General features: G+C 39.8%; 5 protein-coding genes and 2 long non-coding RNA genes across 8 annotated transcripts; 2 read left to right on the forward strand and 5 right to left on the reverse strand.

Moving 5' to 3' along the window:
- Positions 1-553: 553 nt before the first annotated feature.
- LOC308406712 (kelch-like protein 10) lies at positions 554-4,692 on the reverse strand (the record flags this gene model as incomplete). Its single annotated transcript, XM_080897894.1, has 4 exons — positions 4,203-4,692; positions 3,176-3,790; positions 2,307-2,456; positions 554-916 (listed from the first exon to the last, which is right to left on the reverse strand). Exons 1-4 carry the CDS (start codon positions 4,617-4,619, stop codon positions 554-556), a joined length of 1,545 nt encoding a protein of 514 aa, XP_080754020.1. The 5' UTR covers positions 4,620-4,692.
- A 5,699-nt stretch (positions 4,693-10,391) lies between these two features.
- On the reverse strand, positions 10,392-12,947 carry LOC308406713 (rab3 GTPase-activating protein catalytic subunit-like; the record flags this gene model as incomplete). The annotated part of the gene is made up of 4 exons (XM_080897895.1): positions 10,392-10,418; positions 11,759-11,855; positions 12,601-12,828; positions 12,936-12,947. The coding sequence occupies 4 exons, from the start codon at positions 12,945-12,947 to the stop codon at positions 10,411-10,413; spliced, it is 345 nt and encodes a 114-aa protein (XP_080754021.1). The 3' UTR covers positions 10,392-10,410.
- Positions 12,948-22,599: 9,652 nt separating this feature from the next.
- Positions 22,600-23,266, reverse strand: LOC308407080. The gene is made up of 3 exons (XR_013973626.1): positions 23,153-23,266; positions 22,902-23,021; positions 22,600-22,808 (listed from the first exon to the last, which is right to left on the reverse strand). It is a non-coding gene; the product is annotated as an uncharacterized lncRNA (long non-coding RNA).
- A 4,125-nt stretch (positions 23,267-27,391) lies between these two features.
- Positions 27,392-33,357, forward strand: LOC308406714 (PAN2-PAN3 deadenylation complex catalytic subunit PAN2-like). Its single transcript, XM_080897896.1, has 21 exons — positions 27,392-27,648; positions 27,737-27,854; positions 27,976-28,053; positions 28,131-28,386; positions 28,528-28,816; positions 28,994-29,090; positions 29,221-29,331; positions 29,463-29,582; positions 29,676-29,804; positions 29,918-30,117; positions 30,243-30,385; positions 30,564-30,670; positions 30,767-30,865; positions 30,963-31,091; positions 31,339-31,476; positions 31,565-31,624; positions 31,715-31,963; positions 32,108-32,251; positions 32,350-32,529; positions 32,642-32,735; positions 33,067-33,357. Exons 1-21 carry the CDS (start codon positions 27,509-27,511, stop codon positions 33,249-33,251), a joined length of 3,066 nt encoding a protein of 1,021 aa, XP_080754022.1. The 5' UTR covers positions 27,392-27,508; the 3' UTR covers positions 33,252-33,357.
- A 4,698-nt stretch (positions 33,358-38,055) lies between these two features.
- LOC308406715 (uncharacterized protein) lies at positions 38,056-50,442 on the reverse strand (the record flags this gene model as incomplete). The annotated part of the gene is made up of 5 exons (XM_080897897.1): positions 50,328-50,442; positions 47,504-47,941; positions 43,116-43,379; positions 41,243-42,070; positions 38,056-38,177 (listed from the first exon to the last, which is right to left on the reverse strand). Exons 2-5 carry the CDS (start codon positions 47,709-47,711, stop codon positions 38,056-38,058), a joined length of 1,422 nt encoding a protein of 473 aa, XP_080754023.1. The 5' UTR covers positions 47,712-47,941; positions 50,328-50,442.
- On the reverse strand, positions 44,415-46,421 carry LOC308407612. Its single transcript, XR_013973698.1, has 3 exons — positions 46,396-46,421; positions 44,941-45,034; positions 44,415-44,555 (listed from the first exon to the last, which is right to left on the reverse strand). It is a non-coding gene; the product is annotated as an uncharacterized lncRNA (long non-coding RNA).
- Positions 50,443-54,400: 3,958 nt separating the features above from the next.
- LOC308407074 (PAN2-PAN3 deadenylation complex catalytic subunit PAN2-like) lies at positions 54,401-59,443 on the forward strand. 2 transcript variants are annotated; one of them, XM_080898493.1, is made up of 13 exons: positions 54,401-54,476; positions 54,886-55,445; positions 55,571-55,713; positions 55,892-55,998; positions 56,095-56,193; positions 56,296-56,424; positions 56,681-56,818; positions 56,906-56,965; positions 57,056-57,304; positions 57,449-57,592; positions 57,691-57,870; positions 57,978-58,029; positions 58,381-59,443. In XM_080898493.1, exons 3-13 carry the CDS (start codon positions 55,692-55,694, stop codon positions 58,563-58,565), a joined length of 1,365 nt encoding a protein of 454 aa, XP_080754619.1. In that variant the 5' UTR covers positions 54,401-54,476; positions 54,886-55,445; positions 55,571-55,691; the 3' UTR covers positions 58,566-59,443. The 2 variants fall into 2 exon arrangements, with proteins under 2 accessions (XP_080754619.1, XP_080754618.1); XM_080898492.1 differs by having other exon boundaries at positions 54,886-55,441.
- The last annotated feature ends 10,403 nt before the right edge of the window (positions 59,444-69,846 follow it).

Below are 69,846 nucleotides of genomic sequence, written 5' to 3' on the forward strand. Positions count from 1 at the left end.
TTTTTAATCTTGAGTTTAGACAGAAGACTATTCAGAAAATAGGCTCTACTGTGAAAGAGTAAATTGACTAAGCTGAGACTGACTAGTTTGGTATAAAAGTAAGAATTGCTTTATTGGGTATTGGCTAGTACAACTGTAAAATATTGGATACATCCTTACTCAAACCTATAGACTGTTACCAGACAGAACCGCAGCTGAAATAACAAGGGAGAGTGAAAACTTCCCTTTATTCTTATGGTGTTTACCTAGCAAGAGTTGAAAAGTCCGACATGCGGCTTATTGTGATCTGGTCACCCTGTGTGCATGTCTGGTATGGCTGCTCAGCAGCCATACATTACAGGGAATGAAAAAATCTTTTCAATTTGTTATTGTTGCAATTGCATTCTCTTAATAAAACCCAGTATCTACAGTGCAGGCTCTCCTACTGAAAGTTTTTGAGATACATACATAAAATGTCCAGTTCACCAGCAGTTTAATGCTCTAAAGATTTATTTCAGTCCTTCATGTTGGAGACTCAGATGTTGACACATGGCAGTACTGCACTTTAAAGATTTTACGTGGACTCTGCTGACTCCATTGCTAATTTCAGAACATTTTCAAGTGGCAGGAAGTCACGAGGAAAGGTGTACTCAGTCAGGTTGGAAAGTCCGGACATCACACAGCAGCTCAAGTCTGTGCGGAAAATATCCATGTCGCACGCCTCATACCACTCATTGGTTAAAGCGGTGTAGTACTCGACGTCCGAAGTGGTGGTGAAGCCGTTGAAACCCCCGACGACAAAGAGGCGATCATCAATTACCTCAATGCCAAAGTTGCTGCGGGGGGTCAGCATAGAGAACACGAGGTTCCACGTGTTGGTATGCGGGTTGTAAGCCTCAGCGGTGCGCAGATAGTTGTTTCCATCGAAGCCACCAACCTAAAAGTAAATACGTGGCTCAAATGATTGAATGTAAGTGTAACCAGCTTCACCGTACCCCTGTAAGAAAATGCACCTGCTATATGTCTTTAGCTGCTTTTGCACAGATACTCCAGAAAGTGACGGAAGAATTAAGTTGCAATATTGTCCAAAGTTGCCCTTAATAGGTAGCAGATGCAAGGAAATTGTTTACCTTAGGTGTGATCTGACTACTGGAAATACTCTGATTGGTTTAGGGTTTTACCTGGATAAAGCGAACAGCTACCTGACATATTCTCATGCTGTTATATGGAGTTTACACATAAAAGTTGTTTAAAAAAGGCCCATTAACGTCCCAGTATTTGCATTTTCACAGGCCCGCATTTGTTGGGAATGTCTAGAAAAGATCAGGGTGCAGTGGTGTGTGAAAATGACTTCTGAATTAAAAGGAGAAAGTAAAATAAAGTAGAAGCCAGCTGTTGTGGAAGTCTGTATGAGACCTTTTTTCACTCAAGCCTCAACTACAGCTATTAAAGTGCTGTTGTCTATTACACCACGCTATTATCAACAAAGATGAATAGCCCTCAACAAAAAGTATTTGTGTTTTCAGTATAAATGTCTTCACAGCTCTTTTGCCTTTAGTCCAAAAAGGAACATTGAGTTCCAGTCCTTTCTTCCTATAACAGATTAAAGTAGCCCTGACAGGCCTTGGTGCCTATAAGCCTGATCAAAGACCCTGAGGTCAGCACCAGGGTAAGGTCACTGCATTCTGCTGATGATAACTTTTCCTTTTTTTGAATAGGGACTTAGTCTGAATAGAAAATAAATACTAAACGGTAGCTAGCTAAATAAAGAAGTGTGTCTCAGAAGGTGAGACTAAAATCTTTGCTTTTTACCAAAGGGTGCAGCTGCAAAACAACTAAATAAGTGGTTTTAAGGCAAATAGCAAGATAAATTTACAGCTAAAAGGCCTACCGTCCCCAGAGGATGAGTTCTAATCACTTGGCTTATTCCCTCATTTTTCTAAAGGTATTGCAGGATAAGTTTGAAATTGTCTCTAACATATGTCCTCTATGGAACGATGAGGATGACAATGTTGGTTTTGAATAAGTATTTCTGTTGTACTGAGTGAAATGTGAAATCATCAAAGACACAACATTTTGGGAATGAGGCACATGAAAAAAAAAAAGAGAGGCAGAAACATCACTAATCAGTTAAATTAATACATAGAATGAGTAAGAATGCCTTCTCTGAACCTGTGGTCAGGATAGGAATCTGATCATTGATAAATACAAAACAAAGTTAGCCAAATTCTGTGTCAGCCAAATCTGTGTTAAGCCTTGCTGATCAAAGCACATTACAGATTTGATTTGTATGTTACGTGAGTGTCAGCACTACTTTGTGGTCTTACTGCAAAGACATGATCCGCATATGCAATGACACCTATCCCGCTGCGGCGGCTGTTCATGGGACTGATCATCGTCCACTGGTTGCTCTCTGGGTTGTAATATTCAGCTGTCTGCAGACACTCGTTGCCATTGAGTCCACCACAAATGTAAATCTGAAAACAAAAAAGGGACATTAAAAATTTTTACATTTCTTAGATTTCAGTTGGAAACAATGTTACCTGTAAGTGAAATGTTTCCACATCATTTGTGAAGTAAGACCGATACTCAGTACCCAAGTGTCCAACTGAAAAATATGACAATTAACAAATGTGTGTGTTTTACAATTTTTTTAATATCTGTTATATTTTAGTTGACAAGTCAACTCAAATAAAGTACTGTACATAAATGCAAAGATGCACTTGTGATCAGTTAGAAACAAAATAGATATATATTAGTATATTTTTCAACTTTTTAAACTATACTTTTAAATTTGAAAACATGAACATAGAAACCAGTTTGTGACCTATCTTGCACCTCGCTTCACTGTAAAAATGTGTATTCCCTGACTGGTTGGCAAGTGGTTGCTGGAGGTTGATGGCTGTCACTACTGTGAAATTGTAACCAGGAAGGTTTTGCACCACAAGCCTCCTTGTGTTTCCTTTGGTCGTAAGCAGACTGTTGAGGTTTGCATGGAGTACTCTGACTTACTGCAAATACTCAAACTATTTGCTGTAGAAATCTGTAGAGTCTTTCATACAACCACTGCCTAACCAGCTGAGGAGTACACATTTTCCCCTAGCAACTGGTTGTTACCAAAGGTTGCTGACAGGTCTCTAGGCCTGTGTGCCTTAGACCCTACTCTATTTCTCTGCTACTGTTTTACTTCACCCACCCGGTTGTTAAGTGTTGTGCAGCTGGCGTGGCTCCTCTGTTCGTGCATCGGTGCAATAAGACTCCACTGGTTGATTTCAGGTTGATAGCGCTCTGCACTGCTGAGTCGTACATGCCCGTCGTGGCCTCCCAGGGCATAGATGAACCCGTTCAACACAGTCACGCTCACATAGCAGCGGCGGGAGTGCATGGGCGCCACCTCATTCCAGGCGTGAGTGGTCAGGTCAAACCTACGGACGCTGTTGAAATGCTCCACCCCGTCGAAGCCACCAACGGAGTAGACGTACCCGTTGAGGAAGGCGGCTCCATGATAAGCACGAGGACACTCGAGGTTGTTCGTTACGTTGACCCAGCGGTTAGCCCGGCAATCGTAGGCCTCGATGCCGTTAGTTGGCTCACCACCACTCCACCCCCCAATGGCCAGCAGGATGGAATGAGGCAGGCGGGGACGAGCAAGAGGGTGATACAAGGCAGACATGAAGGGTCTGCTTCCTAGATCATGTATGTCTAAGATGGCATTACTTATCATGGACAGGCACTCAGAATTGGCCTCCACCAGCTCACTAGACAGCACATTGTCCTTTAGGTAGTCTGACGTCATCAATCCCAGTCGGACCTATAGAGAGATGACTGAAGAGAATGTGACTATGAATTTCAACTACATCAGTTTTAGTAAACTCAAGCTTCTTTAGGATAATGCTCCTAATGTTGTTTAATTTTCTTATTGCTAGCAAGAGAGCGACCAAAGTCAGACACCATTAGCCTTTTCGTCAACAGGGACAGTTTTTAGTCATAGCCCTAGCAACTATACTTAATAAATATAATTTATTCTATAGTATGTGTGTAGAGATCTGATACGGTTTTAATGCTCTTGAAGAGAATTTCTTAAATGTGGTTTGGCTACACCTGAAAAGAGCAACATCTCAAGATATTAAAGCATCCTTATACCCAGATGGATCGACTCAATCTATGACTTAAATGCTGAAGATTTAAGTCCAAACTAAATGTAGTAATGAAAGTTTATAGACCTTGGACAACAGAGCGGTGAGGTGTTGTTTCCGTTGTACAGGTACATGGCTAATCCACTTTGTAAGCGCTTCATACACAGTGGTCTCCAACTGCACATTGAGGTCCTCTCTATCAAGGATGTCAGCAAGTTCCTCCACAGTTAGCTGCAGGAACTCCTCCTCAAGAACAACCTGCTCAAAGTTACTGATGATGTAGTGGTAGGCCTTGGTGCGTAGTTCGGGTGATAAGCATACTTTTGTGAACTGCCAAATGCCAACGCAGTTCTCTGGGCACAGTTGCTCCCCGAGGAAGTCAGAGCAGAGTTTCACAATGTCCATTGCATTGAATTGATCAGCTGCCATGAGAAGTTCCACTACATTTTCCCCCGTTATGGAAACTGAGCCGGTGTATGCAAAGTTAATGATGAGTGCCATCATCTCAGAAGACAAGCCAGGTATGTTGAAGACCTGTTTGTCTGGGTCGCTGCAGTGGGTGAAAAGAGCCCTGAGGGTAGAGATGGAGACAGAGTAGAGAATATTAAAAGGTGTGGAGGCAACAAGATAATAAACTATGTCATGCACAAGTACTCCAAATAACTCCAAAACAGAGTTTGTACATGTTTAGTGCACTTGATTGTTGGGTTTTCAATGTCTTTATTACATTGGCAGCATGTTTATGAAGCTATTGCCAAACACAATGCAGTCCCACACCATGACAGAGCCTCCACCGTGCTTTAAAGTTAACTCTAAACACTCACTGTTGTACCTCTATGACAAATATTGAAATCAACTCCATAGGGCCAGTTTACCCTGATATTTAGTCTAGTTATTGCGTAATTTGGCATACCTCAGTCTGTTTCCTTTCCTTATGGAAGTTCCAGTGCATGTTGCTTAATTACAGTCTCTGTTTCCCTTCCACAACCATTTCTTTTCTTTTTTTTTCTTAACATTTATTTATTGGTTTTAACAGGTTTTACATGAACCATGAAACCATTTCTGATGAGGATGAGGAAACCATTCCTCTGAAAATGATCGGGTACAAGCACTGGACTAAAAAGGGTGAAAAATGTCCAAACGAAACCTTTATAAGTCTTCAAAAAAACACAGAACTATTGCTCAAGTGGACTTTTAAAAAATCATCTGTTTCAAAGCAAAATATAAAAAAATGAGAGGCAACTCAAAACTTTTGCTCAGCGTATAACTGTATAACACAGTTCAACCTTTTTAGTATCAGGAAGTCTGGTGTGTCTTACTGTCTCAATAACAGTGGGGAAGATATTAATGTAACTTAATAAAACACTTCAATTAGACTTCACACAATCACCAAGTGATTCACAGTGCTTTTTAAATGGCACATTTACTGAAGTGGAATCTGGAGCTCTGTGAAGGTAATGATGAAATCTGCAAATGTTTGCATTATGTTTTGGGCAGTGTTGCCACAGTTACTTTGAAAAAGTAATATATTACGGACTACTGATTACTCCTTCCAAAAGTAACTTAGTTACTTTACTGATTACTGTATTTTTAAAGTAACTAAGTTAGATTACTAGTTACTTTATTAGTTACTTTCAGAAGCTGCCAATAACACTCCCCACTGCCTCAACATAAAAACATCAACCGATTTTGCCAATACTCACTTTATTGGAAGTGTATTTTAACAGTAATGTCAACAATATATCTCCTGACATTTGAAGTTGAACTTAAAACTTTTTTCCTGACAGAAATACTTGTTTGTATGAAAATAAAGACAGTCTTGTTACTTCACTTAACATAAATACTTTTTATAAAAAAACAAACAAACAAACAAACAAAGAGTCTTTCTTGACTTCCCTTAAGATACTTTTTATACCATCCACATGTAAGCACTATTGTCCGCTTTTGTAACTTTGGACTAATCTTATGAAAAAAAAAAAAAAAAGAGACTGCAGGTCCAACTTAAATTGCCTTACTTCCTTGCAGGTAATTGTTTTAAGTTAATCAACTTGAAAACTTTAATAAGTTTATTAAGTGACTTTGATAAACTTAATTCAATTACTTGTAAATAGTTATTTAAATTGGATTCCCCATTGTCTGTTTTTTCAGTATATGTTGTCATCGCATGTTATGGGGGAAACAGTAGAGTGGAGCGAGTAAACCAGTGGTTGTACCTCATTAACAGAAGCTTCTCAAACCTTTTGTCAGAAAGTCGATTTCTTTTAGGCGTGAGCACCAAACCTCCCAGACTAAAAAGTCGCTCCACAGGAGCACTTGATGGGGTTGGAGTGTTATACTTTAAAAAAAATTGTCTTTATGCTTGAAAATTTATGCAGAATCTGAAGGTCGTAGCCTGACATCAGGTAGTCCATGACTTCTTTTTCTGCAGAATAGGTCTCCTCCTCTGGCTCTGCCTCAAAAGTGAAAAAGTCCATCTCACCTTGGCTGCTAGATGTAGTAGCACTGGGCACACTGGCAGGGTTTTTTGCCAGAGGAGCAGTGGTGCAACACTCTGCTGTCAGAAGCTGTTTTACTCGCTCCCTCCTTCCTGCATCTCTCAGCCATCGGAGTTTGAATTTTGGACAACTGGCAGCTGCAAGAAGGGCATCTTTGTCATCCAGCACACCGGCGAAACGAGTCTGAATAGCCTAAAAAACATAATTGATATTTTTATGCCTACAATTTATTATGTTATTGAATTATTTGCAAACCATGCCTAATATGAGATCAGTATTATGGATTAATTTTGTTTTAGGTTACTTGTAAACATTTTAATTGTTTTAATCTTATTTTTCAATGATAATTAATATTCTGTTCCATGTTTGTGAATTGTATGAAGCAAAAAATCTGACTAATTTCAAGATAGAGCGTACCTGTACAATGGCATCTGGAAGGCCTGCAGTCATCCTGGAGAGGTCATCTTTCACAGCCTGGGTCTTCTGCATCAGAACTTCAAGTGTTGGTAGTAAAGTTCCATATGGACAGTCGCCTTGTAAAATGTCCAGTGCTGCAGTCAGAGGTTTCATGGCCATGCAGTACTCATGCAGGAACTGGTATTCTTGATCTTTGAAGCACTTCAGTCCTAGCTTTGTGCACAGAGTATTCAGCTCACCCATGGGGATTTCTGCAATTCTCTTTACAGCATCAAAAAAGGAATTCCACCTTGTGGATGTTGGTATTAGGAGCTTTCTTTTGCTGATTTCTTCCACTGTTTCTGATGCAAGTGTAGATCTACTCGATTTGGTCCAAAGAGCTGTGCATTTTGCTGTGCTGCTCCTATACACAGCCCTGCTCTCTGCATTGGTTGTTAAATGTTTCTCCACATCACGTGTGCAAATTATGTTGATGGTGTGCGAAGCACACCTGTGGTGCGGGGGAAGAGACAGCTGACCATCACTTTCATTCTCAGCCGAGAGGATTTCTGACAGATCAGAAAAAGTGACATCATCGTCTTTGGGGCTGGACTCTTCCTCCTCCGTCTCATCATCGGACTCCGTGACAGGATGATAAACTTGAAACGCCTTAACAAAGTTGGATCCATTATCAGTAACTGTTGCAACTACTTTGTTGAGTAATCCATAAGAGGAGTGAATGTTTTCGATTTCTGTACCAATGACATCATACGTGTGTCTACCACGAATTCGCCTACATGCTAATGCAACCTTGTGACGCTCTAATGTGGTTCTACTGATCCAGTGGAGCGTTACTCCCATATAGCTTCTGTTGTTAGCAGTCCAAATATCCGCGGTAGTTGAAACAAAGTCAATCTCATTCAGTGTGGCCTTCAAATTTCTCTCCATTTCTGTAAACTCCTTCTCCAAGTAAGAAGTAAAAGTCGTTCGGTGAGGCAGCTCGGCATTAACAGAAGTAGGGATCTTTTTTATTATGGCACGAAACGAGGGCGAGTCAACAGTGTTTATAGGTAGCATTTCTTCTACAATATACTGCGCGACCAACTTCTTCAATTCTTCATCACTTACTGGTTTTGCACCAAAGTCCAACTTTTGTTGTTTGGGGGGTGTAGGACCTTCTGCGGAAGTCACGGCTCTCTGCTTCGGACCACTTGGTGGGACTCTCTCTGTGAGTTTGACTGTGCTGTGCTGCGACTCCAAATGTTTCTTTAAGTTTGACGTAGTGTTTTTGAAGGTAGATAACACTTTTTCGCCAACACAGAGTGTACAACGAACCTTAATATTTAAATCTTTAGTTGACAGAAACTCAAAATAGTGACCATATTTCCAGCTAAAGAACGAACATCTCTCTCCCTCCATTGTTGTTTACACTTTTTTACGTCGCTGGCTGCTTGTGAGCGGGAAACGTGACCTGTCGCTTATGTGACGTTTCACGACACGTATGCGTTTGTCATCCGCTGAGACGAAAAGAAAAAACCAAATCTTTTTGCTTAAAAAAATAGTAACGCACAGTGGTTTGGACAAGTAACTTTAATCTGACTACTGTTATGGAAATAGTAACGCGTTAGATTAGTCGTTACTGAAAAAGGGGTCATATTCGGAGTAACGCGTTACTAAGCAACGCGTTACCGGCATCACTGGTTTTGGGTGTATCTGTCAGTTGACCGTGACAAAGTCTTTCTATCAGAAAAGTTTTATGATTCAACCTGTTCCTTTTGGTTGGCACTGTTTCACCAACTAAGACCATGAATTACATTTTTCACAGGTATAAATCAGTCAACTGTCCTTCACATTATCAGGTAAGCAACTCACCTGAAGTACGGCGTACAGTTACATAGGATGATCCTGTGGACCGGAAATTCAACATCCTCCACTTTGATGATTGCATCACAAAATTGTCCCTCCAAACAGAGTTCATTATTTACTGAGCTCGACTTGTATGGCAGCTGGCCTTCTTCACTCATCTTGAGTTTTGTGACTGCTTTTCTTAGTTTTTTTTGTCTGCAGTTTGTCTTGAAGTGTTCAAAATCAAACCTAACTGTGGAATTTGGGGAATGGAGCCCATGACATCATCATGACTTGGCAACTGTTGCCATGAATTGTTTTGAAATGTATATTTACATTGTTTTAATGAACCTTTCATTGCATAAAAAAAAAGCTTTGTTTTGATTTGATTTGGATTTAAGAAATTGCATATGAGCCTCACAGATAGCATACAGCATTTTGTATGTTTGCCTCACAGAGGTCACCTAGTAAAATAAGCACTTCAAAACACTCTTACGAATGGACTACAATATCATATTTAGCTCATATTTAACCTTAATAGGCCATTTTGTTTAATAAAATCACTTTGTAATATCCAAACACAGATATTACAAAGTGTGATTCATGGCTAAGCTGTTTTCTTGGGTTGTATTAGACTTTTATCTAGTTGGAAAAATGGGCTCCTGCACTTTACTGATGTACAATAGTAGTAAGAAAGAAAGAAACAAAACACATATATACACTGTATGTATAGTACAAGACTGTTATAATGACGGTGCTTGACAGTATTACCTCAGACAGGTGCAAGCAGTCACCTGTCTGAGCACAGACTGCAGATCTGTTGTTGAGCAATTTCTTTCCATTCATAGATAAATGCAGCATCCAGCTGCAATGGGTTCTGGTTGCCTCTAATGAACATGCCAGCCCAAAATTACCCAGGCATATTCAGTGGGAGAGACATCAACACTAAATGCTGGCCAAGGAAGTGTCTGGATATGCTAGTGATCTCTGGCAATGTGGAGGCGACACGCAAACTGCCACAGGCCAGGTTGTTGTACAGGTTAGAGAACTTCATCTCGATAGCTCTGTCAAGTCACTTCCACCAAGAACAGTCAGATGGTCATGCAAGGGATCACGCGGGATCATGCGTCATGCATGCTCAGCCTGGCATCAGGATGCTTCAGTCAGTTGCAGCAGGGTGGCAGTGATGACAGTATAAGGCATAGGTGTCAAACTCTGGCCCGCGGGCCAAATTTGGCCCGCAGCCTAATTACATTTGGCCCGCGAAGCCATACCAAATTATTATTAGAGCTGGCCTACTGGTATTATACAACTAATATACATATTGTTTAGTATTAAACTTTGCTTGTTCCATATTCAGTTTTTCAGCAAAACTTGTTTGAGTCCATAAGAAGAGATTCATTCTTAAATCTGGAGGAAGATTTTTTTTTCAATAAATATTAATGTTAGCCCGCGACCTTGTTCCAGTTTTGAATTTTGGCCCACTGTGTATTTGAGTTTGACACCCCTGGTATAAGGCATACACCAGAGAAGTCATTCCTTTGTCACTATCAGTGGCTTCATCCACCTGCAGAGGAAAGCAGCTACCATGCACCTTATCATTAAGCACTCGATAGGCAACTTTACAGGGGTAGAGCACAGACGCAGTTTTAGCAGAGACACTGTTGAGCACGACGGTTTAGAAGTGTGTGTCTGAAAAAGCCCTCTGACTTGTCTTTGTGCTCTGGATGTTTGGCGTCTTAGCTTGTTAAGCTTTAAACTGTCACAAACTTGCACTTTAAGACAGACACGCTGTGGCCTCTCCTCATCACCCACCGCTGCGCAGGTATGCTTCATCTTATCTTCTTTGGTTTGGAAACTGTAAGAAACTCCATTCCGGGTTTCTCTGAGGCGTGGGCTTTCATCATCAGAGTTCATCCTCCTATAACAATTAAAATATTCTCAAGCATGATCAACGGTTAATTACGGCACCGGCCGGAGTACCGGGAGCAGTTTGGAAGAACAAAAAGACGCGGAGACTGTTCTAAATTGTCATCCCAAACTAACTCAAAGTTTATTCTTTGTGCAGCAGTTTTTATAGGCAGAAGGGTTTGTGTGTCAACAAGTTTCAAGTTACAACCATATAAGGAAGTTCCCCCTAGCTCTGAAAGGGGCCTTCTATAATCTCAACATACCTTTGAAAGGTCCGTTAAACACTAGACAGTTAGAATCCTTTAGTGATATAAGTTTGCACATGGTAGAATACTGCATGTAGTTATTTGCATTAGGAAATGTTTAACCATGTATACCCAGAGGCACATAATCAATTGTGTGTGATCCTTAGCAGGCTGCAAGCCTGGTGTGCACTCCAGGAATGCACCCCCACGTCCTGGGAGCATGAGAGCTTGCACCCCGTCCTATTGTTCCACGGCAGGATCAAGCAGCTATGCCTGTTCCAGTTTAAGTGCCTTCTTTACATATAGATGAACTGTTGGATTTTCCAGACCAGCAGGCCAAGGGAAGTCGCCCATGGGGTCACAGCAAGAGGAGATGAGGTTCAAACAAAGGGCATTGCAGAAACAGGGTCCTTTGTATAACATCATCAAAAACAATATCCTGTAAATGCTACCATGGTATCAAAATATCACAACAGAAACATATTTGGTGATGCTTCATCATCTGCTTTGTGTTTGTGTGCGAGCCCCGTCAAAAGCCTGTGCATTATGCTGGCAGCGTCCAAGATGAAGCTTCTGGTTTTTTTTCTGCATTAACATCTCGGGTTGCATTTCATTTTCTTAGTACTTATTTTAATATCTTTAGTTTTTTGTATTTCGGTCTTACTATAATTTACCTGCTGTGGGCTCAGAGTTATTTTCCCTGATTTTATTTCATATAAACGTGTTTTTCAACCAAACGGTGAGGACTTACCTTCTTCCTTCAACTTCAGAATAGTTGCATGAAGTATACAGGGCAGGAGGTGACGGGCCAGGTCTGCAGGTTTCTGCATCGCCATGTAGTGCAGAACCTAAAGACAAACCCCCAAAAAGTTTAGTCTTCCTGGCTTCTGTTTTCTTTTTGCTCTTTCAGATCAACAGAATATTTTTGCACAGCCAACAGGCTGCCTCTGAAGAAGACTCCAGATAAACGGTGACCTTTCTCTATGATGGTTATTCACAGAGGGACCGGTCATACCCAGATCTTTAAATCTGTCATAAGACTATCAGTGAGCATTATTTTTAACTTTCTCTTTTTGGATAAACAATGTCTTTAAAAGACAGGCAACATTTTCAGTGATGGTGCAAACTGGAGCTCCGAGCTCTGCTTTCATATGTGCAGGAAGAACATGCAAACGCTTGGCAGGGACCTGCCCGGGTCCAAATCCAGGACCCTCTTTGGGTGAGGAAACAACTAACCCCAGTTACTGTTTGTCCCTTTCCCATAAAGCCGACCGGATCATTAATAGAAGCTGGTTTAAAGTTGTTCTTCATTTAACACCATCACACCACAGAGAGCTGCTGTGTGTCAGTTAAACATCGTGTGTGACAGCATCAGATCCTTTTTCATCAACATGTGAAAATGCTTCAACATGTCTGTGAGCACAGATCTGTGTTAAACTGACTTCTCCAACATACATGAGCCAAAACGGTCCCATGGCAGAAGCTGATCCTGAAAATCAGCAGAAACATTCATGAAAACACTTTGTGATCCACTTAGTAAACACGTTTGGCTTAAAAACACGCATGCGGCAAAACGAACGACCTGCTTCAGACCTTCTCGGCCTCCTTGGTGTCATCAAAAAGTATTTTTTTGCGTCGTGCAGGTGTGACCCTGGCAGTCTCCCAAGCCTCCACCCACATGTTGCCTGGGATCTTCATCCTGGGACTGAGTGTCCCCGTCACCATCGTGTTGCCCTTCTCATCGACCACTTCCTCTTCTACGTAATCCCGAGGTGAATACCAGCGCACAAAATCCTCCAGGACACAGCCGGGGTTGACTGCCTGTGGACAGAGACACAAACTCGTACTTTAAATGAAGTAATGTGTAAATATATTCACTGACACCTCATGCTGGCACTGACGACTGTAACAGGGCCCACTCACGACACCACTGCATTCATGGACCCAAGCACACCAGGTTGTCACTGAACATAAAATGTCATTTAGGCATCAAAACGATTTCCTTCTGTTCAGGACTGGAAGTAAATACGTGTGATCTGGCAACAAAAATGTTTTACTTTTTTGTGTAAGAGTAAATCTGAAAATCTATGAATAACAAATCAATTGTATTTTAGTTTTAAAACCAGTTCAGACTGAATAAAGAGCTCGTCCACACTGGATCAGAAACATAGAGACATGGTGGGAATAACCAACACTGTAGATTCAGGGCAGCTGCAGCATGACTTACACTGTGTGCTGGTCATTATCACTGCATTACTGCCTCAGGTCTGCAGGTCTCTGCAAAGACAAGGTTCAAATAACCTCTGAAGATGATTTATAAAACTGCAATGAGCTGTTTGAAAACTGATGACCACGTGATCGTCTGGTGATCAGAGGTTTCTGCACTCACGTAGCTTCTCCCAGCATGACTGCATCCATCATGCCACACGTGTCAGTGACAGAGTCACAGCTTTCCACAGCGTAGGCTGATCAACAGTCCTCTTATTTCACACTAGTTTACTTGTAATAGCCTACATGACATTTTTTATTAATTCATTAATATCCCATTCATTAACTGCACAGAGAAGACGTCGTTTTCTTTAAGCTAACAGTATTATTAAAGTTCTTCATGACTGGGCCCTGTTACGAGTTCAAAATTGGGGATGGAGACAAGAGAAAAAACCACAATAACAACACTGGTCCGGCCGAGTTAAGTCAAACGATGATTTTAATAGTCACACGCGTGGGAGATGGACACTGTATGCAGACAGCCTCAGATCTCAAAATGGTGGAGCATTGATCAAACTCTTATAGCCTCTGGTGCCCCCACCTTATCATAAAAGCCTAAACATTCACATGCTTTTCTCTCACATGGCGCCTAAGCTACGACCTTGGCTCCCCGTTTATCTGCTCCTGCTGAGATGGGGCAGAAAACTCCAGCATGTTCCGTTCTCTTCTAATCAGACAAATAAGGCGATGACTTTCTGCAAACAGTATTTCTTATAACATCATAAAACAATATCATTCATCCAGAATAAATCAGCAGTCTAATGTAATACAAATCAGTTTAACTAATGCAATAGTTATCAGCTTCTTCTAATTCAGGAGAATAATGCCAACTAAGACTACATAATAATTCACAATCTTTAATTAGGGGTATAACATGGCATAAAATAATATTATAATCTAACACTCCCCCTGATGAGCTCGTTAGAATAATGAGCTCACCAACACCCTGTAATCCAGTGTGTCCGGGTTCATCTCTTCTCACTCCCGAGGTCCTTTGTCCCCCTGATGGGCGAACCATATGTTAGAGGACCTCTGTGTTTGCGCAGTTCAGATGTAAGAAAAACTATTATTCCAACAGTAGCAGGTACAGATGACACTCCCCAGTCCTCCCACAGCTTTATTTGGTGCTACCTTATACCCTTCAGACGTATTCAGACTAGAACCTCTGTCCAAGGAGCTTTTAGCCTTTATTTTATTGCTGCAGCTACCAGTGTCTTCCAGTTGGGTGATCCTCTGCTCTTCTTTCTTCAACCTCAGGGGTTAGACAACCCTTCAGTCGTGGCACAGATCAGGGGATTATTCTGCCCCGATTTCAAACAACGATCTGTGTATCCTCGGGTCCTGTGTCTCCTGTATATCCTCCAGAAAAAGGAACAGGAACGCGTCCCCCTTTTTCCCCAAGAGCCTCTCGAACCTCGTTGGTCTGGTGTTCCTGGATTTCCGCCAACCCCTTCATGGTTATTGCTGTGTTTATGGGATCCATCCTTTTGAGGTGACTAGCTGGAGCCCAAACGCCATGACACTTGGACCCAGTTGGTGTCTCGGCAGTCACTGTGTCTGTCTCTGCTGCGAAGGATCCTCGCATCTCTGTGACCTCGTCTGGTGTCTGTTCCTTTCTCTGTAAGAGACAGAAAACCAAAACACCTCTCTTCCTAACCCTAATAATCTAATGTTGTTATCTACTGACCTTCTAGTGATTCAGATTTGGTTTAGAATATTCAGAATGTCCCAGGGACTTATTCTAATCATATCCTATGTGTGTGTAAGCGTGTTTGCATTTAGCCCTCTGCACTCAAGGCATTTCCTACACTTTATCAGTCCGGACCATCACGCCGAACGAAGCTTATGACCTTCAAAAGGCCGAGTGCCAACTCATTATAAGCACATTTGCAAGGTGTGTCTGAAAATTATTAAAACCACTCATATTGAGAAAAGACATCAAAAAAGAAATTAGCCATTTTTAACTCTCACATTTGCCCCCCAAAAATCATGTGTTTGCTTCCACCTACTGTCCCTTATGGAGACACAATATTGCAGCTACAAGGTCTCCCAGGTTGTTAAGTTGATCTGCGTGTAACGCTCTGACTCAAGTATATAATCTTAAAAGAATGTCGTTTAATTAACTACCACTACTTAAAACTTAACTTAAAGATATAATTGAATAAAAGATCACAAAGAATAACATGATATCAGTGTTATGTAAGCGCGTGCGGCCTTCTATGCTCGAAGTCACTCCACGCCATAGATCAGCCAAACATCGCGTTGACTGTAGCTTTTAACCCTTATTAACTTGAGCACAACTCTATAATGAGCAACAAACTGCAATATGTCTGAAAATGATCATGGTTACACCTGCAATAGAAGATCATATGATTATCCTGACACCTGTGAATATACGATTAAGAATAGAAGATTAACCTGCGGTTATAACAATCACTGGAACACAAATGTTAGTACAATGTCAAAAGCTTCAATAAATGTTTAATGCAATGCTTGTTATATGATTCTGATGCAATAATAATGCTGATGCTAAAATAACAGTAGAACACCCCCTTTATCCCGTTTAACTTGACACATAAACGTTTATAAATGCCTCTTTTAAATTTTATTTCCCCTGTTTTCCCCTCACTGACCACAGCAGGGGAAACTTAGTTTTGAATCAACCATGAATCCAGCTCACCGGATTCATCCCTGAGCCCCACCGTCACTGGGGTCTGACAGGGTGGCGCTGCATACTCTTCCTTTAATGTCACTATTTTCAACCTGTTAATTAGAGTGCTTAACCATGAAGTAAACTACGTCCACAACAAGTCAATACAGCTGTAAAGGTGGCCAATTATCAATCTATTACCAATCAATAACAACAGATAGCTTATGTTTTATGCATGCTTTCAGTCAACCACTCACCCAGAGGATCTCCAATCCCAGAAAATTCCTTCTCCTCATTTAATGAGTCTGTCCTCCTTCCATGCCCTGGTAACTGGTCCACCCAGAGCCATATGATCTCGAAATATACGTACAACAAGCCAAACCACACCTTGGTCACACCAACCCTTTTCCGCCCTGAAGATGTTCAACGCCATCTTAGTCTGGACTGTCAAAGGTAACTTTAACGCTGACTGTTCCGACAATCCATTTTATAACGTTTCCTGGTCAGATTTGCCAATCTCTGCACCAGGGTTTTAATTGTTTTGCAATGTTCATTAGTTTTTATTTTTATTTAGTTTCGACTCCAGATTTTCAATTTTATACCAGTTGTAATTAGTTTTTACCAATTCTTTGCTAGTTTAGTCTAGTTTTTTTTTTCTGAAAATCGTTAGTTTTCAGCTTAGTTCTGATTAGCGCCAGTTATAGTTTTAGTAGTGTCTTGCAAAAATTAAGTGTAACCAAATCCCAGTTCCATCATATCAGTCATGCTCTTCTGCTTATCCTTGGGTATTGAGACTATTAACTCTTGCAGCACCGGGTGCGCCTAATTTTGGTTCAAGTGAATTGATAAACTTTTTGAAGGCGATTGACTCACACAGTTATTTAGATGTCCCAGTCCTGTTGTCTTGGGATGCATCACGCTGCCTTACCTGGTGTTAGCTGTTTTCTGGGGATGCGGGTTGAGTGGGGGAGCTCTTCAAGGAGGGGGAGTGTGCTCCCCCTGATGAGCTCTTCAAGATAAGCTAAGTTAACCTTCTTGTGTGAGCTTTTCAAGTGCACTTCAAGGTGCACTTCAACCCCCTGATGACCCAGTACTTCATTTTTGCGCACTGTAGTACACATTTAGTTTTTGCTTGTAGCTCTCATACTCTACTTGCCACTCATCTAAGTCCTGATGTTTCTTAAACAGGACAACAGTACCTTTAAAATTATATCACATGTGTGGGGGTGTGGCCTTGCCAATTGTTTTTCAAAATGGCTGGCATGCCCACAAGCACATTTTCTGGAAGAAAGAAAGGTAAGCTTGATATTTACATTTAAAATGTTTTGTTAAACTCAGATTTTTATTAATTTTCAAAAATAAACATCTAGTAAATAATTTGAGGGGTCTTTAAGAATTAAGCTTATTTAGTTTCACAGAGGAAATGACTAATTTATTACTGTGTACTCTAGTGCACGTCAGGACTTTGTACTTATATTTATTTCACTTTTTCCTAGTAAACAACTCTTTAACAAAGGCGGAGAGAATTCTTAACAGAATAATTGAGCGAGATTCAGACATAGATTCTTCAGAAGATGAGAGTCATGTGAGCCAGATAGGAGAGGGTGAGAACCCAGGAGGAGCCACACAAAGATTATCGAGATGCAGTGGCAGATGTAATAGAGAAAAACACAGGGCCACCTGAAATCTGTCGTCCTATCTGGTCCAAAACCAACATGTAGGAGAATCTGGAATTTTTGATTTTGAGTTAAAAATAAAATATGGGTAAAATGCAGAAATGTTTTCCAGTAAAGTAAAAAATAAGAGTTGCATTTATAGCTGAATCCATGACACCTAATTGTTTCTACAAGATCACGTCGTTGCTAAAAGTTATCAGTGATCTCAATGTGCGAAAATAACTCACAGTATCTGGAGTTCAAGCTCCTCTTGGCTGAGAAACCTGGGACAAACATGTGAACAAGACCTGAATAATACCAGTAATGAAGAGTTCTCTCCAAAAATCAAGAAAAGGAAGCCCCAATCAGATGAGAGTGTAGCAAAATATGGTTCACTCCACTTGCCTGAAATGGTTAACAGTCCAAGGCATTTCAGTTGTAGAATGGTTGGGTGCAACAGTAAAACATATGTGAGATGTGGGAAGTGCCAAATGTTCCTTTGTGTCTCCAAATAAAAAATCACAGTACTTCCTCAGATATCATAAATGAATTGACTTTTGTGAAATAGAAAGCCCAGTGCAATAACTTGTTCCTGAACCAATGGCTTACAGCTAGTGAAGTGTCAGTGACTACTAAGTTGATCCCTGATCTACATTTTTATGATATTGTTATATAAATACGTTTTAATATCCTGCTTACAAAAATTTCAGTGGAGCTTTTAATTTTCTTAAATAGCTCTTGAATGTTATTAGTTTCACATTCATGATCAATGAACTCCCCTTGTGCACTGTAGTGCACATGTTGTAAAATTTAAATAAAATTAGTTAAAAACAATTTTGTTTTTGTAATGTGTTTTTTTTACCGTCCCAACACTTGATTTATCTTAAAGAAAAAAGAAAAAGAAAAAATGAAAATACTTTTCCTTTTTTTTTTTCTTCTTTCCCTGGGCCTCAGGAGGACATTGTGTCTCTTTCCACTACAAGCCACTTGCTATATCTAAAAAACAGTCATATTCAAAGTAATCCCAAATTGGACTCTGGAGCTTTCTCCTGACTTTTCCTGACATGATTCTGCGCGTGGACGGAGCAGCAACACAGACGACTCGACTAACGTACTGCCTTGACTTCTATTGCAGGGCACGCGCACATCAATGAAACTAAACACATTTTGCTATAAATCCAGTCAATTTTAGTTAGTTTTGTGAACATTCATTACAGTTTTAGTTAGTTTTCCTTTTTTGTTTTGATTTTATTTCCGTTAACGCAAATGTTTTTTCACTTGTAGTTTTCGTTATTTCATTTTTTTTCTTTAATAATAATAACCTTGCTCTGCACACTGGAATAAACATAATCAACATGATCCACATTTTACTGCGTGTCAATGCACCATCTTATCGATTCAAGTGCTCCATCCTTATGTGGTGTGTGACATTATGTTTATCTAAACCTCCACTCTGTCTCTAAATGTTTGAAGAATTTTTCAAGTTCGGGGACACATTTTAAGAATTTGACCATAAGTGAAAGTTATGGCGTTATCACCCCCTTTGGGGCTTACCTTTCCCAGTTTTGATGATATTCCTCCCCATTCTCTATTCTTTGCAAGTACTCCTTTTAGGTGGTGAGAAACTGTTGGTGTGGTCAAGTGGGTGCTGTAAAAACAAAAGCTCAGGACAGAACAGTCACCAGTCATGTACTTCATACGAAATTAGCATATATCGAACTTTATATTGATCCCCTGAGTGTAATGGTACATTTGAATTTGAATTTCTCAAAGTTAAACAGAATATTTTTCTTTATCTTGCTCTTGTTCTTGTGCAGCACCACCCCTCAGCACATGCCCCTGTCGGTTCTATCTTACTTTTAAATTGCTGACTATTTCAAGAAAGCACCCAAAAGGCGGGGACCAGTGTTTATCATTACATATCTCCATTTTGAGTGTGGCAAGTCTATCATTCCCCTGTTATTCATAGACCTCAATGGAGGTTTTTTTTTTTGTTTTTTTTTACCTCTATAAAAGTTGATTGACTCTTTACAGTGGCCCGCCATGGTTAATAATAACATGCTCAGTCATGAGTGGAATCAAACCTTTTCTTCACTTTAGCAACCAAAGGGTTAAGTCTGCAGTTCACACTCCTGTGAAGCTACAGCATTAGCCCCCTTAGTCTCTGTCAACCCTCTGTCCTTGCAAAAACAAAACAAAGCAAGAAAAAACATCCACCCTTCTTTTACAGGCTGGGTGAATTGTCTGTGGACATCTACTAATCCTAAAGTCAGTACCGTTTTTGTCTCAGTACCAAGTCAGTTAAAACTTTTAGTCGTCAGTCCGTCACAGTCCAGTCACATGCATACATCCACACACATTCATACCAGATATTGCTGATAATGGAGTCTCACGCGCAACCTATTCGAGGCTCCATCACCAGCAAGATGACGTCATCATTTTAAAGGAAACAGTTCCTTGTTTGTTTTTTCCTTCTTTGGACTGGATTGACTCGCTGCAATCCTTTTAAGCTCAGGACTTCTCATTCGATCAGTGTCCCATATAAGTGAATTTCTCCCAAGCCCATTATAATCATGGAGAAAAATACTTTGCGACTGTTTTCAGTAAGAATATTTTATAGCGCTTTAAAGTTCAATCTCTCAGGCTTGGATTAAAGAGCTGATTTGTTAAATCAGGAACTCACAAAATACCAAAATATCACCACCGGTGGATCACACCTCTCTGATGTTCTTATCTCAGTGCACTGTAACAAAAGCAAAAACAAACGTAAACAATAAAATACTCATATAGTAACAAATACTGGGGCCCATTGCAAACATGTCCAAGCATAAAACCATCCTTCTCTCTCTTAGAGAAAGAGAACAATCCAAACCTCACTGATAGAATCAACCTAGTGTCAAACAAAACCCAAAGATCAACCAAAACTTCACCAGAAAGTTTTTCTCCCTCCCGGGACAATATTGTGTAAGCATACAGGTACCGTAACTCCTTTTTGCACTGACAAAAACATGTTGGATTGACTTAATTCAATAGTGGACACTGGTTGCACACAAATGCTTTGCTTTGGCAGAAACGTAAACAACTGAGTCAAATCAACACAACCTTTTCATATTCTCTCCAAAATAAAACTCACCCCGTTAATTCATCATTTTCACTCTGTACCACTGCTCCTTATCAGGCTGTGTGAAGCACAGTAAACAATTCAGTGGAGGCCTTAAGCCATAAACAGACATCACGCACAGACATTGTTTTCACAACCCAACCTTGTCCCCTAAATCTACACAAATGCCCTCTGGGTGGCATGAAATGCATTTAACCAATAAACAATCAATGGGTTCTTGTTGTTGTAACCGACTCCGTATTTGGATGTTTGTGTGCAGCTTTTGTTAGGAAAGCATTCTTCAAATTCAAATTCAAATTCAAATTCAAATTTTATTTGTCACGTACACAGTCATACACAGTACGATATGTAGTGAAATGCTTGGACAACTGCTCGTGACCTAAAGAGAACAAAAAAGGAAAAGGCTATGAATAAGATAGGAAATAAATATGAAAAATTAAAAAGGGTAAATTTAACTAGGAAGGAATAAAATATAAATTAAGGTTAAAAATGAAATAACTGTACAACACAAATTAGAATGAAGGGTAAATTTAACTGGGAAGAATAAGATAAAGATAAATATATAAATTAAAGTTGAAAATAAAATAACTGTACAACAAAATACACAATATAGAACTATATAAGAATGTATGAAGAAATCTAAATATAAATAAATATATACACAATAACAGCAGCTGTACAAGTATTAACCGGAAATGAAGAATATAGTGACCAGTGTTGTGCAAAACCAAAGTCCAGTTCATTGCATCAGCGTGTGTGTGTGTATCACTCTTCATTGCACAAGCTTGTGAATGTGTGTGTCATTTCTCAGTGAATTGAATCAGCATTTCGATTTGTGCACGTGTGTGTGTGTCATTTCTCACTCAATCAACGAGTGCATATGTGTGTTTCACTTCATTCTGAGTCAGTGCATGTGGATGTGTGTGTTTGTGTGGGTGTTTGTGTTCATCACTTTCCTGTTCTGGTGTTCTGGGTAAACCACGGCCTGAAGCGTGCCCTGGGGTCCTGCCCTCCTCCTTTTCAGTCCGTTTGCATCCGTTGGTGCTGCTGCTCAAAGTTCTGTCCATACTGGTTCTGGCCCCAATTGAGGCAGTGCTTTTCTCCAGTGTCCTGCATCTTCTCCTTGTTCCGCTCCTCCTTAACTTGACCCTTTTGCTTCTGTAGCTCCTTCAGGGCTTGCTCCTGCTGTTGGAGCTTTTTCGTCAGGTTTTTGCGACCTCCTGCTCCAGCAAGCTCCGGCCTGATTTCAAGTCCTGTGTCTGGGACTCCAAGCCTGATGGGTTCGATTATCAGCCAGCTCCTTCTGAGCCATGCTCAGTTCCTGCTCTGATGCCTTGAGCTCTTACTGAGGGCAGAAACCTCAGAGTCTTTTCCGTACAAGTCAGATTGAAGTCCATTGATGTTTCCCTTGCTTTGCTCCACGGCCTTCTACAGCTCTGCTGTTCGGCTCTTCTCAGAGGTCAGCTCCTGGCCAAGCCCCGACACCTGTGCCTTCAGCTTATTTTCTCCTGGTGCTTTTGTTCATTCCGAGGTGCCTCCTGACCTCAGTTACTCCTCCTGTCTCTGGCACGCCCTTTTTGCTGCCCGATCATCCGTGTTGGTCCGTCACTGTCCTGCACAGTTTTAATGCAGAGTTGTTAAGGTCAGCATTGTCTTGCTCGGCCTCACTTTTCCTCCGGGCTTAATGGGCGTCTCGTCACAGCTCTGTCAGCTGAAGCTGTCTGGAAATCTCCCCCGTGTAGTGAAACGGGCCTTGGATTTAATGCTCTCCGTCTCCGCTGCATGAGATCGTTTTCCTGCAGCACTGTTGACATTTTCAGGTTGTTGTTGTGGGTCCAGCTGCTGTAGCATTTGGTCAGGGTCACATTAAGGAAGAAGACATTAGAGGTTACTTTGGGCAGTCACAACAAAATGAGATTTCAAAGTAAGAGCCTTGCAATCCCCAACAGATTGAAAACAAAGAAAGAAAGAAACTTACCTGACATGGATCTCCTTGTGACAAATCCAACATGTGGAAGAGGAAGCCGAGTTCACAAGCCAAACAAAACTCCTTGTGGCACAAATGATTCTGAACAAGGCAGCGAACTGGCTCCAGGAAGTATAACACCTAAGATGCAAACATAAAAGACCCATGGAACATTTGACAAATTGTCTCATATTAAAAATTAAATGTACACATTGTGAATCTTCAGCTTCTTACCTGGATCATGCAGTTACAGTAGGCGTTGGGAATCTGCGGCTCCAGGCCAGCAAACAACGTCCTGTTGTAATGTTTGAAGTCAAAATCTTCCCGTCCACGTTTAGAGTATTTAATTGTCACCTGAAGCACAACAAACACATCTTCGTCACATGTTTGGGAAATCAAAGCTTGTAGCAACACTCTAGAAATTGTTACATGTCATATTTAACTGTATCTCTATGAACACCAGGGTGAAACGTAGCAAGTCCAACCTTTCTGTACTTTTCGGGAACAATGTGAAGGAGCGGCTCTTCATCACTCTCTGTTGGAGATTCAGGGATGTGGTTGTAATAACCAGGTGACTCTTCTTTATTTGCAGGGACCTGCAAACAACAAACAGGAAAAAAAAACTTAACATACACCACGTGGAGATGGGTTTAACTTTTTTTGTAAATTTATTACAATATTGTAAAAATGACAGTTTAAAAGAGAAACAAGTTTTTTTTTACATACCTGGTTACAGGGGCAGGCAGAAGGATTTTCCACATAACTGTTGAAGCCAACAGTTTCAATAGTTTGTGGGATTTCTGGGTCCATCCCAGGAGCCCACCTGTTGAAAAGAAACATGTTTTAGATCGGTGGACAAGGAAGAGAAAGACGAGAGAAGTTGGGAAGAGGCTCCACAAAGGAGATGGAAAGAAAATAGATGGAACAGAGAGAAAAGACACTAAAATTAACTGGATCACCTGCCAGGGGAAAAACATGCAAGAAGAGAACAACAAAGCAGGGAAACTACAGCAACAACCAACATAACCGTACATTACAGTGAATGCAAGACCGACAAGTTCAGCTCAGTTTTGATGTTCCATAACTGATCAGAATTATTCCTGATGAGCAGAAACAGAGAGACAGAGAGGGAGCGCAACCTTTCGATCATTATTATTTCGATACCTCTCTCATATTCAAAACATCAATGAAAGAATATCTGATTGGGACCTGATTGAAAAGCTGAGTAAAATGAGAAATGTATAAACAATTTGTTTCATTGTGCATATGGATGAAATATAATGTAGATAAATGGGACAAAGGTTGAACTGAATGTTAACATTCATCAGATCACAGCTCAGGTTGTGTCAAACCAGCAAGTAAAAACATTTTTGAGACACTAGAGGATGTTACCCTTCAGAGGTCCTAAATGTACTAAATGTAATTGATAAATATAAGTTATTAGCCAGTAAATGACTTGGCAATGTTCATGTAATACAAATTTATGTATTATATTTTTCCTGGAGGGCAACAAGATGGCAGCTGCAGTGTAAGTCAGACTGTGAAATAAAAGATCAAAGAAGACTTAAACAGTATTTAAATATTCAGGCTTTTTCAACATTTAGACAAATTGTGTTTGAAACTCAAACTAATCTGCTGCACACTTTCTCTAACTCTGCTGTCACAAGGACAGATACAGGAAGTCGCTCAAACCACATGAAACTAATCTTTATAGTATTTGTTTTATTTTACTCCAGAAGCAAAAGATGTTTTCCAAAAATGGGACAAACTGTTGTTTAATTTTATGGTTGGTGTGGTCCTGAGAGTCGTTGAGCTTGTCTTTGTTTTTTAGGGTCACAGGTTTCAAGCTGGTATCAAGGTGTGAATCAGAAGGGTTAAATGAGCCCCGCCTGGTCTCCAACGAGCCTGCCCCATAAAAGACTTTTTCTTTTGTTTCGGCCCAAATCATGTCTGTGGATCTTTTCTTTGTTAGTAACACTAAACATGTTAAAAGCTGAATTAAGGCTACACAGGGTTTATTTCCTCGCCCGATGAGTTAAATTCTTTACTAAAAAAGTTAAAAAGCTTAAATTTTCATGTTCTATTGCTGTGACACAGGTGAGTGGGTCAAACATGAAACAGGAAGTTGACCCAGAAAAGCACAGGCTGAGGAAAATGACTTAAGTGTCTTTATTGTAAGATCATAAACTTGTTATAACTAGTTTGTTGAATAAACTGATGGAAACAGGAACATGATGAAATCAATAAAAGTGCTCATTTTTGTGTTTTTGAATGTTGGTTGTCATTTATTTTATTCACACAAATGCAGTTTGGATAAGTGCTGATGGTCCTTTGTTAATTAAAACCAAACAATCACCATTCCAAGGTTAATCAATACCACGGAAACAGATAACAGACAATAGCTGAAACTATCTTTAATCAACAGTCAACTATTAGCTTCAATTAAACTGACTCAACCAATGAGAGCATCAAATTTGGATTATATGGTTTCAGCTAGGACTAAACCAAAAGTTGTATTTTTCATTAAGTGGATGAGAAAATAAAGCCTGTAAAGTTTAAAACTTTAATTTCATTTAATCAATGTTGAACTCTGAGATTAATCCAGTCAATTTTTATTTTAATTGTTACTGAAATGTTGAATTCACCACTGATGATAATGTTTTTCATCTATATGGATCCATTTCCACAACTTTTTGATCACCACTTCAGAACAACAACTACCTGGATACACAGGATCAAGACTGAACTCTGACATTAATCCAGTGAATTTTAACAACAGTCACGCTAAAGGACCATTTAATTGATTAAATCATGGTTAGTTTGTTACAATATGTGTAACATAACTGTTGTCCAACATGCAGCAAATTTGTTGGAGAAGCTCAGAAGAATCAAACACAACATCTGGTGCATCTCGGACACCAAGGAATTTGGTGCTTTTGACGACCTGTTGACGACGGCTGTTAATCAAGGTGTGGATTAAGCGTGCTAAACGAGGTCCTCCCAGTCTGATCAAACTCATTATCTTGGTGCAATTCAGAAACAATACGCTCAGGCAAAAACTGGGTCGACCCCCCTCTGACACCTTAATGTGGGCTTAATCAGAATCAGAATCAGAATCAGAATACTTTATTGATCCCTGGGGGAAATTATTTTTTGTTACAGTGCTCCATTTTAAACCAACATTAAGACAAGACAGACAATACGCTAACTAAGAATAGTACAATATATACATATATATACATACATACATACATAAGTCACTTATAAATAAATATTTGGAAAAGAAACATGTGTAGCTGTAGCAGCAAACAGTGTGTTAAGTGGATGCGTTGTACAGGGAGATGGCCACAGGCAGGAATGATTTCCTGTGTCGTTCAGTGGTGCTTTTCGGTAATCTCAGTCTCTCACTGAACGAGCTCCTGTGACTGACCAACATGTCATGGAGTGGGTGGGAGGTGTTATCCAACATTGTCTTTATCTTGGACAGCATCCGCCTCTCCGACACCACCTTGAGGGAGTCCAGCTCCATCCCCACAACATTGCTGGCCTTACGGATCAGTTTATTAAGTCTGTTGGCATCTGCGACCCTCAGCCTGCTCCCCCAGCATGCAACAGCATAGAGGATCGCACTGGCCACCACAGACTCATAGAAAATCCTCAGCATTTTCTGGCAGATGTTGAAGGACCTCAGTCGCCTCAAAAAATAGAGACGACTCTGGCCCTTCCTGTAAAGTGCTGTGGTGTTTTTAGCCCAGTCCAGTTTATTGTCAATGTGTACTCCAAGGTATTTATAGTCCTCCACAATGTCAACACTGACCCCCTGGATTGAAACAGGGGTCAAGTGTTTCCTGGTCTTCCTGAAGTCCACGATCAGTTCCTTGGTCTTTGCCACGTTGAGCTGCAGATGATTCTGCTCACACCACGTGACAAAGGAGTCGACCACAGCCCGGTACTCTGTCTCATCATCCCTGCTGATGCATCCAACCACCGCAGAGTCATCAGAAAACTTCTGAAGATGGCAGGTCTCTGTGCAGTGGCTGAAGTCTGTGGTGTAGAGGGTGAAGAGGAAGGGGGAGAGGACAGTCCCCTGTGGTGCCCCTGTGTTGATATGATGCCCACGTCTCCTAAAGAATTCACACCTGTATTCATGTAAACTCAGCCGCACTCACCTTGATTCAGACCCTGAAACCTGTGAGCCTAACGTTTAATGCAGGAACAGTCAACAACTCTTAGGACCGCCTTGAATCCCAGTGGAGGTTAAATACGTGGCTCTATCCATCAGACTTTAGATCTGGACTCCAGTTTTCTGCATTTCAAGAGATTGGGATTAAACCTGCAAGTACTACTATTTACAGAAGTTCCAGTTCCTCTGCAGGCTGATTTAGCTGAAGAAGATTTTTGAAGCTCTCAGCACAAGATTAGGTGAATACTGGGCCAATCATCACAGGACTATGAACTCTCTTCACTGGACTCCTCACTGGTCTCCTCAGTGGACTCCTGGGGGACTGGAGCCCTCCATGAACTCATATCTGAATCCAAACCTCCACCAAGACGTGGGAGTGTACACACATGAGCTGGCTGTGACCGTTCCTGAGCCTGTGCACGTAAGGAAGGGGATTTTTTCTGAGCTGCACAGTAAAGTTTCAGAAGCTGGCATCCCCGTCACTGCAACACATTTTGACCTGCAGCGGGAAATGCTCTGGATGGGAAACTACACGGTAAGAGCCAAAATGATGCTTCAGCAGAGTTTGTTTCTTCTACATTCACCTTAAACGTTGCACTCTGTAATAATATTTGTGCCCTTCTCTTAGGGTCATGTAAAATCCTTCCTTGGACCTACGATGGCACACTACTCTTCTTTCCAAGTGCACGCAACTGATGCCATCAGACACATACAGAGTTTGGAAACAGGCGTGCTGTTCCTTTCTGAGTGCAACCTCAGATGTTACACTCGTGGAGGCCTCGTCATGTTTGATTATCGGTAAGTGTTACATTGACTGTTGATGAGCTGAAGCTGTGAAATTATTCCTTATGTTATTGAATTAATGGCCATTTTTGGTGCTTTGCAGGATGGAAGAAGGAGCTGATATGCACAGTCTCCTCATGACTGATAACATGCTGCTCATGGGGGGATTACAAAACTATGTGGTTGAAATTGACATGAACACACTTCAAGAAACTCAAAAAGTAAGACACCAGGCTTATGTTTATCAAAATCCACAACTATCTATGCTTACACCACTGGCACATCATACAACTGACTTCACAGCGAGTGTCTGACTGTCTGCTGTCTTGATTGTCCTTTCAGTTCACAGTGGAGGCACCTGGAGTGACAATAATGCGTCAGACCAATCGTTTCTTCGTCTTTGGGCATCCTTCTGGCAAAGTAAGTATCCCCTGATTGGATCAGTTTGATGAGGTTTGGTTTATATCTCTCTAACACTGACCCTCTGCTGATAACAGGTGACCCTTCGAGACTTGCGCACATTTAGGACACAAAAGTTTGACGCATTTCCTGGCGGCCTGTCAGACTTTGATGTTCATGGAAACCTTTTGGCTGTGAGTGGGTTCTCCAGCCGAGGGCTGAATGAACGTTTCCTGATGGTGTATGACCTCCGCATGATGCGAGCTGCAACCCCCCTTTGGGTGCATGTGGATCCATTCTTTGTGCGCTTCATTCCTACCTACATGTCACGGCTCGCAATCATCTCACAGACAGGTATGAAGCTGGCTTCAGGATTCTTTAGTCCAGTTTTCTGTAGCGTAGTCTTACTATGTTTGGCCAATAAATGTGACATACAAAATCTTTGTGTGATTTGTGGCTTTGCTATAACTGCCTGCATTCTGTGTCTTTTTCCAGGTGAGTGTCAGTTCTGTGAGCCCACTGGCCTCGCCAACATGGCGGATATTTTCCACGTCAACACAAACGGCCACTTTCTCACAAGTTTTGAGGTCTCATCCAGCAAACAAGCCTTAGCCTTTGGAGATTCGGGGGGGTGTGTGCGTCTCTGGTCCGATACTCGGGACGTTATGTTTAACGTCTACTCCAGAGAGCCCTGCGTTGTGGATGCACAGCCTCAGCTGGCCTGGAATCATAACCTGCAGCCCTGCTCTCCCATCCCCACTGCCCAGGCTACACCCAGCTCAAGGTAACACAATCACTAACGAGACTGAAGAGTTTGCATTAGAGCGTTCATACATATTGTTTTCAGATTCAATAAAAGTTTGTAAGATAATGTCGAGTCTTCCCCAGTTGATATAAATGGTTAGAGTCTCACGTAGTTCCCATTAAAGGTTTCCATCTAAAACATGTTTCTTTTTAACAGGTGGGCTCCTGGGATGGACCCAGAAATCCCACAAACTATTGAAACTGTTGGCTTCAACAGTTATGTGGAAAATCCTTCTGCCTGCCCCTGTAACCAGGTATGTAAAAAAAAACTTGTTTCTCTTTTAAACTGTCATTTTTACAATATTGTAATAAATTTACAAAAAAAGTTAAACCCATCTCCACGTGGTGTATGTTAAGTTTTTTTTTCCTGTTTGTTGTTTGCAGGTCCCTGCAAATAAAGAAGAGTCACCTGGTTATTACAACCACATCCCTGAATCTCCAACAGAGAGTGATGAAGAGCCGCTCCTTCACATTGTTCCCGAAAAGTACAGAAAGGTTGGACTTGCTACGTTTCACCCTGGTGTTCATAGAGATACAGTTAAATATGACATGTAACAATTTCTAGAGTGTTGCTACAAGCTTTGATTTCCCAAACATGTGACGAAGATGTGTTTGTTGTGCTTCAGGTGACAATTAAATACTCTAAACGTGGACGGGAAGATTTTGACTTCAAACATTACAACAGGACGTTGTTTGCTGGCCTGGAGCCGCAGATTCCCAACGCCTACTGTAACTGCATGATCCAGGTAAGAAGCTGAAGATTCACAATGTGTACATTTAATTTTTAATATGAGACAATTTGTCAAATGTTCCATGGGTCTTTTATGTTTGCATCTTAGGTGTTATACTTCCTGGAGCCAGTTCGCTGCCTTGTTCAGAATCATTTGTGCCACAAGGAGTTTTGTTTGGCTTGTGAACTCTGCTTCCTCTTCCACATGTTGGATTTGTCACAAGGAGATCCATGTCAGGTAAGTTTCTTTCTTTCTTTGTTTTCAATCTGTTGGGGATTGCAAGGCTCTTACTTTGAAATCTCATTTTGTTGTGACTGCCCAAAGTAACCTCTAATGTCTTCTTCTTTAAGGCCAGCAACTACCTCAGAGCACTTCGAAACGTCCCTGAAGCCAAAGAGATGGGCCTGATCCTCTCAAACTGTGAGGAGACGACAGGAACAGTCGAGCTAGGTCGCTTAATCCAGAGATGGAATCACTTCATCCTCTACCAGCTCTTCCAGGAGACACAGGAGCAGGAGGATCCACGGGCCTACAGGACGACCAGGAGCAGGTAAAACGCATCGTTGTTGACCTGCATTCTTACTGGACACTGTCCCAGTCTTATCATTATGTTTGTTTATAAATGCAGAGTTTTCCTTCTGGTTTCTGAAACTGTGATTTGTGTTTGTGTTGCAGTTCTCTGGGCTCCCCTGGCGACTCTGTCATTAGAGAGCTGTTTTGTTCTGAAGTTGAGAACCGCAGCCCGTGTCTCTGTGGCATAGAAACAGTCTACTCCTCCCTCATGTTGCTGTTCAACATGCATTACCCTGACTCTCAAGGTGAGTCTGAGAGCACTGAGAGCATGGATATCTGTGACTGTGAATTACTCTGTCTTTGAAACTTGAACTATTAATGATTACATAATGGTTTGAATTAATTTAGTTTTTGAATGAGCAGAGGGAAATATCTGCTTGATTTGATGTATACACTGATATTCATTGTACTTTGACACTTCAGGAGAAAGAATAAAGGAGCACGACTTTGCTGAGATCCTGAAGAAAAGCATCTGCCTGCAGCAGAGATCTCACACATGGTGTGGAAACTGTGACAAGTATCAGCCCACAGTGAGTTACAGCTTTCATTCACTCATAATGACAATTCATTTATGGTTGATTGTTACCTGTTGTGCAGGGTAATCATTTCTTTGTGTTACACTGTAGGTGCAGACACGCAACATTCGACGTCTCCCAGATGTTTTGGTGATAAACTGTGAGGTGAACAGCAGCAAAGAGGCCGAATTCTGGAAGGTTCAGGCCGAGGTAAGCCACTGATTCACCGTGTTTAAATACAGTTAAAAGAAAGTAATGATTTATCTGTTCATTATTTACATGATTGCCCATGTTTCTGTTTTTATAGTACACCTTCAACAAATCCATGCAGAAGACAGATCAGGATCAGCGTCACGTGTGGATCCCCGCCACTCTCAAGATGTCCCTCAGCAAAAGTCAGAGACTGGAGATCAGCAGCTGGCCTGAGGGCGAGGAGGTGAGGACTTTAGATTTTCAGCTGATCTTTGCACTTGAAGAAATAATTGAGTAACTTTTCATCACCAAGTTAAAATTTCACTTCAAGATTAAAACCATATTTCCAGGAGCAATATTTTTAAAACATTATTACACTAATCTGTAGATATTGAACTATAGGTTGGTTTTAGTGTTTTTGTTTCTGTAACACATGAATTTTGTGAAATGAAAAAGTTTATCTTACAATTATTTGCACTTTCTGTTACTAGTTAAGTGCTGCTGAACAGGCGGAGGGAGCTTCTCTGTATGACTTGGTGGCCACGGTGCCGCACATCCTGGACGCTGGCGCGGGTGGTAATCTGGTCGCACACATCAAAGTGGGTGAGACCTACCATCAAAGAAAAGAGGTGAGCGACGCTTAGATAAGAAAAGTTTGACATCTGCTGACTACAAAAAGTTTCATTTTTAACATTCAAAATGATTTTATTATTTCAGGGAGTCTCTCGCCAGCAGTGGTACCTCTTCAATGACTTCCTCATTGAGCCGATTGAGCAGGTAAGGATCCTAGATAAGATTCCTGCTTGTTTATTCATGCTAACTTTAATGTGTGCAGTCATTTAAAAATGTTTCTCCTTTTGTTTTCAGACTGAGGCTGCACAGTTTGATGTGAGCTGGAAAGTGCCAGCCATCCTGTGTTACGCCAAGAGAAACTACCACACCAAATACGACCTCCGCAGTGAGTGTCAGCACAATCAGTCTGAAGTCAAATCTGACTTATATCGGACTGAGAAGCAGAGCAAGACAGACGCCACTTTCATCCCACTCACAGTCAGTGAGATGCCGCAGGCTGGTGACCTGGTGGGGCTGGACGCTGAGTTTGTAAAGCTCAGTGAGGTAAGTCTGGCTATGATACCATCATTAATTATAATATAGGATCAAAAACAATTTTAAATATTCCTAGTACATATTTTCAGTAGTTCAGCTAATCTGACTCAAGTATTTAAAACAAATTTGACCCCTGAATGTGTGCGTTTGCAGGAGGAAGCAGTGCTGCATAGCGACGGCACCAAATCGACCATCACGCCCAGTCAGATGTCTGTGGCCAGGATCACCTGTGTGAGGGGTCAGGGGCCCAACGAGGGGGTCCCCTTCATCGATGACTACATCTCCACTCAGGAGCAGGTGAGAAGCTGCAGAGAGAAAAGACCACGATGACCTAAAAGAATGAATATATAATGTTTCAAGGATCCACCCGCTAACTTGTCAATTTGTTCTTCCAGGTGGTCGACTATTTGACAAAATACTCTGGAATCGAACCTGGAGACCTGGATGCCACAGTATCCTCTAAGCACGTGACCACGCTGAAGTCGACCTACCTGAAGCTACGCTTCCTCATCAATGCAGGAGTTCGCTTCGTCGGCCACGGCCTGCAGAATGACTTTCGTGTCATTAATTTAGTGGTACGTTATTTCATCAGTTTTAAATTTCAAATTAGTTCATATCGTTTAAAGATGTGATTTTTTTTTATAGATGTGCTTTGATTTTAATGTTTTTTATTTTCTGTTTCTTAAGGTTCCCAAAGATCAAGTTATCGACACCGTGCACCTCTTCCGATTGCCCTACAAGAGGATGATTTCTCTGAAATTCCTTGCTTGGTATTTTCTTGGTAAGTTAGTAGAAACAAAAAAAACAAAATCAAATCCAAATAATCCAAATATGAGTCTGTAATCGAATTAAATCACATTATTACAGCGAGAGGGATTAGGATCCAAATATGTAAACTGGATAATCCGCTCATGTTACCGAAGTCAGTATAGTTCATGATGTTTTAGTTGTCATCAAACTCATCTTGGAATTAAATCTGAACAACAAAGTATTTAGAGGCTTTTTTGAGTTCATGCACTAAAGCGTACGTGTCAATTCCTCATATCCACACTGTAATCTGAAGCTGAACACTTTCATTTTAATCATTCCTGACCTTTTTTTCATGTCCACAGGCCTCAACATCCAGGGAGAAACCCACGACAGCACGGAGGACTCATGCACGGCCCTGAAGCTTTACAGGAAGTACCTGGAGCTGTATCAGGAAGGAGGGAATCATTACGTGACGAAAGTGCTCTACGAAGTCTACGACAAAGGCTTCCAGCTGAACTGGAAAGTCCCGGATTCGGACATGAGATAGTCCGTCTGAGTGGACTGAATGCACTCTCCTTCCATCCACGGGTGCTGCTGTGCTTCCCTCTGTGATGGGACTGTGAGCAACACCATGACCTGAGGATGCTCGGGCTGCTTATTTTGTATCATATTTTATAGTTATTTGCTTTGAGTCAGTGACTCAGTTGTTTTTATCATATCTAAATATAAGCTTTTTATTTCAGAGAGGTTTACAGGGGGGAAAGTGATCATTCAAAATATGAATTTGAAGCATTTTGTTTTTGTTTTAAAGGAAAAAGTCAAACTTGTTGCATGTAAATGAAGTCATCCTGAGCACTGTAAAATGTTTGTTGTTTGATACCAGGAAGTGGAGAATGTGCACGAATCCATGAAAATCTTGATTAAAACAGATTCCAACCACAATGAATTTAGTTTGTTTTTTTTCACCAGATTCTGTGAAATCTGTTGCACTGTTCATTTTCCAGCTAACTTTTTGCAGCTTTCTCAGAATTCAGATCAACGTTCAATTTTTCAAAAGCTGTTATTTCTCTTCTATAAATGACACATTTAGCAAGTTTGAAAAAATTGTCCTCAATATTTCACCTCGACATCTTTAAAATGCTCTAACTGGTAAGGACTGTGCTTCAAGTGCAGCATTTACAGCCACCACCAAAAGTAGTAACTATACTTTAATAGATGTGCTTCATTTAATAAAGCTTTAAGTCACATTTGAACGATTTTTTGATATAATGGTGCCCTCTGCTGGATAATATGCACACTCTTACCGTTCACTCTTACAGTTGTTTTTAAAGGTTTATGTCATTATTTTCATTGTTTTTCGGCTTGTTTTGTTTTGGGAACCATAAAATGAAATTGTTTGAACTCCTTGTCTGGTCTTACCAACAACTCTACAAGTAAAACTAAACATACAGTTAGTAATGATCCAGGAGATATGTTAAAAAACTACACAACACAGTTATTTCAATGTTCCACGAAAGAATGTGTAAATCTACACAGAGTATAGTAATCCTGTTCAGCTGGATATGTAGAGGTCAGGGATGAATGTGTTGTGTAGTCTCAATAATATTAAAGCAATAGTGTGATCACAATACTGATAACTGGGAGGCTTAAAAACGAGCTATTACAGTCTCAGAAATATTGTAATATCGACAATAATACTAAAATAAATCAGTACGAATATTGTTGTCAATATGTGGCGAGTAAGACAGTCAAGGCCTTTGAACCAGTTCAAGGCTCCGAAATCAACAGATTCTGTGAGAGAGAGGAAGCATTTTTTCAGGGGTATAAAAGTCCAAAGAAAGTTGTAACCTTTTCCGTGCCAGAGTATTGTTTAAACTTAAAAGTCAGTCAGAAGTCACCAAACACTCAGGACTCTTCAGAAGATCGTGAAGTAGACTTATAACACTACGAATGGCTGGTGTGAAGCTGATATCCAGGTCCAGATTTAGTAAGTAGAAATTTCCTTGGGGTGATGCACAGTGCGCTAATTCATGTGATTCATATACGAAGATGTAAATATTTAATTTCAACAATTCCCAGCCAAACGCAGCGCAAAGCAGCGGCTTACACATGAGCACATCCGCATCCACAGCAACAACCAACATAACCACAAGTAACAGTAAATAATAAATATTGAATGTTACTGAGCAGCACACAAGTCCGACAACACACACCTGTGTGCGTGTAGATCCATATATTCACAAGGGTTCTCCGTGTAACTGTCTAATAGTAGGTGTGGGGAGCCCTGCCCCCCAGGACATGAAGCAGGAATGGAGGAGATCAAGGCCCCAGACATCTACAAGCCCCCCAGAGCACGAGAGCAGTGTAGCAAAGTAACTGCGCGAATTGCTCGTTATTTTCTGCAGGCTGTGTGAGGCTGTGTCTTACTGGAGTCTGACACCGACAAGGTCACACTAACAGCTGCATTTTGATATTTGAATATCGTGGTTATGTTTTGACTGAGAGAAGAAAAAAAAACGAAGTAGACGAAAATCGCTCCAATTTCAATTATGGGTCGATCTGTGTGAGGATATTAAAAAAGAAAAGTTCATCTCAGTTTTGCTGTTCCATAAAAGATCAGTATTATTTCTGAAGAGCAGAAATGGAGAGACAGAGAGGGAGCACAACATTTTGATCCCAACCCTCATATTTACCTATTAACAATTAAAGAATGCCTAATTGGGACCTGACTGAAAAGATGATTAAAATGAGAAATGGACCCTTTCATTCAAAGCAGGACACAAATGTGTTCAGTTAGTCACAGCTAAACATAAAAGTACAATAACAAAAATATGAGCAAAGATTGATGCTTGACTTTAATGGCAACTTTGACAATTAATTCTCATGGATTTCTGTCAATTTGCAAATTATATGTACTATGTATAAAATTTGTCTGTTTAATAAAAACAATTTGTTTTATTGTGCATATCTATGAAATATAATGTGGATAAATGGGACAAAGGTTGAACTGAATCTTAACATTTATCAGATCACAGGTGAGGCTGTGTTAAAGCAGCAAGGAAAACATTTTCTGAGACACTAGAGGATGTTGAATTTCAGAGGTCCTAAATATGCATTATTTAAAGGTCTTAAAGGTCTTCTGAGTTTTTGCTTTTTGGTTGTGCAAACAAACTAAATACAGGTATGTCTGTGAAGGTTCTCAGTCATCCAGGTCATCGTAGTCAAAGGAGCTTGCAAAGAAAAGCGTCTGGACTTCTTTAAGTTACTTGAAGACTGTGATGGCTGCACTTACAGCCACACAGTGGTAATACCCACCATGTTAGTGTAGAGGCTTATAAGTAACATTGCATTCACATTTCTTTCTTTAAATATAGGAATTTATTTACAGGACAATAAATAACTGGTTTTGGTTTAGTTAATTAATATATCCACATAACGCTGCATTCTAAAATAAGTGCACACATTTTAGTTTACACTGTTATGTATGATTAATCTTTTGTTTTCTGAGTTACCTTAGTTGCAGCTGTTCCAGTCCCTTGATTAAGGAGCCAAGAGGTGGAAAAGGGGCAGAGCGAGCTTTAAAGGAAGGCTACAAATTGGTTCACGCCATAACTCAGGACCATGGGGGGGAATTGGAGTTCATTATGTTTGGTTTAGTTAGGTTTTGTGTGTTTTACCCCTTTTCCTGTTTTTGTGGGCTGATCAGCCACTATTTAAGTTTCCCCTTTGTCTCATTAAGTTAGGTCAGTTTGTTTGAGTTATCAGTTGTGTTGTTAACTTTGAGTAGAGTTTTGTTAGTTTGACCTCTTTTTATGGGCCCAAGATTTTGATTCTTTTTGCATGAGTTAACCAATTATGTTTTTTGGGTTAAATAAAAAATCATTTTTTGGACTTTAACCTGTGCCTAAGTTTCCTTCACTGCTCGGTCCATCACAAAGACGTTGTAGCCGGTGTATCAGAAAAACTCAGGAGAGTTTTCTCCAAGCATGACATCCTGGTGCATTTCAGACCCAGCAACACGCTCAGACAAAAACTGGTTCACCCGAAAGACAAAACGCCAAAACATATGAGTGTACAATGTGGTGTATGCTGTACAGTGCAACGAGGAATGCCGAGACCTCTTCATTGGAGAGACCAAACAGCCACTTCACAAGCGCATGGCACAACATAGAAGAGCCACCTCCACAGGACAAGACTCAGCAGTCCATCTGCATCTTAAGGATAAAGGACACTCTTTCGAGGATGCCAATGTTCACAGTTTGGACAGAGAGGACAGATGGTTTGAAAGAGGAGTGAAAGAAGCCATCTATGTCCACTGTGAGCGACCATCTTTGAACAGAGGCGGGGGTTTACGACACCAACTCTCTGCCATCTATAATCCAGTTTTGAGATCCCTTCCCAGATGCGTTAACGCCCACTCACATCCTTTTTTATTTATTTATTTATTTTTTGTCCCGTTTGGATCTATAGCCATCAGAATTGTTGTCTTAAGGCCAAGAAAGATGCCAAGCAGATTTATTTTACCAAGTGGATCATCATGGCCTTGCCATATTGGTCCATTTGATTGACCTTTATTATAATTATGAATTTATTTTATTTTCAGTTGCTACAAAAGGGACAGACATGACTGGGGGATAGGACAGGGAGAAAGAATGAAAGAAAGAGAGGGAGAGAAAGAAAACCAAAGGGGAGAAGAGACGGGGGGAAGAAAGAAAAAAAAACCCAAACAAACAAAAAAAAAACACCTGGGTCACCTGTATGGAGAAAAAAAACAGAAGAGAAAGCAAACAACAAAGAGCAACATAATAAAAAAAAAAGCACCATCACAATAAACTAGCTAGCAGTAGATATCAGTACTTACTAAATAATAAACGATAATGTGCAGCACGCAAGATAGAAAGCGCACAATGTGCTTTGAGGCAGCAGCCAAGAAAGCTGTAGTCCACGTCTGTGAATATCCAACACCCACTCACATCCTGGGCCATCTGATCTCAGGAATTCGCATGATAAGGTGGGGCCAGGTTTCACAATGAACTCACCCGAAACTCTGGCTGATTGGGACCCACACCCAGTTTCACACCTTGGCTCAGGCATTTAGAGGATCATCAGGGGGTCCTTTTGTCCCTCTGTGGGGGGTTAGTCCCACTAGGTTTATATCTGGGACTCTCCACCATTTGACCTTAGAACTGAAGAAGCTTCTCGGATGAGAGGTGAAACGTCTTCAAGCAACTTAAAGAAGTCCAGACGCTTTTCTTTGCAAGCTCCTTTGACTAAATACAGGTATGTTACTTTTCCTGGAGGGCAGCCATTTTTAAAAACAAGATGGCAGCTGAAGTGTAAGTCAGACTGTGTCAGACCTTCGTCCCGTAATGATTCTCTCCTTCCTGAAACAGTTCCAGGAACTTCCTGTAAAGCTTCAGGGCCGTGCATGAGTCCTCCGTGCTGTCATGGGTTTCTCCCTGGATGTTGAGGCCTGTGGACATGAAAAAGAATGATCAGAAATTATTCTCCTTTCTTTCTCTCTCAGTCTATCTTCCACAAGCTCTTCTGGAAGCTTTGCTGATTTCAAATAACCCTTATCTTCACCTTACACTCTCTTGTTCGTGAGCATGGAAGAGCCTTTGCCTGCCCTGGATCAATTGTTTGGTCTTTTTCACTTATTTTCCTAACTTAGTAGAGTTGAAATGCCTGCTCAACGAGAGAAAGGTAAGATGACATTTTTCTTGCAGACATGCTTGTGGCTCAAGAAAAAATGAGTATCTGTGTTGCATCATTTAGACATATAATGCTTATGAAACTACACATTGTGAATTCAAGAGGGAAATTTGTGTCACACGCTGAAGAGTATTTCATGGTTCTCATGGAGTGGTCACTTTTATCATGAAAGGCAAATGAAACTATGCGGAGAGCAGCATCTGATGAAGGCAGTAGATTCCATGTTGGTTGGTGGAGAAAGATCCTGAAAGACGTCCACTGTTAAAAATAAGCATAAGTGGAGAGACCTGAGTATGGTTTTCATCTAAAGCTAGTCCACCTTCCAGAGGTCGTCTAACTTCCAGGATTATTAATGGTAAACCAAATCAACAGTCAAGTATCTTTTGTCATTAAGTGTATTTTAAATGAAATTCAGCTTTCTGTTGGCTAAACAGCATATAGTACAATTCAGCACCTGGAAACACAACACTTACCAAAGAATCAGTACAGTGGTAGCTTAAGTCAAAGTGAGCCTGCTCAGCACATCTGTGAAACATCCAGCAAAAATCAGCAGCACAATCACATTCAGCCAAAGAAATATGTCTAGTATCTCGTGAACATGGTGGCAGAGTCTTTTTGGTGGCTGCCACTAATCTTTAGGATAACCTCCCCGATTAACATAACAGGTGTCTGATCATTTTAAGACTCTGTTAGAAATCAGTTTACTCTGACTGGCTTTCAGCTTTAGCTGTTTCAGCTGTTTTATTGAGTGTTATGTTTTTATTGTGTATTTCTGTGCATGTTTGTTGATATAGTGATCATAAATGTACATTTTTTTTATAGCCTGTACAGCAGGTATTTTAAATGAGCTTAAAAAATAACCCTAGTCTTGACTTCTCACTGAGTAACAAAGGCTTCCCCTTAGAGTTGTTTTTCCTGAGCAGTAAAACCTGGGCTGTAAAGAAAACATGGCAGGGAAAAAGAAAAGTGTCTGACTGCTGTCAAGTGCTTTGCAAAAAGTTTTATTATGACAAGTTTTATTCAGTTTAATCAGCAGCTGGATTGAAAACGTTATATTTGCTTGTAGGAGCTGCACTGAGATCAGAATAAACGCTGAATTTGTCTGTGTTGATGTGGTTTGGTCTTAGATTTTTCTTTCTAAGTTTTAAGAGGCGCTGATCTTGACTATTAAAATAATGCAAGAAGCTCTTTTTAGATACTGTTTTATTATATAATTTAATTTATGGTTGATTTTCACATTTGCTTCATTTAAAATGTAAGTGATTCTCTTGCTTCAGACGTTATATCGGTAACAATAATAGATCGTATTAAAGATGGATGTGTTTTAGGTTTTTAATAGTGAAGCTGACACAGAAGTGTCTTAAAGCTGCATTCTTTCTTATGCTACCAAGGGGCAATACCTGGCTGAAAGATTTGTTGTCCTGTCTGAAGTTGTTTGTTTGATGTTGTTTGAAGTTTCCAGATCCAGATGCTCCTTCAGTCCCCACAGTCAAAGCAACTGAGGCACCTCTGAGAGTTAAAAACGGTCTTTCAATGTGCAGCTGTTCTCAGAGGTGTTACAATAAGGACTTCACCAAGTTCAGTGGAGTTAGAAGTTCACATGAATTTAGCAAGTTAGTTTCAACCTAAATATGATAAACCATGTTCTAACTAAAATGTACAGCTCTACCCTCATCATACGACAGGGAGAAGACACCAAAAACCAATATCACTCACTCATGAAAGGGAACAGCCATGGAATTTATCCATCAGGGTCAACTTTATTTAGCATCAGTAGGAATTTGAATAATGGAGGAACCTTCATTTGATTTTAATGTTATTGAAACACAAAAACTCCCAGGGCTTATGTGGCTGGTAAATTAGCCAACTAAATTAGCTAACTATAAAATTATAGCTTGCAAAAATGATTGCTAACTAAACCATATCCTTTTATTCTCTTAACTTGTGTTTTATGCAGTCACCAACACATTGAAAAAACACAAAAGTCTCCTTTCTGCAACGTTACAAGCTGTCAGGAGAGATATGTTGAATTTTAACATCCTCCTGGATGTCCAGCAGTTGGTTGTCCTGTCAACCACAGCATAAACAATGTGGCCGAGAGAGGAAGCAGGAAAGAAAAAAAAAAAAAAAAAAAGGAAAGAAAAAACCCCACGTTGCATGTGACAACTTAGTTCAAGCTATGCTGCTTCTTCACAATACGGTTATCTTCAGAGAAGGGGAGATAGGAGAATTCACCTGTGTGAATTCTCATGTGTGTTTTGAATGTTGATGAGGAAGCAAATCTTTTCCCACAGGTGCTACAAGAATGCGGCTTTTCACCTGTGTGAATTCTCATGTGTGTTTTGAATGTTGATGAGGTAGCAAATCTTTTCTCACAGGTGCTACAAGAATACAGCTTTTCACCTGTGTGAATTCTCATGTGTCTTTTGAATGTTGATGAGGAAGCAAATCTTTTCTCACAGGTGCTACAAGAATACGGCTTCTCACCTGTGTGAATTCTCATGTGTCTTTTGAATGTTGATGAGGAAGCAAATCTTTTCTCACAGGTGCTACAAGAATATGGCTTCTCACCTGTGTGAATTCTCGTGTGTGTTTTGAATGTTGATAAGTCAGCAAAACTTTTCCCACAGGTGCTACAAGAATACGGTTTCTCACCTGTGTGAATTCTCTTGTGTTTTTTCAATGTTGATAAGTCAGCAAATCTTTTCCCACAGGTGCTACAGGAATACGGCTTCTCACCTGTGTGAATTCTCGTGTGTGTTTTGACCTTTGATAAGGTAGCAAATCTTTTCCCACAGGTACTACAAGGGTACGGCTTCTCACCTGTGTGAACTCTCATGTGTGTTTTGAATGTTGATGAGGTAGCAAATCTTTTCCCACAGGTGCTACAGGAATACGGCTTCTCACCTGTGTGAATTCTCGTGTGTGTTTTGACCTTTGATAAGGTAGCAAATCTTTTCCCACAGGTACTACAAGGGTACGGCTTCTCACCTGTGTGACTTTTCGTGTGTTTTTTGACTTCTAATGAAGTAGCAAATGTTTTCCCACAGGTGCCACAAGAATACGGCTTCTCACCTTTGTGAATTCTCTTGTGTTTTTTGAATGTTGATAAGTCAGCAAATCTTTTCCCACAGGTGCTACAGGAATACGGCTTTTCACCTGTGTGAACTCTTAGATGTGTAATCATATTGTATTCATCCTGTAAAGTTTTTCCACACACTTCACATTGTACAGACTTGTTCTTTGTGTCCGTTCTACTTTTACTCGATGACACAGGAAGGTTGTCTACTCTTTGACTGTGACGTCTCTCATTCAGCTCTGTATTTCTAGTAGTTCCTGAGACCACATGCTGACTTTTTTCATTATCTCGGGTCTCTGCTTCAGGAGAGCTGTGAGAAAGGAGCTGCTCACTGTTTGGTTCTGGTTTACTGTAGGCACTTTCCTCATAAGCGGGTGTCACCATGAAGGTATCAGCCTCCTGCTTCAGCCCAAGCTGCTCTCCCTTCTGACTGCTGCCAAGTTCCTCCTTTTCCTCTTTAATCTGTGGATTCTCTGGTTTCTCCTGGTTCAGACTGGAGTTCCTCTCCTGGTTACAGACCTGCTGGTCTGTAAGAACCTCCTCTTCCTCAAAAGCATGCTGCTGTAGGGCATCTGAATGCACAAAGGGGAAAAGATGATAGTAAAACAAACATTTGAGAAAATATTTACTGGTCTGAACCATTAGCAGGTCTCTACATAGTGAGCCTGTTGCTCACATATACCACTAAAATTAAAGTCTACAAACGTGACAAATTATTTGGGCACTGATGCAAATGTTTAGTTCTGACACTCTTATTAGCAAATTTCAAAGTTCAGCTTCTTATGTCTTTGATATATAAAATAAATAGATGTTGTTTTTTGTTAAATGAATGTGGATGTCTGAATTGGCCGCAGTTACAAGAAGGCATGCTGGGGAAGAGCTCTCTTACACAGTAGTAACCGTTTTGGCTGTGCTTGAAATGCCATGAAAACACTCTTCTTGTCTAACAAATTTAACTTTAGAAACTCTGAATTCCATATTTTCCAAAACAGAATAGAAATATTTATTCATATTACCCAGACCTGTAAACTGTTCAAATTTACCATTTCCATGCTGCAGAGGAAACATAATTCTTTAACTTAAACTGATAACAGAACAAAATGAAACTTGTGTTGTTGACTTTGTGTCTCTGTGTAGATTTTGTCTGACCAGTGAGTGGAAATTTGAAACCCAGATGTTTCACGTCTTTCATTCTGGTGAATTTTTACGTACTAATTTTCACCGTTTTGCACAGGTTAATGGTGGAAATGTGTTTAAATAAAGAACAGAAAATCAGGCTGAAGAAATTCATTCATGTTGCTTATTACTTTTTGACCTTCAATTCTCTGACAGTTCATCAGTCTGTCGGAGGGTCAACACAGAAACACAGACAACTATTCACACTCATATTCACACCTATGAGCAATTTAAAATCACCAACTAACCTAACCCGGCTGTTCGTATGTCTCTGGATAGTGAACAAGGGGAGAACATGCAAACTCCACACAGAAAGGCTTGGCTACTTGGTAGAGTCAAACTCAGGACCTTGTTGCTGTGAGGCAACAGTGCTAACCACTGGTCCACTGAGCTGTCTGTGAGTTATATTCACTTTTATTAAATCAACATAGTTTTACATACCTATTCTGTGTAACTTTATCACAGGTTTCCAGATGGTCTCCAGCAGTCTGAGCTGCTTTTTATCAGTCCAGACAATAATGCCTTCAGCCTCCTGCTTCAGCCCAAGCTGCTCTCCCTTCTGACTGCTGCCAAGTTTGTCCTTTTCCTCTTTAATCTGCGGAGTCTCTGGGTCCTCTTGGTCCAGACTGGAGTTCCTCTCCTGGTTACAGACCTGCTGCTCATCCAGATCCTCCTCTTCCTTACAGTCATGTTGTTTTGGGAGGTCTTGAGGAATAAAGAAACACAAGAACAATAATCACTATTGTGTGATACAAAAACTATATATTTTTTATATTTAGTGATTGTTACGGCCCTAGCAGGGCCTCCTCCTGAAGGTGCCTGTGTGGGAGTGTCCTTCAATCGCTTCTGCTTGAGGTGCCACCTTTCCCTTTTACACAGCTGACTCTCATCAGTAATTAAAGGTATTTAACCCCAGGGAAAGGTGAGCTCTGGGCCAGAGTGCCATGTGAGTGGTTACAGCTAGTGAGCTGAGAGTTTGTGGTGTTTGCCGCTAGTGAGCTGTGTTATTGTGGTTTGCAGCTAGTGAGCTGCGTGTCTGTGTTTGCAGCTAGTGAGCTGCTCTTTCTTTTTGGCTTATGTTTTACTTTATTGACCAACGCCTGAGTTTTGTTTGTTTTCTTAAATGGTGATAGCGGCTCTTTTAGTTGAGCTACTTTAATAAAACTGTTTAATTTAACCCGTTTGCCTCCTTAACTCTTTTTCCTCACCCGGACACTTTTTGTTACTTCCCCCTCACCACCTAGACCCCTCAGGGGAACATAACAGTGATATAAAAACTAATATTTTTAAAAGCATGAATCAAAAACCAAGAAATGGTGATCAGCCTATCATATGACCCATTACGAGCCCCACGCACACGCACGCTCAGGGAAATAGTTGTGCACACTCACAGCAAGGATCCTCACTGTGAGCAAAGACACAAAGTTCACCAAACTAAAATGCAATGTGACCACCATGAAAACATCAGTGTGTGTAAGGAAGAGGACTCCCTTACTGTATTTATTTATATTGTATTGTCTGTATAGCACTTTAGAGCACACCTTTCACTTTATTAAAAGCACCTTATCAAGCAATTTATGAGCATTGCACTTTAAGCATGGATTTGCACACAAGAAGTTTAAATATTTGTTGACTATTTATTGGGAATTTTAGGGTCAGTTGGTGGCCTTGTTTCAGATCCTGCACAGCTGTTCCTCGTCAAGGAATGTGGTGGTTGTCTGTCAGGTAGTGATGGCCCGCTTGAAGCTGACGCTCCGGAGCTTGTGTCGAAAAAAACAACACACTGGTTCAGAAGCACTGTGTCGAGGCTTGCTTCGTTTGGCAAAAGTCACGTGACCAGTGACGTCCGAAGCTTCATTACGCACGTAACTGCTTCGGTACCTGATTCAAACAGATATAAGGAAGTGAATCATCCACGGGATTCGTGGAGTGTGTTGATGGTGACAGATAGCGACGAGGTGATCATTCCACTGACAGATATGGAGCCAGCGAGGAAGAGAGGACGTTCTGGCGTGTGGGAATATTTTGAGTTGATTTTGCTCAATTCATTTTATCTGCCGAAGTGAAAAACTTGAAATGTCCAAAATCATGTTTTCATAATGTAAATATCATTACAGCATATGACTTTAGGAACACTTCCATGTGAATTAAAGCTGATGAAGACTACAAAAATGTATTTGACACTATACGTACATGACATTGCTACAGTTTAGAAAATCATTTTGTTTATTGTTTTTAGGTGATAGTCTGCAGGACCCAGGAATACCTGCATATCTACCAACTTGCAGTGTAGTTCCTGCACTCCACAGCCTCTTCTGTTCCATGCAAGTGGATTTTCTCCAGGGCAGGAGAAACTATTTCTAAGAAAAGAAACAGACTCAGCCAGCGCACAGTAACACTAATCCTCTTGTTAACTGTAAATAACAAAAGGGCTACCTTACATTGATCATGTTTTTACTTTGCAAGTTCTTGATTAGGGATGGGTTTTGATTATCGCCTTTCTGATTACAATCCATGCTAAATTGAATAAAGTGATATTGATTCATTAAAATCCCGTGTCGATTTGTAAATTAACGTTATTATGCCTGAAACGCCAGCATCTCAGGTTAAACCTCACAACATGTCGTCAAACACCATGCAGCTAAAACAGTAACTGGGAGCAGGTTTACGGATTCTGCATACAAACGTGAACACAGAGCGCGGACCCGACGCGTCAGAGTCAGATTTTGATGTGTCGGCGGGTCCGCGCTGTGTTTGCCTCTTTTTTTTTCGCTGGCTTCTGCAGCTGCAGGTTTCATAACTCTGTTTACATCTCTAATTGAGTCTCACATGTGTCAGCTTTCTTTTAATAGATACGAAATTATGGATATATACTGTTAAATGATCAGACTTGTAATATTTCTGACTGAGGCAAAACTTTCCAGATTCCAATCAAATTGAATCGGATCCTGTATCGAATCAAAATGATTCTACAAATCAGTGACGATGCAGCCCTACTCAGCTTCCTAAGCATTTTCCCTTTCCAGTTCACAATCAATCCCACCCCTAGGTCAAAAATATGTATAGGACAATTGGCCTAATCTAATATTTTGTATGAACCTGTCCAGCTGTCCAGTGATTAAACGACAAGTAGATGGAGGCAGGACTTCACAGCAGGGGCATACTCCATAATGTGCTGTGCATTATCATATGTATATTATATATATATTGCTCACTTATTGTATTTACCAACATCAAGGAGTTATGAGCAAAGAAAGGCCACCATAGTGCATGTTTAAATAGGGAAAGTTTATTGATCAAAATGTATTACGCAAATACGCATTACATTTTTTTCAGCCCCCCAATCGAGAAAACAAAACCAATTACATGTTCAAAGCAACGGAACGGTGGCCCAATATCAGAGAGAACTCCACTCTTGAGTGAGCAGTGATAATTGAGCAGTCCGTTTTATTTTGCAGATTCAAGCTGCTCTTCAAAATTTTCACCACCAGATGTCACCGGAGAGGACTGTGTTGAAAAGCTTCGAGTAATGAACCGTTTTTCAATACAAGCTTCAGTGCTTCGGAAAGCTTCATTTGGCCATCACTACTGTCAGGAGAGAAGAATGGTGATTGAGATTGTGATTAAGGTTTACCAATAAGGAAAACTAAGGCAAATGTGTGTGTGAAATCTAGGGATAAAAGTGGTGCAAATAAGTGTTTGTAAGTTAATGATTACTCACCTTTCTTGCCTGTGTCCTCTTCAAGGTGTTTGGGCAAATGTTTCCCCTGGGGTCCAGACACCATTTAAAGGTTCCGGGAGAGACCATTGGTAAAGAGAGTGTGGTGAATCTTTTTGTGCTTGGGTTTCTGGGTTTTTATAATATTGGGTTTGGGGTAACATTAAAGTGTGAAATATTTATTAATATGTAAATGTGAAAATGTATTTATGTATTTATTTATTCTTATTGATATATTGTATACTGTGGTGGAAGGTTGGGATTTAAGAATTGACCTGAGAGTGGAATAATGGTTAAGTCTGTGACAGCTGAACATATTTAAGGCTGCCAGTTGTCATTAGAGGGTGGATTTTTTTTTGTGCTGTGCAGAAGCTCGACAAGTTAATTGTTGTAAGGAGAGCCATATAGCAAATAAATACTTTGTTCCACTACGCTTGCCTTGGTCTGTCTCACTGTGTTTCCAGCTGCTAAGGGCTGCCCTGTTACAGTGTGTAAAATCCTTTTTTAAATGAAACTTCACTTCAACTTCAGAGAAGGCTGTTAACAACTTGTTAAATGTGTATTCCGCTGACATCTAACTATATTTTACTGCACAATCTCAGTGTTTACAGATGATCTAAAACACTAATGCCTGATGTACTCAACATTGGAATCTGTTAGAGAAAAAATTTAAATAAATAAATGAATTAAAATGTATTAAAACCTAACCTATCAGTGACCATCGACCTGCACCAGTTCAACATAGTCCATCACTGAACATTGAACTACAGCACTGATAAATTCAATTTATTTATTTATATAGCGCCAAATCACAACAACAGTCGCCTCAAGGCACTTTATATTGTACAGTGGATTCTACAATAACAAATACAGAGAAAAACCCAACAATCATATGACCCCCTTTGAGTGAGCACTTTGGCGACAGTAGGAAGGAAAAACTCCCTTTTAACAGGAAGAAACCGCCGGCAGAACCAGGCTCAGGGAGGGGCCGGGCCATCTGCTGCGACCGATTGGGATGAGCAAAGGATACCCAGTTTAACATATTCTAGTAAAGCTAATCATACTGAAGAATCTCAGCTTCAACAGCACATTGTTAAAAACATGTCCATACCTATGATGTGTGAGTTTCTGTCAGGTTTCCGGTTGATATCCTGTCTGCGTAGACGGTTGATCTCCTCCTCATACTGGATGATGGTTTTTTGAACCTCTGAGAAGATTTCTTCATAAACAGCAGTTAGTCTCTCCTTGATGAACTCTCTCAGATACTGTACTGAACTCATTGCTGCTTCAACTGAGACTGGGCGGATCAATACAAGCATCAATAGAAGTGACACAGATGTTAATATTGGTATCAGATCCACACTAACTTGACGGGATCAATACTTTAGCTTCTGTCTCTTCTCTAGGTTCAGTCCGCTTCTTCAGCAGCAGCTATGTCTGCAAACACACTGCTCCACTACCACAGTAGTGCTGTCCTCCTCCCTTCTTCTTTGGGGGTTGATGGCGTTTGACATATCAGCTTACAGATGCATTTATCCCACCTTCTGGACTGGAGTGTGAACAGGAGAATAGCAGGGAAGACAATTATATTCTTTCATCAGTCTTATAATTCAATACTACAATTTTCCATTTACGCCTAGATTTCTGGGTTTAATGTTTTCCATAACACGTTGTATGCCTGTATTAAAGAAGACAGCTATCATCATTTCCTTATTTGTTTGAGCTTTCCTGATTTCTGATTCCAAACATAATAAACTATCCATCATCCCTTTCTTTATGAAACCCATTCTGATCCCCAGAGAAGAGACTGTTTGTATCTAAAAATCAGGTTAATCTGTTTTCTTTTAGAAGTTGAGAAAGAAATTAATAGATTACCCACAAACTGAACATGGACAGGATTTACTACAGTAGTTGAAAAATCCACTGGAAAAGGCACACATGAGATTATAGGTTTCACCTCTCGTTCGCTCTTTCCCTCCGTGCTCTGTTTGTGCGCAGGCTCACACTGCACTCACCCTCCCCCGAGCTAAACATCCAATCACTGTTAGTATGCAAATGACCCTGCGTCAGGTTTCTCATTAGGCAGGGCTTTAGGGGTTATTTATTTGAATTAGACTAGCCAATCAAGATAAATTTTATGTTGTTGGTTGTAAAGATCTTGATGGACATTTGATTTTATTTTTTATTCTAGTTTTCAGTTTTATTTTTCAAGCTTTGCTGAATTTCCTTTTTTTTTTTTTTTTTTTTTTTTTTTTTTTTTTAAACTTGGTGTTAAGGCCCCTGGTCTCGGAGGAAGTGGCCGGCCATCCTGTAAAGAAATCCAAGCGTGCCAGGACTCACAGACGATTGGCTGGCTGGGGACCCGTGCCTGCCCACTTGCATGTAGATTTTAATGTGCCAGTCCTCAAGACCATTGACTGCCTGGGGATTTGTGGTGCTCCAGGGACCAATGAAGCGACTAACTGTGTTCATTGTGGCAACAAAAGCCTGAGGATCCTTCACTCAGGGGAAGACTATGTTTTTGGACTGAGCAGGCAAGTTGTCCCTCTTGCCTCTGTCCTTGACCCCGCTTGCCTAACTCAGGTTAAGCGTGGGAGTTCTGCATGAGTAGCCTTGAGATGTGTTTCTGCCTGAGTGGCTAGTTTTCATTTGTATTTGAATGTGTGAGAGTTCTTTTGTGTTGTTTAATTAGTGATTCGCTGTAAGCTACACTAACAGTTTTCAGTTCTGTGTTTGTAATAAACCCTTTTCTTATATTGACCTCCCTTGTGATGGGCTCGTTTATGTTACCTTCCATGGCCCCAAGCCGGGTCGTAACACTTGGCCTAACCTTGTTAGTTTTGTTAATATTGGCATTGTGTTTGTGACACCGGAGCGGAAAGGCTGATTATGTTTCCAAGATGGTTTGTGTTTTTTTAAAAGGAAGGAAACCTTCCTCAAAGCGGGCAGAGCAGTGGAGCCGCCGAGGGAAAAGCACACGATACAAAAACTGTAGAATTAAAAATATAATTTATTATGTTTAAATAGTTAAAAATATAAAATGAATTAAAACAACCTTGGCCAAGGGAAGACACAATAAAACTCAATAACACACAACATTAAAAGTCCAGTGGAATCCACCACGGCCTAAAAGTCACAGAAAACTAAGAGGTCCAGCGTAGTATTAAAAGAGGGAAACCCAGCGGAGTCCTCGCCTTCCTCCCCGCATTCCACGTCCTGGTGCACTGAAGAAAGGGAGGGAGCGGCAGTCACTATTCCTTTGGCAGTTTACTTTATAAAAAGGATAAGTCAAAGACTTACCCGGGTGGGCAGAGCTCTCAACTCCGCCCGCCACTTCCTCAAACTGCAATCGGCACCGCGGTCTCACTGCTTCTGTTCTCCCGCAGTGCACGAGCTGGCTCTTGTCGTTATTGCCACCAGACTGCCGCTACGCGTCCCTAGTCGCTGGTCATCTGCCTTTTTTTCCTCTGATCGTTTCCCCTTTCCAGTCGCTGGTAATCTCTCTTCCCAGTCGCTGGTCGTCTGCTCCATCTGATCATCTCTACTCTCTGATCGTCTCTCACTCTCCCCTCTGATCGTCTGTGTCTTTCCTCTGTCTGTCTCGCATTCTCCGTGTTACATTTTTGTTGAACACCGGCTCCAAACCTCTTATGTGTCCTTGAGCACTCTGTAAATTACCTTTTCTTTTCTCTCAGGTGTGTCCAATTAGTAAAAACGGGGGAAAAGGCGGAGTCTCTCCAGGACAATTTGCCGGCAACTAAAAACATGCAAACTAAATAAAACACTGCACAAAATACATGCAATATAAAAAATAAATATATACACTTCACATAAAAATACAGCACAGCAAAACAACGTCCGTCTTCCCTGGATGACATCCTAATCTCCCAACATGCTTATTTATTGGTGTTGTTGCTGAATCTGGTTCCACTCACCAAACGACGGCCATTCTGGATTTTATGATCACTTGAAATCCCTCCTCCCGTTATCTTATTTCACCTCTACATCATCTCTCCCGCCATCTACTTCTGCTCTCCTTTCACTTCCGTCACATCACTTTCCCGCCTGCTGTCCAGTCACAGCCTAACCGGCCAACCGCGCCCCTCCCCCTCCACTCCTGCTCTGCTGTGAGTTGTTGTTGTGTGGCCAAGAGACTAAACAGACGCCTTTGTTTGTTTGTTTTTGGTTTACAAAACTTATAGAGACAGTGTAAACAGGTCCGTACAACAAACCTGCGACATTACCCACAAACTGAAAGGTTAAGAAATACACTTTATTAACCTTGTTATTGATACAGTATTTATTACAGGTGCTCCATGCATTCTCCTGCTGTATATCATTAAGCAGGGCTGCCCGTTTGTCACCTATTCTGTTCGTAATTATTTTTATGGACAGAATTTCTGGGCGTAGCCAAGTGGCGGAAGACTTTATTACGCACGTAACTGCTTCGTGGTCTCAAAATCTCATCTCTGCTTTTCGTAGTTGATGTGGTTCTTTGGCTTCGTCGAGTGATGGCCTCTGGCTCGCACTGGAACGGTTCGCAGCCGAGTGTGAAGCGGTGGGAATGAGAATCAGCACCAAATCTGAGGCCATGATCCTCAACAGGTGGTGTGCCAAAAAGTGATTGTCTGCCAGAAAGTTGCTTATAAAGCTGCAGCGCCCAGATTACGCACGTTGACAGCTACTTCCGTGCGACTGATTATGAAAAAACAACAACATTTATGCATTTGTTATTAGACACAGGTATGCAGTTATGAAACTTTAACGTTTCTTGTAACCGAATTATGACGCTTGTCAGAAGTTTGCTTTCAGTGTGTAGCGCAGTCACGAATAACTACACGCATGAAATAATTAATGCCTACAGGTTTAGTATATATACTCTCGTTTATTATATTTGTTTTAGTATTTTATATTTCATATGCATTCATTTTGTTTTCTTTGTTCTTTTTAAACATACTGTAAGAAGTTTGTAAGAATAAATCATTCCCATTGCCATACACGGGAGGTAACTCTAAAGGTGGTGGAAATTACGGCGGCTGGCTCGAGTACATAATGTCAGTGGCACAGGAAGGGCGACAGTATTGAGTGACCTCAAAGTGATAGTGCAGTAATGCGCCGAAAAGGATGCCAGTTGCCGTTAAGCACCGAAGAAGAAGGGGGGAAAAACACTCGAGTTGGTATGAAGGAGCAAAAATGTCGCGATTAAGAAATATTTTTTCTTATTCTAAATTGAAAGAAAACATGTCCAAAAGAACTCAAAGACAGAGAAAACTTTCCGGAAGCTATATAGAAGGGTAAAATGGCCTGGGTGTAGGACCAAGTTCGTCTAGAGCCTCTAAACAAGAGTAATTCACTTTTTTTAAATAAAAAAATGGCAACTTTGCTAAAGCTAAGTTTCGTCTTTGTGTTAATTATTTTTTTTAATTATATTATAATTTAAAATTATTGTTTTTGATTGTCAAAAAGACTTCTGAATTATCAGTTGGTTTCTTTTTACTCAGTTCAACAAACTTCACTATTATTCATTAAAGTTCTGCATTCTACATTTATAAAATAACTTTTATCCTCAAAGTATGCAAGGTTTTATTGTTATTAATTATTATTTGGGGGGCGGGCGGGGGCTGAAAAACGCAACACTTTTGTACAAACACAAACACTGCAAGAAATCTACAGTGAGGGGAAAAAGTTTGACTGGAAGAACCTAACGCTAGAGTTGTAGAAATATCTTGGACTTCTACTATACATGGCTGTCATACGGCTACAGATATTTTGCTATGTATAACGTTAGTGTTTCTGAAAATCCTAAAAAAATCTATTTATTAACAAAATAAACTAAAAATAGACTTTATTATATTTTATAGTTTTAAAATTGGATAACAACTGACTTGAACATAATATGAAAAAATGTGTTTTCACCATGGGAACACTGGGAACATTGATTGCTTTAATAAAGTTATCTATATTTTTATTTTCGTACTTTCCATTTGTATTTAGATGGGGCGATGCATGGCAGATTCTCTGATGTTTCTCTGTTTCTACCTGTACTGATGCTAGCACGACTAAAACTAGCCAAGCAGCATTAAATATGTGAAGCAAGGCAGAAGGATATACTCATAAAATGAACAGAATCATGAGAATATAACACCACAACACTGCAAATGTAACAAAAATATGTCAGTATCAACTGGTATGTTATTTAAAATCTATATGAACACTCAACAGCTTATGCTCCGCGGCTGTTGAGTGACCCCTCATCTGGGACTCTCCTCAGCTCTTTCTGGGATAGTGGTGCTGCAGCCCCTCTTTTAGTCTTCCTTGGTCTCTTGTGTTCTGAGGGCCTCTGGATGTCTGGAGTTTTGATCTCCTCCATACCTGCTTCATGCCCTGGTGGACGGGGCTGTGGCCCCCCCACACCCTCTAACAGATCATTACATGGAACCTTTTAAATACAAGCGCGCTCATGCTCACAGGTGTACACACGGGTGCTCATACACACAAACTACACCCTTTTTGGCTCCTACCTTAAAGCACACTGTGCGCTGTCGATCTTACGTGCTGCACAGTAATGTTTAACATTTAGTATTTACTGTTATATTCCCATAGATCATCGTGATGTTGTTTATTCTATTGCTCTAGTCTTCTTCTGCTTCTTTTCTTTTTTCTTTCTCAACAGGTGATCCAGGAAAAGAAAAAGAGAAAAAAAAAGGACACAAAGACAAAGGTGATGAAGCAGATTTTCATTGTCTTTTCTCTCTCTATCTCTTTTCTCCTTTTTCTTTCCCTCTCCTTCTGTTAACTTTCTTCTGAACTTTTCTTTTTGTTTTTCTTTCCCGTCCACGAGTCTGGCCTGATTACAATAACTTAGAATAAAAATAAGTAATAAAGATCAAATAAACTATGACAATCAAGTGGACCAGTATAGCAAAAGGCCCACTTGGGAAAGTAAATCTGTTGGGCATTTTTCTTGGCCTTCAGACAATAATTCTGATTGCTACAGTGCCAGACAGGACACACACACACACACACACACACACACACACACACACACACACACACACACACACACACACACACACACACACACAAAAAGACTATGACATTAGAGGTTTTGTGCTTTGAAGTGATTGGTTACATGTCAATGGAACAGCCTTTGAGCTTTAAGTTATCTCATGTGATGCCATCACAAGCTTTTCTTTTGATGTGTGTTGATTGGAAGTATTGCAAAATAGTTGATTATATAATTATATAATTATAAAATAATAATTGTCCAGAAATAGGCTTTTAAAGGCTTTTATTTTTTTTTTAGTATATGCTGAATTAACAGTATAAGAGCCTCTCTACCAGAGTATCACTAAAATATAAAGCAAAATAAAACGTTTAAAGGAAAACATGAGGTTTAATAAATGCTTAGGGTTCCCCCCCCAAATTGAATGCTTTCTTTTAATGACATCGTTAACATTTCTCAACAAAAACACATGAAAGTATCACTGATAATTCAACAATAAAATCGCTTCATGTTGTGGCCATCACACAGTGTTTTCCAAAGTGATTCACGAGCTGAAAGTGCGCAGATTTAACGTATATAATCCTTTGTTAGGTTTATTATTTTCATTTCATACGTAAAACACATTTATAGATTCATCCACCACTCCACCACTGTTAGTTTTGGATGCGCTCGGCTCCAACCAATCAGACCAATTTAAGCAGACGGCGCACTAATCCCGTAACTGCACACTACCCATAATCCTCAAACGCCGTTGCTATGGAAATGAAGATAACAACAGCTTGGTGCTACCCGTTATTCCTTTATTTACTCTAAAATAATAACCAGCGATAATACGAAAATAAACTGGCCCAGTGTTTAATTATGTAATTACAAATTGCAAATTTTATTTTTTTATTTTATTTTTTACAAATTGCAATATTTATCTACAGCGCGCCTTTAGTGACATGTCAACAGATCTTAAGCAAGGCGATTGGATGGTTTTTACTGCAATGCATCTTGGGAGTCGTAGTAAATGTATCTTTCAACTCACGGTCCTGCAGCGAATCTTTCGACTCGACACGAGGCAGATCCTAGCTAAGTAAGTTGTAATAAACTGTGGGTAATTTGCATGTTAAACTGATATTAAACTTGAAATGTTTTCACAGAGCAGTCTGTGTACCAAGAGAACTACTTCTGCAAAAGTTTATTTAATTTTTTTTGGTGATGTATTCTCATGTGTAAGACACTTGCTTGGCCACCCAGCTAATGTTAGTGCTGCTCGATTTTAGCAATGTATCTTTTCTGTAATCAATTCAGTTTTTTTTTAACCCTATTCACGTAATTAACTCAATATTAACGACTTTAATCTCGTAATTGATTTTTTTTTCTAAATATGGTGTAATACTGCCTCGTAATATAAGTTATTTCTTTGGTCATAAATTATTTTTGTAATCATTTCACCAAAACAGACCTGAAATAATCCCTACATGTTCCATTTTCATTTGCAGAAATGACAAAGCCAAAAACCAAACCATGCCCTTCCTGTCAGGCTCCAAACACCTGCAACAGGAAGACATGCAGTGGATGTCTGGGCAGCCTGAACGTAAAGGAGGGATTGAAAAAAAACAAGAACAGTTTAAAAACAGTAACTGGGCTGCCTCTGTTAAAAACAACAGAAATGCGAGCAGGGTGGTTAATTCAGCCCAGTTGTCAGTAAGTTTAAAAGTTCTGATCTAATAAGTGGTTGGTCTGCTAGACAATTCTTTATTAATCACAGTTGTCAATGTTTTCTTGTATATCATGAAGTAAGAAACTAACAAGGCATGTATATACGCATAAAATATTAATTTATAAAAGAGCATAAATAAAAAAGTTATTCACATCAGAATAACATCATCACACTAAAGACATCAAACTAGAAAAAACTTGTTAAAAACTATGAGGAGACGACAGGAACAGTCAAGCTAGGTCGCTTAATCCAGAGATGGAATCACTTCATCCTCTACCAGCTCTTCCAGGAGACACAGGAGCAGGAGGATCCACGGGCCTACAGGACGACCAGGAGTAGGTAAAACACATCGTTGTTGACCTGCATTCTTACTGGACACTGTCCCAGTCTTATCATTATGTTTGTTTATAAATGCAGAGTTTTCCTTCTGGTTTCTGAAACTGTGATTTGTGTTTGTGTTGCAGTTCTCTGGGCTCCCCTGGCGACTCTGTCATTAGAGAGCTGTTTTGTTCTGAAGTTGAGAACCGCAGCCCGTGTCTCTGTGGCATAGAAACAGTCTACTCCTCCCTCGTGTTGCTGTTCAACATGCATTACCCTGACTCTCAAGGTGAGTCTGAGAGCACTGAGAGCATGGATATCTGTGACTGTGAATTACTCTGTCTTTGAAACTTGAACTATTAATGATTACATAATGGTTTGAATGAATTTAGTTTTTGAATGAGCAGAGGGAAATATCTGCTTGATTTGATGTATACACTGATATTCATTGTACTTTGACACTTCAGGAGAAAGAATAAAGGAGCACGACTTTGCTGAGATCCTGAAGAAAAGCATCTGCCTGCAGCAGAGATCTCACACATGGTGTGGAAACTGTGACAAGTATCAGCCCACAGTGAGTTACAGCTTTCATTCACTCATAATGACAATTCATTTATGGTTGATTGTTACCTGTTGTGCAGGGTAATCATTTCTTTGTGTTACACTGTAGGTGCAGACACGCAACATTCGACGTCTCCCAGATGTTTTGGTGATAAACTGTGAGGTGAACAGCAGCAAAGAGGCCGAATTCTGGAAGGTTCAGGCCGAGGTAAGCCACTGATTCACCGTGTTTAAATACAGTTAAAAGAAACAAAGAAACTGATTTATCTGTTCATTATTTACATGATTGCCCATGTTTCTGTTTTTATAGTACACCTTCAACAAATCCATGCAGAAGACAGATCAGGATCAGCGTCACGTGTGGATCCCCGCCACTCTCAAGATGTCCCTCAGCAAAAGTCAGAGACTGGAGATCAGCAGCTGGCCTGAGGGCGAGGAGGTGAGGACTTTAGATTTTCAGCTGATCTTTGCACTTGAAGAAATAACTGAGTAACTTTTCATTACTGAGTTAAAATTTCACTTCAAAATTAAATCCATATTTCCAGGAGCAATATTTTTAAAACATTATTACACTAATCTGTAGATATTGAACTATAGGTTGGTTTTAGTGTTTTTGTTTCTGTAACACATGAATTTCTCAACTTTTGTGAAATGAAAAAGTTTATCTTACAATTATTTGCACTTTCTGTTACTAGTTAAGTGCTGCTGAACAGGCGGAGGGAGCTTCTCTGTATGACTTGGTGGCCACGGTGCCGCACATCCTAGACGCTGGCGCGGGTGGTAATATGGTCGCACACATCAAAGTGGGTGAGACCTACCATCAAAGAAAAGAGGTGAGCGACGCTTAGATAAGAAAATTTGACATCTGCTGACTACAAAAAGTTTCATTTTTAACATTCAAAATGATTTTATTATTTCAGGGAGTCTCTCGCCAGCAGTGGTACCTCTTCAATGACTTCCTCATTGAGCCGATTGAGCAGGTAAGGATCCTAGATAAGATTCCTGCTTGTTTATTCATGCTAACTTTAATGTGTGCAGTCATTTAAAAATGTTTCTCCTTTTGTTTTCAGACTGAGGCTGCACAGTTTGATGTGAGCTGGAAAGTGCCAGCCATCCTGTGTTACGCCAAGAGAAACTACCACACCAAATACGACCTCCGCAGTGAGTGTCAGCACAATCAGTCTGAAGTCAAATCTGACTTATATCGGACTGAGAAGCAGAGCAAGACAGACGCCACTTTCATCCCACTCACAGTCAGTGAGATGCCGCAGGCTGGTGACCTGGTGGGGCTGGACGCTGAGTTTGTAAAGCTCAGTGAGGTAAGTCTGGCTATGATACCATCATTAATTATAATATAGGATCAAAAACAATTTTAAATATTCCTAATACATATTTTCAGTAGTTCAGCTAATCTGACTCAAGTATTTAAAACAAATTTGACCCCTGAATGTGTGCGTTTGCAGGAGGAAGCAGTGCTGCATAGCGACGGCACCAAATCGACCATCACGCCCAGTCAGATGTCTGTGGCCAGGATCACCTGTGTGAGGGGTCAGGGGCCCAACGAGGGGGTCCCCTTCATCGATGACTACATCTCCACTCAGGAGCAGGTGAGAAGCTGCAGAGAGAAAAGACCACGATGACCTGAAAGAATGAATATATAATGTTTCAAGGATCCACCCGCTAACTTGTCAATTTGTTCTTCCAGGTGGTCGACTATTTGACAAAATACTCTGGAATCGAACCTGGAGACCTGGATGCCACAGTATCCTCTAAGCACGTGACCACGCTGAAGTCGACCTACCTGAAGCTACGCTTCCTCATCAATGCAGGAGTTCGCTTCGTCGGCCACGGCCTGCAGAATGACTTTCGTGTCATTAATTTAGTGGTACGTTATTTCATCTGTTATATATTTCAAATTAGTTCATATAGTTTAGAGATGTTTTTTTATAGATGTGCTTTGATTTTAATGTTTTTTATTTTCTGTTTCTTAAGGTTCCCAAAGATCAAGTTATCGACACGAAATTCCTTGCTTGGTATTTTCTTGGTAAGTTAGTAGAAATAAAAAAAACAAAAATCTAATCCAAATATGAGTCTGTAATCGAATTAAATCACATTATTACAGTGAGAGGGATTAGGATTTAAATATGTAAACTGGATAATCCGCTCATATTACTGTCAGTATTAAGTTAAGTATTCAGTATTAAGTCAGTATAGTTCATGATGTTTTAGTTGTCATCAAACTCATCTTGGAATTAAATCTGAACAACAAAGTATTTAGAGGCTTTTTTGAGTTCATGCACTAAAGAGTACGTGTCAATTCCTCATATCCACACTGTAATCTGAAGCTGAACACTTTCATTTTAATCATTCCTGACCTTTTTTTTCATGTCCACAGGCCTCAACATCCAGGGAGAAACCCACGACAGCATGGAGGACTCATGCACGGCCCTGAAGCTTTACAGGAAGTACCTGGAGCTGTATCAGGAAGGAGGGAATCATTACGTGACGAAGGTGCTCTACGAAGTCTACGACAAAGGCTTCCAGTTGAACTGGAAAGTCCCTGATTCGGACATGAGATAGTCCGTCTGAGTGGACTGAATGCACTCTCCTTCCATCCACGGGTGCTGCTGTGCTTCCCTCTGTGATGGGACTGTGAGCAACACCATGACCTGAAGATGCTCGGGCTGCTTATTTTGTATCATATTTTATAGCTATTTGCTTTGAGTCAGTGACTCAGTTGTTTTTTTCCATATCTAAATGCTTTTTATATCAGAGAGGTTTACAGGGGGGAAAGTGATCATTCAGAATATGAATTTGAACCTTTTTTTTTCTTTAAAAGAAAAAAACAAAATTGTTGCATGTAAATGAAGTCATCCTGAGCACTGTGTTACAATCCAATGTTGTCAGTGTTTTGTTTAGGCGTGACTGTTATGTGTTTCCTGCTTTACTTTGAAGGTCTGTCTTATCTCAGTGTGTTCAGTTTACGCTTCCTTGTCTCGTCAGTTCTGATTTGCCCCAGCTGTGTTTCCCTCCTGTTGTCCATTCCCTGATAGCTCCCGCTATGTATTTAAGCCCTATATTTCAGTTTGTCATTGTTGCTGTTGTGGGCAGCACGGTGGCACGGTGGTTAGCACTGTTGCCGCACAGCAAGAAGGTCCTGAGTTCAATTCCACCATCAGGCCGGGTCTTTCTGTGTGGAGTTTGCATGTTTTCCCTGTGTCTGCGTGGGTTCCCTCCGGGTACTCCGGTTTCCTCCCACCGTCCAAAGACTTGCAGTTTGTGGGGATAGGTTAATCGGATAATCCAAATTGCCACTAGGTGTGAATGTGAGTATGAATGGTTGTCTGTCCTTGTGTGTTAGCCCTGCGACAGACTGGCGACCTGTCCAGGGTGTACCCTGCCTCTCGCCCTATGACAGCTGGGATTGGCTCCAGCACCCCCTGCGACCCTGAAAAGGATAAGCGGTAGCGAATGGATGGATGGATTGTTGCGATCTCCCCCTGTGTTGTAAATAGTTGTCGATACTTTGTCTTACTTGGTAGCTGTAGGGGTGAGAAGCCATTTTTCTTTGGGAACCTTTTCTCCTGTTTTTGGTTAGGGAGGCAGGTAAGACACCTGTAATTTTCGTTTGGGGTTTTCTGTGAAGGTAAGCCAGCTGCATTTCACTTCTAGAGTTTTTGTTTGTTGTTTTGGCCATGCTCACCCTGACGCCTGCTACCTTTTGGGACTTGATAAATTGACAGGCTGTTGTGAAATCCGTGGTAGCTGTTTTTTGTTGGTTCGTCTTCCTTGAGAGCAGGGAGTGTGGGGGCATTTCTCCTTATTTTTATTTTTCTTCTGTTGCACGCCAGTTTTCCCTGGGCTGGGGTGTAACAACTGTAAAATGTTTGTTGTTTGATACCAGGAAGTGGAGAATGTGCATGAATCCATGCAAATCTTGATTAAAACAGATTCCAACCACAATGAATTTAGTTTGTTTGTTTCACCAGCTTCTGTGAAATCTGTTGCACTGTTCATTTTACAGCTGGATTTTTATTTTTATTTTTTTAGGTTTCTCAGAATTCAGATCGATTTTTAATTTTTCAAAAGCTGTTATTTCTCTTCTATAAATGACACATGTAACATTTTTTGGGGAAAAAAAATGTCCTCAATATTTCACCTCGAGCTCTTTAAAAAGCCCTAACTGGTAAGGACTGTGCTTCAAGTGCAGCATTTACAGCCACCACCTTTGAAAAGTAGTAACTATACTTTAATAGATGTGTTTAATTTAACCCTGTCAAGGCAGGCGTTGCAGATTTTCAACAAGTAAAAGCTAAACAACCTGATTACCCCACATACATATTTTATGAGGTTTTTTTTCCCCTCAGAAGTACCACTGGAGGTATTCTTTTGTACATTAGCAACAAAAACTTAATTTGAGCCTGAGAGGGTTAATAAATCTTTAAGTCACATTTGAACGATTTTTTGATATAATGGTGCCCTCTGCTGGATGATCTGCATACTCTTACCGTTTCCACACAGTTGTTTTTAAAGGTTTATGTCATTATTTTCATTGGTTTTTTTTTTGGCTTGTTTTGTTTTGGGAACCATAAAATTTTTCGAGCTCCTTGTCTGGTCTTACAACAACTCTACAAGTAAAACCAAACATACAGTTAGTAATGATCCAGGAGATATGTTAAAAATCTACACAACACAATGGATTTCGATGTTCCACGAAAGAATTTGTAAATCTACACAGTATAGTAATCCTGTTCAGCTGGATATGAGGAGGTCAGGGATGAATGTGTTGTGTAGTCTCAATAATGTTAAAGCAATAGTGTGATCACAAAACTGATAACTGGGAGGCTTAAAAACGAGCTCTCAGAAATATTGTAACATCGAGTAAGTAAATGCATGTATTTGGAAACACATACTTCTAAAAATACTTTTATTGCACCATGTTCATTCACTCATGAGCTGCTGTAACATGAATCAAATGGCTGAATTTCCAACTCAGCATGCAGTCAAGTTCTATAGTATTGCTAATGACCTACTAGGTGTGTTACGCGTCGGGAGTGAGAACGGGTTGTGCAACAGGGACACATGGAAAAGTTGCAGGACGGCGGCCCTCGAGGACTGGAGTTTGAGACCCCTGCCGTATGGTGTTCATGCAGTTATCTACCCCACAGTGACAGCATGTCTGACTGCCTGTTCAGCATATGTAAAAATATATGATGAGTTTAAGCATGTGATGACAAACATGGTGTTTGTCATCACATGTCACATACATCTGGATGATCATTTGGAATAAACAAGAAACTAAAAACTTGTTGCTTCATCTTTTACCGTTATTATCATTATTATTATTATTGATCTTATTTTACATTTTTCATTGTTAGGCATTAGGTTTATTTTTTTTTCCTTCCAACTTCTTTTCCTCTTCCATGTTACTGTGTCAGCTTGTCAGCATCTATTTGGGGTTGGGAGCGGAACAGAAAGTAAGGAAATCCAAAGTGCCATTTAAACCAGGAGAGGTTCTTTTTCAGAAGAAGGGATTAATTCAAAAGAAATGAATTTACACAGGTGTTGTCGAGTTTGGCGGGCCACTCAAGCGGCCCTACTACGCACAAAAGAGAACAACAAACGCATCGCAGATCGGCACCGGACCCGTTCCCTGTGCAACTGTGACTGAGCAAGAAGAGTGGTGGAGAAAAGAGGAGCTGTTTGTGTGTGGAAACCCCCTCCCCTGGACTCCGGTCCCTTTCACTCCTGGACCCTGGAACCCTGGCCCTTTCCCCCAAACACCTTTGTATATATATTGCACTGTGGCAGATCACTGTAAATAAATTCACTCTTGTTCGAAAGGAGTTTGTGGTCTGCGCTTGAGTCTGTCCCTCTACTCCTCTTCAGTTCGCCTCAACATAAGCTCATCATATTCTATGATTTACTCTCAGGTGTTTGACGAGGTTAATGGTGCTGTCACAACACCTCACTGTCTTGCCACATGTATCGCAAACCGCGTCTTAGCTGTTTGTGGAGGTAAAATACATCCACACATGACTCCGTTTATGCTCAGCCATTGCTGTGAGTGTGCATGCCAGAGGCTGCTACACATTTATCCAGCCGTATTTCACAAATGACAAAGGCGTAAGAGGAAGTAGTTCCTTCCAATTTAGACGATCCGAATGATATAGTTTATTTCCACTGTTCCTGTTAATGAAACACTACAAATTTACCCCCAAAGTACTAAAATATCGATATTTTAATATGAGAATCGATTCTAGAACATAAATTACTGGTATCGGAAGAATCGATATTTCAATATCGATCCGCACACCACTATTAGGAACTTCGTCTGTGTGTCATTCCAATTCAGGTTTTTATTATTTTATTTATTTATTTATTTATTTATTTATTTATTTGTTTTAGGAATTTGGATTTTAGGATACTTCAAACAAATCTGCCAGATTAACAGGGTGTGTGAAGCTGGAGTTTGACACAAGATTGGTATTTTTAAAAGATTTAAATCACCAAATTCTGAATAAAAGTTTAACAAATTCAGGACATAATTAGTAATAGAAAGTAATAGAAAGCTAGTTGTATACATTATTAATCAGGATCAAAATTAAGGCATGTCAAAGCTATCCAAAAACATACCACATTAAATGCACAAAAGGCGCACAGAAAGCATACTTAGTTAATCTTTGAGTAGCCAGTAAAGATTATGAAGGTGCTAATTAGAATAACAGTTATCTGTTCTGCAAAGAAAAAAATAAATATGGGTAAAATTAACATGAGTATGAGAAATTTCAGCATTAAGATCTACCTAATGTGCAACAGTTCCCTGACATCCGTTTCATCTTTACAACACATGGCTACTTCACAAAATGCACAAAATAAAAGATTACCAGAAATTATTGAATTACAAATGAATGAAATTGTTACAGCTCAATTAACAGTTTTCATGTGGATCTTTGTGGGACTGTGTGCCATGATACATACTGACACAGAATGAAACGGCAAGATTTTGAGTAGATGTCCCCAACACAAAAACGTTTTTTTAAACAAAGGTAGTTTGTATTTCTGTGTATATTGCGAGTACAATGTTTTACTTATGTTTACATCAGACATCAAATCTACTCACTCTTTAGAATATAAGAACACTCAACTCTTTTCTTTAAAAACATCTATAGATTGATAAAAATCTGTTAGTATAACTACAAATCTATGCTCTGTGCTGTGTTGATAATCATGCATGCAAATCAAAATCAAAGATGAAAACGATGACATAATTTTTTTTAAAGTTTGATTACAATTCCAAAATTTATTATGCCATTCAAAAATATTTTGGTGATCACACATATTTTTCTTTATTTGTTTTCCTTAAAAACCAAGCCAAATTCTTCTGGGATTAAATATTATATAAGCTATTAATAAAAACACAACAGATTAACTCACTGATACTATGGAAAAAAGGAACAAAGAAAAGCCTGACTTCTTGTTGGTTATCTGAATAACCACAGATTTCTGCATTCATTATGTGTTGCTAGCTGAATGTAAATCACTGGATGCACTGGATGTCATGTTGTAGCCATCTAAAAAAAACAGAGCAGTATAGTTAATCTGTGGCAAAAAATAATACACAGTAGACACTGAAGTAAGAAGTAAAATAATTGTATGAATAAATAAAATTAAAAAAATTAATTTGTGTTAATGTGCAACCCATCCAATTGTTTTCTGTGTTGGACTGCCTGATTAAGGTACAAGCACACCTAACAACACACAGCTTTTCCTGCATCTTTATGTTAATTTTTTAATTGTTATTTACCTCTTCCACGTCTCCAGTTCCTTAAAAATCGAAGTCCACTTGACGATGAGTTTCCAGCACTTGTGCTCTAAAATACAATACAAAAAACAAATCATGCAATATTTGAAAAAAACAAAACAAAACAAAAAACAAGTTGGCTGAGATCCAAAAATAAGGAAAGAAAAAAGGAACACGAAAACTGTTCTTACCCCTGTCCCACTTCTGGACGGTCGTGCATATGATGATATTGCTGACCGCACCTGGTAAGTGAAATCTCAAATGTTACACTACAATGGAAGTTGCACAAGTTAGCTGTAAAAGTAAATTAATTCATGATGCCCAGCCAAACACTAAAAGGAATCTTTTTGTAAGTCTATGGTGATGTTTATCTTGCTTTTTTGTGTGCTTGTGTGGGATACGAACACATACATATAACTGTTATTTATTGAAGTGTGGGCCCACCTGCTGTTTGCTACTTTCACCATCAAGTCTGAATTAGTCATTTATATGGATTTACAGAGAAACCATGAAATGGCACTAAAAGGCAGAAGTTTGACTTGACAAGAGGATTTTAGTGTAGTATTATTACAATTCATATTCCTTTGTCAGTAAAGGTTTGTAGACATTAAGCACTTTGTTGGTTAAACCAAATTATATCATTTAACATTAATTTAAAGTAATTCAACAATAAGCACTTATTCATTAACTTGACTTAAAATTGAGCTGTACATACCTTACCATCCAGCAGTGTTCCAAACACCAAAATAAAGAAGCCCTTTTTTAAAAGACAGAGTAATGTCCGTTATCAAGGATTCAGTGATTAAAGATTCTGCTATTATGGTATAAAAAGGTAAAAAGTTTATTTGTACCTGTAGCGAATTGAAGAGTGCGAATGCAATATTGATTCCTATGTCTCTTGGATGCACCAGAAGTCCAGCTCCCAAACCCCAAGTTATTCCAAAAAATGGTGTAAGCACAGCCAAGCTCTTGACAATAACCAGTAAAACGCTCTTTTCACCTGCTTGTGCAGCAGTTGTTCCAACCCTTCTCCTTATAATTTTGTACAAAACCACAACCAGGATAATGAGATTTATCAGCACTATTGAAAGTGCAGGAATCACAAACGCCAGTAGAGCTTTGGACTCATCCCAGTTGAGCCAGCAGATTACATTTTCTCTGATATATTTGTTGTCTGGTGCAGTTGCAGCTATAGTTACTGTTGCTATGATTAGAGGAGCTCCGTAGCCTAGAGAAAATCCAATGGCCAGCATAGATGCTTTAGACAAACCCCCACCAAAGACATTAGTTGTACGGTAGAGCAGCAACAAAGCTGAGGCAAACATCCAGAAGAACAGAGCTAGGTAGAACAAATGGATAAAAAAGGCAGTTGCAGTGCATGCTGAGTGGTTTTTATGATTTGCATCTGAAATGGCTGCTCCAATTATAAACCAAATATCTGCAATCAGGAGGGACACAGCAATGTTAACTATGGAAACATGACGCAGGTAAGAGGTTTCATTCGTTCTTATTTTTCTCCATATGAGGCCTTCAATGATGAGACATATGACCAAGGAACCCATGGAAATGCCAACTCCGATGTAGGTTATATAGTCCAAAATTGGGCTAATTGGACTGTTTGGTGACATCAGGATAGAGAATGAGGTCAGGTGGTTGCAGTTGCAGGTGACAGTTCCAGTTTCATTTGTATTTACCACTTCACAGCCCTCATCGTCCCATCCTCCGAGACCATTAAGGAGACTGAAGTTCCAGAAGACACATTTTGGATCTCTCAGTGTATCATTTAAAATATCAAATGTCAAAGAGATATTATTGATTTGGCCACTGGACTGAACAAGTACAACCCTGCCACCGATGACCTTAATCGATGAATTGTCTATTTCTCTTGCAGGGAGTACATTATTCAGCGAGGCAAATGTTATCACTGTGATTGACTTATTTTTACCCTCATTCTGTGGTATTTCTATCACCACTGAAGAATTAAAATCACCAATGATAGGGTTTGTGTATATAGTTCTGTTCAAGATGATAAAAGGCGTGTCAATACCAGAATTATTGAAACTGGCAAGGTGTTTTGTTATTATTTCAAGAGACTGCAATAATGATGAACTAACGCCGTCAGGGTTAGAGATGCTATACGAGATACTTTCATTGTTTTTGTTCAGAAAGTTCCATGAGTCCCTTGCCTGATCTGTGGTGAGAACACCTGCAGTTATCAGGATATCCTACAGTAAAAAAAAAAGTATTAGATTGAATAAACAAATACAAAATTTAAAAAAAGCATGTATTATTTAGAATACTCAAACTTCAGTAAACTAGCATGTACCTTCATTGAGTTTTCATTGATTGAGATATTGAATAATTCTGTTCTGTTGGCTACATTTCTGAGGATTTGAACAACAGCATCAATATTTTTAGGTGAGTTAACCACTTGCTCAGAATTCCCATTAGTAACATTGCTGAGCTGTTGCAAAAATGCTGGCAGTGTAGTGGCAGTCAAGACCTGCAAGAGTTGAAGAGAAAAAGTATTTAGTTTCACAATTTAACTCAATGTTTAAGTTAGAATGACAAACTTGGGCTTCCTATTTACTAATTCCTATCTCAAAGGTTTTTGTTTGTAGAAATCCTCACAGAATCTGGCTTACGTTTACTACAGTCTTTTAACCTTAATCTGCCTGCAGTTATAAACCGAACAGTGAATAACGTGTAGTGATGCGCGAATCATGAACGAATCGTTCAATACTCGAGAATCACTTTACTGACTCATGAATCATGATTCACAAGCCCAACTGACTCACTGACTCATCCCTGTTGCTGTTAGCAGCAATGTATCTAGCTTATAATTAAAATTGTGGAGAAAAACACAACATCCAGTATCGTAACAAAAAAACTTCTGCTCTGAACTGGAAGAAAAAACCCTGAGTAGAAGCTCACATCAAGAAAATAGCTCCTCGGTTCACAGTAGCATCGCTCTGCCTAAGCGAATCACTTAGGACTCGCTCACCCCCTCCCTCCTGGCTCACAGCTTCTTCTTCTTCTTGGTTGGCAACCAATGTTAAGGCGCATTACCGCCCCCTGGCTCACAGCTCAGTGGACATTTAGATGAGAAAAAATATATTTAACACATTTAAGGAAAATACTAATAAAATAAAATAAAATAAAATAAATGTTTATTAAGCAACTTTGATAGGAAATTGCTTAATTTTAGAAATGTTTTTGCTCTTTTTTGCTCTATAAAATTGTTGTTTTCTTTTAGAATCATTCATCTTAGCAGTAGGATTTACATGAAAAGGGAAACAAATTAAGTTTGATTGAAAATGTACATTTTTTGCACTCTCTGGTCAACTGACACAGTGAATCAAATGACTAAAAAACCGATTCACTTTGGTAAGTGACTCATTAAAACTCGATTCAGTAAAAAGAATCGAATTTACCATCGCTAATACCGTGTTTCATTTGTGCTTTCCATGTCTTCTGATCACAAATTGTAAATAGTGCTGTAGTGGCAAAACAAAGAAACACTACTTACTTACTTTGTGGTTATTTATTGAAAAAGTGTTTTTTTGTGCATACTTTATAAACTTAAACTACCTGCTTACTTTGTGGTTATTTATTTGACAAGTTTTATTTTTATTAAATGGGTGACAAGTTTATTTTGTATTAACAGTTTGTCTGTCATCACAAATTGTATTAACAGTTTGTCTGTCATCACAAATGGTATAAAACTGTAAAACATGTATTGCACAAAGTTAAAGGGCTTGATAAGCATTGACTCATTGCAGCTTACTTTAATTTCTGTTGTGCGGGGTTTTTTGGTGTACTGGTTATCCTTTTTTATCTTTTTTTTTCTTTTTAACTTTCTGAGGTTTGTACTATGAAGCAGAACTTTGTCTTATCCGGGTAACTTTGGGGTGAACCAGGGTTTTCTGTAGTGATGGGATTTCCGGCTCCTTTTAGAGAACCGGCTCTTTCAGCTCCCAAAACTCGAAAAGCACATACAAACTCCAAAGCACGTACAATTTAGGGGCATCTATTTGTACTTGTGGACAATATAAATTGGTTACTTTAAATTAGGGAATATTACATTTCCTACATTTTGCATTTGTATTTTACTTATTCTCAGACTATTAAACAACATCAAGGTTCCAGCTGAAAGAATAATAACTAAAACTGCGTTATGCAAATTTAAACATTTATTTAACTCTTTTTTTTCACCATTGGCACAGCACCTGCCCCAGCTCTGATGCTTTCGGAAGGAAGAGAAGACAAGCTTTATGGTGATATTTTAAGTATCATGTTAGCACAACGCATTCAGAAGGTACTGTTGTCTGAACACAGACAGAAAAATCAGCTTCTTCTAGATACTAGTTAACATGTGCAGTTCACATCACTGTAATGCTTTAACCATTTTGGGCTAGAGAGAGAATTCAAATGTTCCTTGAAAGAGGAGAATTATATCTCTAATTTTATAGCTGAAACTTAGTTAACTTAGTAGTTGTGATGTTTGACGTTAGGGCAATTGAATCCAAATAATGGAAAGAATCCCTGTATATATTTAACTTACTTTGTAGTACATAAACTAAAGTCAACTAAAACTCAAGTATGTTCACCAAGAAATAAAAACACCACTTAATCCTAAGACCATGATCGTTTTGCTGTCTAACAGGATACCATCCATTTGGAAACTGGTTGAAGGAGCTGTAATAATTTGAGAGGTGGATTCATCTTCCATTATAGCCCAGAATAGAATCAACAGGATTGTGTTGAGAACCATTTATATTTTACATTACATGGTCATTTCCATCATCAGCAAAATTGAAATGTAGAGTAGAAAAAATTAGTCATTTAAGAGCCTATCTTACCATTTGATATAATCTAGTTTTGAAATTTATAGTCACAGTTGTCAAGTAAAACACATAGCAAATTAACTTTAATTAAAAGAGTAACTTAAAGAGAGGTTTGTGTAATATTTTTGTGGCTTCACTTAGGTGAACTTTCTAAACTCTTTAAAATATGTAATATTGTGATTTATCTCTAAGGTACATTTTCCACAATACAAAGAACTAAAAAGAACATGGCAGTTTATATAAGTCACCTCAGATTGGTCAAGCAGCTCCTTAATGGGTTGCAGTATGCAGGTGTCTCGTATTTCAGTATATGTTGTGATGTTGCACAATGCACTCTTTTCTCCTTCCTCATTGTTTGCACAGGGTATTCTGGCTCTGGAGTCACTAACTGCCTTTCCAAATTCTTTATCATCACACATTTGAGGATCTAATAAAACAAAAACAAAAAAAAGACCTTATTAAATGTAGATAATTTTTAACCTGAATTTAATAAATTGCTTTATAATGTGTTAATACTCACTTCCTTTGTAAAACCTGAGTGTTATTGTTTCTTTGAATTCAGGATAGGTAGTTGATTGACAGGTAATTGTATCCTGCTCTTTGTCTGTACAGCTATCAGTTTTATATTGATAGGAAATGCTTTTTTTACCTTTGGATAAATCGCAGAAACAACAAAGTCAATATGAATAGCAATACAAGCTAAACATTCAGATCTGATGTAATATTAATCAGACTAGTTTTTAAAAAGTTTTGTCTCATATTAGTAAATAACGTAAGTATTGCAAGATGAGCAGAGAAATTATTTCCCAATAGCTGATTTGCATTTTGTTGATTCTTTGTTTCAGATTTACCGCTAATATTCACGTTTGTGAAATTAATATTGTAGTCATTGTTGACAGTGCAGCTTAGTGGCACATTTTGACCACTACAATTCAAAAATTTTTGAATTGGGTCCACTCTGATCAAGGGTTTCTCTTTGAGTGTGAAGGCTCCATTGGATCGTTGGCGATAAAATGATTCATCCTTTTCCCGTATGAGCCTACATTCATAATTTCCTGGAATGAAAGTAAATTATTATATACATAAATAAAATAGTGTTGCCAAACAAAAATAATAATATATGGGTTGACAGTGTCACTTATTTCTGTATTATACAGTTGTAATATGGCTGGTTCTCCTATGCAGATTCAGTGTTTCCTACAAAAAAGCA

This window comes from Rhamphochromis sp. 'chilingali' (genome assembly GCF_963969265.1).
Source record: "Rhamphochromis sp. 'chilingali' genome assembly, chromosome: 12".
Classification (NCBI taxonomy): Eukaryota; Metazoa; Chordata; class Actinopteri; order Cichliformes; family Cichlidae; genus Rhamphochromis; species Rhamphochromis sp. 'chilingali'.

Bases quoted from the DNA above. Each gene is read 5' to 3' on its own strand.
- LOC308406714 (XM_080897896.1), top strand. From the start codon at position 27,509: ATGGCACACTACTCTTCTTTCCAAGTGCACGCAACTGATGCCATCAGA. The intron at 29,805-29,917 runs GTAAGTTTCTTT...TTCTTCTTTAAG, and splicing joins CACAAGGAGATCCATGTCAG to GCCAGCAACTACCTCAGAGC. The intron at 30,118-30,242 runs GTAAAACGCATC...TTTGTGTTGCAG, and splicing joins TACAGGACGACCAGGAGCAG to TTCTCTGGGCTCCCCTGGCG.
- LOC308407074 (XM_080898492.1), top strand. From the start codon at position 55,362: ATGGAATCACTTCATCCTCTACCAGCTCTTCCAGGAGACACAGGAGCA. The intron at 55,442-55,570 runs GTAGGTAAAACA...TTTGTGTTGCAG, and splicing joins GGCCTACAGGACGACCAGGA to TTCTCTGGGCTCCCCTGGCG. The intron at 57,593-57,690 runs GTGAGAAGCTGC...TTGTTCTTCCAG, and splicing joins ACATCTCCACTCAGGAGCAG to GTGGTCGACTATTTGACAAA.